Source organism: Macaca mulatta, chromosome X (genome assembly GCF_049350105.2).
Source record: "Macaca mulatta isolate MMU2019108-1 chromosome X, T2T-MMU8v2.0, whole genome shotgun sequence".
NCBI lineage: Eukaryota > Metazoa > Chordata > Mammalia > Primates > Cercopithecidae > Macaca > Macaca mulatta.
Window position 1 is genome coordinate 86,573,762 of NC_133426.1, and position 72,089 is coordinate 86,645,850.

At 38.3% G+C, this 72,089-nt stretch overlaps 1 non-coding gene across 1 annotated transcript; it reads right to left on the minus strand.

The window, feature by feature from the left end:
- Positions 1-41,014: 41,014 nt before the first annotated feature.
- Positions 41,015-60,513, minus strand: LOC106995257 (uncharacterized). Its single transcript, XR_003725859.2, has 4 exons — positions 59,303-60,513; positions 59,085-59,192; positions 51,990-52,033; positions 41,015-41,146 (listed from the first exon to the last, which is right to left on the minus strand). It is a non-coding gene; the product is annotated as an uncharacterized LOC106995257 (transcript).
- Positions 60,514-72,089: the final 11,576 nt, after the last annotated feature.

A 72,089-nucleotide genomic window follows, 5' to 3' on the forward strand; every position in this document is an offset into this window, starting at 1 on the left:
GAATAATACTCATGGAAAGCCCTCATATGCTCACAAAAACAGCAGCACTTGGATTCGAGAGGACGTTTATTTGCCCTCTTCATACAAAATAGTAACCTTTGGAGTACTTGGGGTTTGAGGCAAGAACATACGAATTGCAAAGGGAGAATTTCCCCTCCTCCCAAAAAGATGCTAACTCAAAAAAAGCAAGTGGATGAGATCTTAAAGGGCCAGAGTGAGGCCATATGCTGGTGGATAAACCACTTCAAAAGCTACGAGAAAACTTGGCCCTTGGCATAACAGGAATGAAAAGCATATGGTAAGTCATAAGGAGCTGGCAGAGCCTGAGTTTCAATTAGTGTCTGTCTCAGCAATGTGCTAGCAGACAGGGGAAGGGCTGGAGGTCATCTCAACTGGTAGGGTAAAAACAAGTATAAATCTCAGGGGATATCTGGAAGGCAGTCTGTGTCTTTGATGCTGTGTGAATACAGCAAGAGTTGCAGGTACATGAATTACTGGCAGTATTTAAGAAGTCACATGGCATGGAAAGAGGCAGACTTGACCATGGGGTGGTTGGTCCAGAGAGTGTGCAAGGCCATTTCAGAACACACAGAGAGAAAACAGGGCAATAGGCATGTGGGCTTTCGAGAAAAAGACCATTTTAGTTGAAAAAGCAGAAGAAACCCCAGACATTGCACAGTTTTGAGTGCTAGCTCTACCACTCTTGTGAGCTTCCTGTCCAGGAGGGCCATTAGTGCCTCAGTTTTACTTGGTGCATACCCCAATGTCCTTCCCACTCCCACAGCCACTCCTCGGGGTGAGCTGAGAGAGAAACCAGGGTGAGGAGAGCCACTTTTGGTGGAGAGGAATCATTCTTGGGGTTTGTTAGTAAGCAGGAGAGAGAAAGGGAGAAGAAAAAAGGTGTACAGGGGTTGAATACCTCCAGCCAAAGAAGGGGAGGTGTAGAGGTCTCTTACCAATAGAGAACATATCCATATCCAAGTCACTCAGCACCAAAGTATGTCAGTGGTAAAAAGTACTCGAGTCTCATAGCACCAAAATATGTTAGTGGCAGTCTGTAAGGATGTGCAGCAACCTCAATCCTTGCCTCCATGGAAGAATTTAACCAAGGGTATAAGGCAGAGTGAGAAACCAAGGCAAATTTTACAGCAGAAATGAAAGTTTAATAAAAAGCTTTAGAGCAGGAATGAAAGGGAGTAAAATACACTTGGAGAGGGCTAAGCAGGTGACTTGAGAGATCGAGTGAATAATTTGGCCTTTTGACTTGAAGTTTTATATGTTGGCATGTTTCCAGATTCTTGTGTCTCTTCTCCCCTGATTCTTCCCTTGCAATGCACTGTCCACATGTGCAGTGGCCTGCTCGCACTTGGGAGGGGCCACATGCACAGTATGTTTACTAGAGTTGTACACATGTTCACTTTAGGCATGCTTCCTATATTAGTCCATTTTCATGTTGCTGATAAAGACATATCCAAGTCTGGGTAATTTATAAAGAAAAAGAGGTTTAACGGACTCACAGTTCCACGTGGCAGGGGAGGCCTCACAATCATGACGGAGGGTAAAAGGCATGCCTTACATGGTGGCAGGCAAGAGAGAATGGGAGCCAAGCAAAAGGGGAAACCCCTTATAAAACCATCACATCTCATGAGACTTATTCACTACCAGGAATAGAGTATGGTGGAAATGGACTCCATGAATAGATTATCTCCAACAGGGTACCTCCCAGAGCACATGGGAATTTTGGGAGCTACAATTCAAGATGAGATTTGTGTGGTGACACAGTCAAACCATATCAACTCCCCTTACCAGTATAGTATTCCTAGAGGGAGGTCACATACCAGTTAAATTGAACCATTTTGGCTCTTAGTGTACATGCCTGAGCCACTTGCCTGACTCCTGAGATCTTATTGGGATGCTGATCACCAGTTTCAGGTTTTTTTTCTGTTTATATGGAAAACTGCCTTTCCCTGGTTTCAGCTGTGACCAATTATTATTTTAGAGAGACAGTTACCAACCACCTGAGCACTGATGGTCGCCTGACATTCCTGGTGTGTGTGCGTGGTAGGGGAGGGGAGCATGGAGCTCTCTCCTGCTCTGCTCACGTCTGACTAAGCTATCTACTGTAACAGGGTGGGGTGGCTGTACTATGGGCCCAAGCTAGGGGCCCTGCCTGGTGAAGAGGGTGTCAGGGGCTCACAGGGGAGACAGACTGGTCTCTCTGTAGGGAAGCTGTGGTGTGCTGCGGGCATGAGCAGAGAAATCACATATTGCCTTCTAAAAATGACTAACCAATAGTTACTTGTAATAAACGGGATATAAATATTTAGTAATGTAAGTAATTTAAACAATATTTAATAAATAATTCTATCTTGATGGAAAAAATAATTGACTAGATGTATTTTCTGTATTATTTCTCCATTATCAATACCAGTGAGAACCCAGGGCTGGTTTAATAGGGCCTCATGCTATTCACCTTTTACTTTGAGAAAGGCAGGCCATGATATCCAGGAAAAGAAGAGTTATACTTAGAAAGTAGAAGCATACCTCATTCTATTGACTTCACTTTATTGTGCTATGCAAAGATCACATTTTTTAGATTGAAGCTTTGTGGCAACCCTGTATCAAACAAGTCTATTGGCACCATTTTTCAAACAGCATGTGTTCACTTTGTGTTACTGTGTCACATTTTTGTAATTCTCATAATATTTCTTTTTTTTTTTTTTTTTTGAGACGGAGTCTCACTCTGCTGCCCAGGCTGGAGTGCAATGGCCGGATCTCAGCTCACTGCAAGCTCCGCCTCCCGGGTTCACGCCATTCTCCTGCCTCAGCCTCCCGAGTAGTTGGGACTACAGGCGGCCGCCACCTCGCCCGGCTAGTTTTTGTATTTTTTAGTAGAGACGGGGTTTCACCGTGTTAGCCAGGATGGTCTCGATCTCCTGACCTCGTGATCCGCCCGTCTCGGCCTCCCAAAGTGCTGGGATTACAGGTTTGAGCCACCGCGCCCGGCCTCTCATAATATTTCAAATGTTTTCATTATTATTATATGTTATAATGATCTGTGATTGATGATACTTGATGTTACTATTATAATTGTTTTGGAGTACCATGAACCACACTCTCATAAGATGGCAGGTCAGGCACGGTGGTTCACGCCTGTAATCTTAGCATGTTGGGAAAGATGGGCAGATTGAGGTGGGCAGATTGCCTGAGCTCATGAGTTTGAGACCAGCCTGGGTAACATGGTGAAACCCCATCTCTACTAAAATACAAAAAAAATTAGCCAGGCATGGCAGCGTGTGTAGTCCCAGCTACTCTGGAGGCTGAGGAAGGAGAATTGCTTGAACCTGGGAAGTGGAGGTTGCAGTGAGCTGAGATTGCACCACTGCATTCCAGTCTGGGTGACATAGTGAGACTCCATCTCAAAATAATAATAATAATAATAAAATAATAATAATAATGCAAACTTAACCGATAAATGCTGTGTGTGCTCTGACTGCTGCACTGACAGGCTATTCCCTTATCTGTCTTCATCTCTTCAAGCCTCTCTATTCCTTGAGATGCAACAATATTGAAGTTAGGCCAATAAATAATCCTACAATGGACTATAAGTGTTCAAGTGAAAGGAAGAGTTGTACTTTTCTTACTTTAAATCAAAAGCTAGACATGACTAAGCTTAGTGAGGAAGACATGTTGAAAGCTAAGACAGATCAAAAGCTAGGCCTCTTGTGGCAAACAGCTAAGATGTGAATGAAAAGTAAAGTAACTGAAGTCCTACTTCAGTGAACATATGAATGATAAGAAAAATACAGCCTTGTTGCTGATATGGAGATGGTTTCAGTAGTCTGCATAGAAGATCAAACAATTCCCAACATAAGCCTACTTCAGAACAAGGCCCTGAATCTCTTCAATGATATGTAGGCTGTGTAAACTAAAAATAAAATTATAAGCCCCTCACTGACTGAATGGACTCCACTGTGGCCAAAGGACCCCGTAAAAAACTTAAAAATAAGTTCCCAGTTATGATGGGACAGGAGGTCAGACATGCTTCCTTATACTTCCTCCCTTTTGCAGATTAGACACAACTGACCAACATTTATGTTAAAATAGAGATCATAAGACTGACAGAACATACTCTTTTTGGCAATAGGATACAAATTATAAAGGACTTAAGCCCATGCCAGACAATGGTTAAGTCACATACCCTAAAAGTAAAGAATAAACTATGTTCTAACTACCACAAGGGTTTTCTTTTTCTCTAGCAACTAAACAAGCACTAGCCTCGAGATAGGCAATATTAAAACAATTACAACTCATCCAGTTCACAGATGCTAACCAAACCCTGTTCTACTAGCCGTAACTACAGATTTCACTGGAAAAGAGACTGCAATAACTTTATCTTGATAAGAAGACCACTGACAATGGACTGGCTCTAGCCAGTTTTCAGAGGTTGCACACTCATGTGCCTTCATGTCCTGAAAATACTTTTTGATGTATAGTACCTAAGTGTAATAAATTTAAATGTTTTCTCCATCCCAAAGTGAATATTACTTATATGTTACATGCATGTTTCTTCAATATGGAAATGTCAGGACCACCTTCATAAATATTCACAGCTCCTCCTGTCACCTGTCAAATATGTATGTTTAGCTTGCCTCTTTAGCATAAACTTCCTACTCCAACCCTTCCTTCTTTGAAGTGTTTGTTTCTGATCTTGGCCGCAGGCTGTGCTTCCCAGCCTGTGGGATGGTCACCTTTTAGGCTACATGCCTTACAAGAAATAAAGTCTCTTCCCCTTTTCTAATTCATACTTTTCCCAGTTAACAGCTGAGAGAGGCAAGGAAGCTGCAGATGAAAAGCATACAGGTGGCAGAGGTTGGCTCATAGGTTTAAGGGAAGACGTTGTTTCCATAACATAAAAATGCAAGGTGACGCAAGTACTGATGTAGAAACTACAACAAGTTATCCAGAAAGTCTAGCTAATATAATTGATGAAGGTGGCTAGAGTACACAACAGATACTCAACGTAGACAATACAGCTTTCTATTATAAGAAGATGACATCTAGGAATTTCATAACTAGAGAGGAGAAGTCAACACCTAGCTTCAAAATTTCCAAGAACATTGTGACTTTTATTAGGGATTAATGAAGCTTGTGATTTTAACTTAAAGTCAATGTTCATTTACCATTCAGAAAATCCCAGGTCCCTTAAGAATTATCTTCTCTGCCTCTGCACTCTAAATGGAACAACAAAGCCTGAATGATAGAACATCTGATTTCAGCACGGTTTAGTGAATATTTTAGGTCCACTGTTGAGACCTGCTGCTCAGAAAGTGGAAAAAAAAAAAAAAAAAAAGATTCAAGGTATTATTTCTCCCTGATAATGCATTTAGTCACCCAAGAGCACTGATAGAGATATACAAGAGAGATTGATGTTGATTTCATGCCCTAGAGTTAGAAGGAGAGCCTGAAGATGTGACTGAATTGCTACAATCTAATGATAAAACTTTAATAGATTAGGAGTTGCTTATTTATGGATGAGCAAAGAAAGTGGTTTCTTGAAATGGAATTTACTTCTGGGTAAGATTCTGCGAGCATTGCTGAAATGATAACAAATGAGTTAGAATATTACACGAAGTTCATTAATAAAACAGCAGGATTTGAGAGGATTGACTCCAATTTAGAAAGAAGTTTATTGTGGGTAAAATACTGTCAAACAGCATCCCATGCTACAGAGAAATGTTTCATAAAAGGAAGAGTCAATCAATGTGGCAAACTTCAACATTGTCCTATTTTAAGAAATTGTCACAGCCATCCCAACCATAGCAGCCACCACCCTGATCAGTTAGCAGCCATCAACAGAGGCAAGACCCTCCACCAGCAAAAAGATTATGACTTGTGGAAAGCTCAGAGGAGTGCTATAATTTTTTAGCAATAAAGTATTATAAATTAAGATATGTACATTTTTAGACATAATGCTATTGCACAGTTAATGAACTACAGTATAATGTAAACATAATTTATTTTATTTTATTTTTTTTGAGACAGAGTTTCACTCTTGTTGCCCAGGCTGGAGTGCAATGGCATAATCCCAGCTCACTGCAACCACTGGCTCTTGGGTTCAAGCGATTCTCCTGCCTCAGTCTCCCGAGTAGATGGGATTACAGGTAGGCGTCACCACGTCCAGGTAATTTTATATTTTTAGTAGAGATGGGGTTTCTCCATATTGGTCAGGCTGATCTTGAACTCCTGACCTCAGATGATCCACCTGCCTCAGCCTCCCAAAGTGCTGGGATTACAAGCGTGAGCTACCGCGCCTGGCCTCTAAACATAATTTTTTTTGGGGGGGGGTGGTGACAGAGTCTCGCTCTGTTGCCCAGGCTGGAGTGCAGTGGTGTGATCTTGGCTCACTGCAAGCTCCGCCTCCCAGGTTCACACCATTCTCCTGCCTCAGCTTCCCGAGTAGTTGGGACTACAGGCACCCGCCTCCATGCCTGGCTTTTTTTTTTTTTTTTCTATTTTTAGTGGAGATGGGGTTTCACCATGTTAGCCAGGATGGTCTCAATTTCCTGACCTCATGATCCGCCCACCTCGGCCTCCCAAAGTGCTGGGGAGCCACCACGCCCTGCCATAAACGTAATTTTTATATGCTCTGGGAAACCAAAAAATATTTTGTGACTCACTTTACTGTGATATTCACTTTATAGTAGTGGTCTGGAACCCAACATACTATGTCTCTGAGTTATGCCTATATCAGGCACTTTACACTCATCTTTGGCTTGCAAACATATCATTTGCCTTTAAGCTTTGTCCTAGAAGAGATGCAGAAAAACTCATTCAAATGAAATTGGCAGAAAACTATTGTACTGGAGAAAATTGTTTTTCTGCTACCTCTCATCATCCCTGGTAGGGCATGGCTGCTAACATAGCAATTAAGACAAATACCAGTGAATATAAAGGAATCTTTAAGGTTATTTCGAATTATCCAACTTTGAAAAGGAGTAAAAATGATATACTTTAAAATCATCTCTTTGTTCAAAGTCAACACAAGAAATACGGTCCCTTAACAATCAGGACACCATTATGGGCTACATATGTTTATTTGGTTTTTAGAAACAGTTGTATAATTTTCTTTAGTACTTTATTAAAGATCAAATATCTTAGAAGCAGTAGAATATAGTGGTTAAGAACTTGAGCTCCAGAGTCAGTCAGATGGGTTCTTGATTCTACCATTTATAAGTGTGTGGTCTTGGTCAAATAACTTCTATCTCATTTTCCTCATCTGTAAATGGGTTTAAGTTTGTTTGAAGGACTAAATGAGGTTTTCATGTAAAATGCTTAGAGTAATACCAGACAGTTAGCAACTGATGAATAAATATAATCATCCCATCTAGTGCAGTATTAGGCAGGACTACCGTACCTTTTTATTTTTTTAAAATTTACCCTTAACCTTCATCTATCACTGCCAAATTTACACCACCAAAAATAATGGCCTTCTAATTAGAGCCATTCAAAGTGCCTGTCTGATTGTCTGACTGACCTACTATACGTACTTCCAAGAAGTTCTGTTGAATAATAATATGAGACTATAAGATTTGGTCATCTATTATGTGAACTTGTTATTCATTCATTCTCTCTCTCTTTCTCTCACTCTCTCTCTCTCCTGCCTCCCTCCATTCTTCTCTCTCCCTCTGTCAATCCCTAGAACATGTGAATATGTTACTTTACATGGCAAAAGGGCTTTGTTACAGATATGATTAATGTTGCAAACCTTGAGATAAGTGTTATGGTTTTAATGTGTCCCCCAAAGTCCATGTGTTGGAAGCTTAATTCTCAGTGCAACAGTGTTTAAATATGGGATCTTTAAATGGTAATTAATCCATCCATGAGGATTAATGTCATTATCAGAGGTACTGGTTTGGTATGCAAATGAATTCAACCTGCCTTGTGTTAGCATTTTCTATCTCTACATATACCCCTCCCTCCCTCCATTAATCTCTTTCTCTTTTTCCTGCTCTCTTGTCCTCTGCCTTCCACCATGGGATAATGGAACAAGCAGGCCCTGACCAGATGAGGCCCCTCAACCTTGAAATTCCCAGCCCCCAGAATTGTAAGAAATAAATATATGCTTTTTTATAAATTACCCAGTTTCAGGTGTTCTGTTATAGTATCATAAGGTAGACTGAAACAATGAGATTGGCCTGGATTATCTGAGTGAGTCCAATAAAATAATGCATCCTTAAAAGTGGGAGAACTCTGTGGGCTGTGATTACACGCGACCAAAGAAGAATGGTCAGAGACGTGCAATATTGATGGCTCTGAATATGACAAAAGGGAGCCATGAGCCAAGAAGTACAGGTGTCTTCTGGAAGCTGGAGAAGGCAACAAAATAGAATTTCCCCTACAGTGTCCAGAAGGGGGCAAAGACCTTGATTTTAGCCTGGTGAAACCCATGTTGAACTTCTGACCTACAGAAATTTCCAGTTGAAAATACTTAGGATATCTTGACAAATTTCCCTAAACCTCTGAACCCCTTATCTTTCCATCTCTTCTCAGGAGTATGGATCCAATGGCAACTCAACTCAAGATATTCTGACTGTACTATAATGAAGTAGAATGAAATCACATTCCCTAAGAAAGAAGCAGGATGGTCTTCTATTTTCTTCTTCTTCCCCTATTCTCCCTTTGGAGATGGTCCCTACCTGGTTGTCAAAAGGTCAGCTTGACCAGAATTTCTTTCTTTCTTTCTTTTTTTTTTTTTTTTCCTGCCTTTAGTAAATGCCTGTAGTAATTTATTGGGAACTTTTCATTCCAACTTTGCTCTTCCTCTGGTAGGATTTTCAGGTGAACTAGAAAGAAAGAGACACTTGGGGAGCAAAATAATTAGGAGATATTTCAAGCCACACTTTTTGCTACAAAGGGTCAAAATGCCTGTACAGCATATTTAAAAAACAGCTATGCCTTCTCTTTATTAAACTCAGTTGGAGGGACTATGGAACAGGAATACTCTCTACACAGGTATCTGCCTGGAAGACAATACAAATTTCTTCCTCACAAGCAAGGCTAACTGCATATTTAACTGCAGAAAACACGGAGCTGAACTAAGCATGTAATAGGGAGACTTCTGAACAGCAAGCGTAGCTTCTATCACCCTGCCATCTCCCACTCCTTCTCCACAATCTTTCATTTCATACCTTTACTTATCCTCTCCCTCTCCCCTTATTTCCCATTCTCTGTCATTCCTCTTTCTCTTCCTTTCTCTATCCTAAGAGATGAAAGGTATTTGTTGCCTAAATGAAAGCTTATAATCGCCATCTACTGGATACAGGATTTAAGTACAGGTTGCAGCAGAGTATTTATGAGTATTTGCATGTTTGAATATTGTCTATCTCTATGAAGTAATTATTTATCTCTTTGACTGCACAGTTCAAATTGCTTCCTGAAAAAATGCAATCTTATGCTGTTTATTAAGGCTTCTTTTTCACAGAATGAGCTTCAGAGGAGTTTTAAAGTTACAATTCTAAATTATAATCTACTAAGCCCCTCCAGGAGAGGGATTCTGCTCAACTCAACAAGTGCTTGGCACACAGTAAGAATTAGTAAATGCATTTGAAGAAATATTTGAATCAATCCCTTGGCACAGAAACAAAGGCTCTCTTTTTCTGTATATCAGTGTCAACTGATCACAGCAATAACCACCTAACTAGATTCCCTGACTTTTTTTTTTTTTTTTTTTTTTTTGAGATAGAGTCTTGCTCTGTCGCCCAGGCTGAAGTGCAGTGGCACCATCTCGGCTCACTGCAACCTCCATCTCCCAGGTTCAAGCAATTTTCCTGCCTCTGCCTCCCAAGTAGCTGGGATTACAGGCACCTGCCACCATGCCCAGCTAATTTTTGTATTTTTAGTAGAGATGGGGTGTCACCATGTTGGCCAGGCTGGTCTCGAACTCCTGACCTAGTGACCTGCTCGTCTCGGCCTCCCAGAGTGCTGGGATTACAGGTGTGAGCCATCATGCCCAACCGATTCCCTACCTTTATTACCTTCTCCTCTAATCAAATCCATTCCACATTTGTTGCATTAATTTTACTGAAGTTGAACTCTTTCTTGACAAGAGCATTTTAAAAAGTATCCAATAACTCCCTGTTTTCCACATAATGAGGTTCAGAGTCATTAGCCTTACTTTCAAATCTCCCACCCTTCAAACCTCATCCTAATTTGCTGACTTTATCTCCTATAGCCCCCTTCACAAACAAAATGATTTATTCGTTCCCAAAACATTCTGTTCATTTCACTGACTCTGTGTCTTCTATTCAGAATTCAACTCCCCTTCCTGTTCTGCATCTTGCAAACCTTACCTTGTCTTCAAGTTCCTTCTTGTAAACTGCGTTCCCTTTTAAACCTTCTTTAGTTGTCTGCAGCATGTAAGTTCTCACCTTTAAAGTGACTCTCTTGCTTCTGAACTCCAATATCACTTTCTCTTAATGTTTCTTATCACTTTGCACTTTCTAGTTTGTATTCTAATTAATACATGTTATATTTATCCTACTAGATTGTGACCTTTATAATCATGATACCAAATATTAATACCTATTGAATTTTTATAGGTCAGGGTTACTGAGAGGTACTATAGGACCTAGTACGTACGAAAGGCTTTATAAATGTTAGCTATGTTAATGTTGCTGTTGTTCATTTTTTAAAAAAGATAATCCTGGGCTTACCCATTGTGCTTTCAAAAATCTTCAGCTTCAGAAGTAACACAGAATCCAACTGTGTTTTCATCACTCAAAACTTTCACTTCCTTTCTTTTATGGATTTGTTTTCTGAAAATTTGTAGAGGAAGGCAACAATCAGAGACCAAGCTACTTATTTGAAACCACAGCTGTGTGACCTCAGGCACGTCAATTCCTGTGTGCTTCAGTTTCCTCATCTATAATGTGGGAATAATAATAGTATCTACTTCACAGGGTCATTGTGATTACATAAGTTAATGGGAATTAAGTGCTTATAACAATGTTTGATACATAGTAAATACTGTAAAATTGTTAGCTATTCTTGTTATTGTTATGAAAGGAACAACAGCACGAAACAGGCACTTTGACATACACTGTGTCATCTAATCCTCAAAACAACTCCTTAAGGTAATAATTACTTTTTGTTTTGCAAACAGGCCAAAGCTCAGGAGAGTTTAACACTCCTCTGTCGGTACACAGTACAGTCAGAGCATAATTCTAATCCAGATGAATATGTTGTACCCTAGAAAACTAAGAAAATACTAATGTTAACGTACTGAAGAGCTAAGAACATGCATAAATGTAGACATAGGAGGCAACTGTCTATAAAGCGTGATTTGAAAAAGGCCCTGCCACAAAATCCTTCCAGTTCCTTCAGTTTCCTTCTCTTCCTTCCTTCTCTTTCCAAGGTCTTTAGTCCTACTGCTATTACTTCATTCTACAGGTTAAGCATTACTCTCTTTAGACTCTTGGAAAAAATAGCATCTCAGCATGAACGAGTTTATCACATTAATATTAACAGGCATTATTTGAAGAAAGGAATCTCCAAATGTGAACCATTTTCCTTAGGGCAGCTCTGATATAGTGCACTCCATTCAGGAAACCTGATCTAACCTGTATTCTCCATCTCAATTCGGAAGCAGCAAGTTTAGGGTAACTGACATAGGCCTAGATTCACATCACAGCGTTGCCACTTCCTAGCCACATGACTTTGGGCAAATCACTGATTCTGTTTCCCTATCTATAAAATGGGGCTAACAATATTTCTAGTTTAGAGAGCTGTAATGATTAAATGATTTGATGCACACAAAGGGTTTACTGCAGTTCTTGACACCTGACAAGTATTTAAGCAACACTAGCTGTTTTATTCTAGCTTCTGTTGGCTTCAGTGAAGGATAAGACCTAGCTTCTCACTCGCTCAATGGGAGCTTTATCAGTGTGGTAAAAAATAATCATAATCATAACCATACCATTAACATTTATACGGCTTTAACTTTTTAATAAGAACTTCATAAATATTTTTGGTACTCCATAATTGAGGTAAACAAATAGCTTATATTCTCTACTTCATGTATGATGAAACTGAGGCCCTTTGTCAAAGGTTTAATGACTTATCCAAGATCACATCTTCAGTGAGCAAAAGCACAGACTAGGTCTAGATATTCTGGCTCATGACTTTTCCATTCAACTAAATTAACTCTAAGGGACCTAGATCTGAACTCTCATAATTGTCTAGTTCTTTTGCTTGCAGCCTTTACCTCTTATGTACTTTTTCTTCCTCTGCTAATGGCCTTCCCTTTTCTTTCCTCAATACAATCATCTTGTCTTTTCTATTTTAAGAAAAACACATAAGTGACTTAGACTTGCCAGTAACTTTTTTATGTTCAGCATAATGTGCAATCACAAATATGATTTAATTCATTGTTATCCATTTCTTGATCAATTTCAAGTACTTGATACATAGCATGAACACTATGCATACAAAAGTATCTTTCACCAATGTGGAAATAGAAAGCCTGTCCAGGAAGGAAATGGCTCATAATTTTCAATTGATAAAACTGAGTAGCAGAAAATGACTAAAAAGTAAAGGTTTTCCATTGTCCGCTTTTTTTTTTCCTGTTTTTTTTATTCTCTTTCACCTTTTTTCATTTTCTTTCATTTGTTCTTTTTACTCTCAGAACACCAGATTAGGAAAGAAAGTCAGGGCTAGCCTTGGGTTTCAATTGTCCTGTTAATAGCATCTGGGCCTTGTTACATGGTTTTCCTTTATGGCACACAGAATCATATTGCAATGTAATAGGGGTCACAGTACTATTTTTTCCTTAATTTTTTATTTTCTTGAAGGTGAGGTCAAGGAGTGGTGATAAGTAATTCACATAGGAAAGAGCCAAAGACAGAAAAATTTCAGATCAGTTATCAAGGAGGGAAATAGAATATGATCATTTTCTTTCTCCCACTTTCCCCCACATCAGTGGAACTAAAGCAGGCAGATGTTGTCCTTCACGGGTCTCTGCTAGACAGATTTCATGACTGTACGACTTTGCTATGTCTCACTTTTAATCAACCAACCAACATTAATCAAACTTTTGGAAGCATCCTTATCAGTGCTGCATAATCCAGCTCTGTGATTTACTGATTCTTTCAGCTCCTGTTTGTCTCTTGTTTGGCTTTCATGTAGGGGAGCAGAGATCAGTGACTCTAGGAGATATGAGTTGTCCCTCCAGCTCCCATGTATTGCTGTCACTCCACCCTGCTGCCTGTCCCCACATACCTGCAAGATGTGTTTCTATTAACCAACACTGAGATAGTAATTGATTTGCAGGAACCCATTCTTCAGTTCCATTTAGGTCACCTAATCTGTTTGCTGTTCACTGTCCAAGGGAATTAATTTAACATACACAAGTGTGACAAACTCCCCAACATTCAATATAGTTACTAGCTGTCTTGAAGTTTCTGGGGCATTCAGTCATTGGCTACCCAAGGAGACCCAAGAACAATGAGAGAACTCTTCCAAGTTGTTTTGTTTTCTCCTTTCCCATCTCTCATATTTTTTAAATAACCTGATGGGAAAGTATTTAATTTGTGTGTCTGAGAACTATGCATTATTATGATCAAAGGGAGATAATATAGAGTTCCGATTTAAATCAAAAGCAAACCCTTAATGAATGCCACATTATTATGGAATTATGAACTAAACAGTGTGTGCCTTAACAGTGGCTGGCATATTTCATGCTTTGTGTTTGCTGCAAAAAACATTTTGTAAATTTGTAGCTTTTTCTGATTCCCAAGGTTCTCTACAAAGAATCACAGTGATATACATTTGTAATGTGTCCAATTAGGTTTTCCAATAATATTTTATTTGGAAGATATTCCCAAATTAAATATATACTCTGTCTATGTATGCCTGAGATTCTCAATGCTCCCTTACTGGACATTGTTCAAACAACAATCTGTTTATTTTACATGAGGGTGAATGCAATAATGTTTCTTAAGAGAAAAAAATAAAGACAAAACAAGTAAATTGTGATTCACTCAGTTCCCTAAAGCAGACACACCATGTTTTGACAGTCCCTGTCTGGCAACATCTGGCATCTCATGTATAGTAAAGAGTAGCAAGACGCACTGTGAATTAGCTTAAAGAGGAAATTATATTTGTTTCATTTGCTTGAGGCATTTAGCAAAGTCTTCATCTGCATTATTTTGTCAACAAAATTTGAGTTTAAAGAGAAATATACCAACAATATTTTCACCCCAATTTTAGGATTCATTTTCTATAGGTCACAAATGAAAAGAAATCTCTTAAACTTAGATGTCGTCACACCCACTTTTAAACAATAGAATAAGAGGCAGGAACCATAGGTTTCTGTTCCAGCTCTGTCAGTTTCCAGCTGTAAGGCCTGGGGCAAGAAAATGTGGCTTTTTTTTTGCTACAGCCAGTGGCTTGGAAAACTGATGCCTTTTTACTTTCAAATTATACAAAATCTTTCTCTTAAAAAATAATTATTGCTCTTTTGTTTTTCCTACTGAATCATTTAAGAGTAAATTGCAAAAATCATGACTCTTCACTTCTAAATATTTCAGTGTGTATTTCCAAACAACAAGCACAGATTTTTACATGATAATGGTACAATAATCAAATTCAGACATTTAACATTGTCCCTTTGTTCTTGCCCTTCTTGCTACCTGGAATACCCTTCCTTTCCTCCAACATTCATCTTCCAAGGTCCATTTTCTTCACAAAGCCCTCTCAGATTCCTCAATGCCACACCGAAGAATAATGAAGTTTTAAAACATTGAAGCAAGAAAGAGAGTTTACTCCTTTGCTTCTGTCATTTTCTAGCTGCATGATTTTAGGAAAATTATCTTATCTCTCCAAGGCTATGTTTCTTTATCAATTAAATAAAAATAAATATTTACTGACTTAGGCTTACCTGGGGATTAAATGAGATCATGTATATACAATACTTAGCATAGGTACACAAGAAATCGTACTTCTATATTTTTATTACAATTTCTCTTTTCCCTGAAATCATGTAGGAGTGAATACTTTCTACTTTGTATTTCAAGCATTGGTGAAATTATTTATCTCCTTACTTATCTCCCTTATCTCTGACAATAATCACTTATGTGTGAGTCAGAATTTTCCATGTGCAATTGGTAGAAACCTAACTCAAATTGGCTTTAGAAATAAAGGGAATTCATTCATAATTGAAAACTCTAGGAGAATCCAGGGTCTCAAAAATGTCAAAAGGAGTTGGTCTCTATTTTTCTTTCTGTGTATGTATGACTGGGCATGCGGGTTGCCTTCAGTAGCTCTATTCCTATATCTGACTAACTACAAATTCAGTGGAATGAAATGGATTCTTTCCGACAGATCTAGCAAAAATTATGGAGTTAATTCCTAGACCAATTTGCCCATTCCTAAACTAAATATCTATGATTTAGGTGGCAGGGATTCTGGTTGGTCAGATCTGGGTCACGTGACAACTCTGCTTGTTTCAGAGTGATGTCATCCCTGCCAGACCCACACAGACGGAGACTGAAAAGGGGATCTTTACCAGAAAAAATCAGTATGTGGTTACTATAAAAAGAAGGAATAGATGTTGGTAAAAAAAAATAATAATAATATTATGGCATTTTGTAAGCCATACTCTACCTTATAAATATAGAAGGTATCATAGCCAATATCCTTAGTCTCCTGCAATCAGTCTCATCCTAAGTGGCCTTCAAGACCACACACATGCTGAAGTCAAAATCCTGTATAACCATGGAGGGAAATACTGCAAAGCAGCTATCTTGAATATCAGATCACATTCAGTTTCCTCATCTTCCATATCTGGTCAAAATGGAGTAAGGGAAACCCGATTCACTCTCCTGCCTGAAACAACCAAGAAAGTCAAATAAAATATATGAAGTGCAAATTTTTAAGACACTGGATTTCAGGCAAAAAATGACAGCGATCCCTGAAAGATGGCAAAGAAATGAGATGAGCCCTATGATTGTCCAGGTTACTGTCATGAGACGGTTTCCAGGCCACAAAATAGGGAAACGAAACTCTGGTAGAACATAATCTCTGTGTTGAGGAAAGAAAGCTGAGTGTCCAAGGAGAACAAATTGGTGGAGTCTGCAAAACAAAATACCAGAGAGGAGAGAGCTGCAGAGAAAGAACTTTGGGGAACTGCAGAAGATACCCTCTGAATATTCAGTAGAGTACTCATCAGTGTATGCATATAAGGAAATTACTAGAGAAAAAAAGATTAAATAAAACAGTGTCCATAGATGGCTAGAATTAGTTCCTTTTACCACCAGATTGGAAAACTTCACAATTCACAGTCAATAAGGTACTTACTGATGACTGAGCTTGACTTATTGACTTATTGAGCTTGCCTCAGTTGTAGGGAATAATGAGACTTGAATCTAGACTACAAATTAAATGTCGCTCTGGTTCCCTAATAAATCTTACAACAAATACCTAGAATAATAAAAATCATTCCAAGTAATTTAATTATGGCCCAGAATAAAACTTAAGAATATCTATAGAAATTCAAAAATATACAGCATCCAAAAAGGTAAAATTCACATTTGACATCTAACCAAAAATTAGCAGTCATGAAAATAAGAAAATACATGCCCTAAGAAGAAATCAACCAATCAAAAGTAATACAAAATTGAAACAAGTGTTAGAATTAGCATACAGGGATGTTAAAACAGTTTCTATAACTGTATTACATATATTAAGTAAGCTAAGCAGAGACATGAAATATATAAAAAGGCCCAGGTCAAACTTCTGAAGATGAAATCTACAATGCTTCAGATTTAAAATTCACTGGCTGGGATTAGCAGCAAATTACAAAATTACAAATCTCATAACAAAAAGTTATTGAACTTGAAGACAGAGTAATACGAAAAATTCAAAATGAAACTCATACAGGAATAAATAATTTGAAAGAGTGAAAAGAAACATCAGCTACCTCTGGGACAACTTCAAAAGACCTAATATATGTGTAGTTACAGTATTCAAGAGAGGAGAGGCAGAACAATATTTGAAGACACAATGGCTAAAAATTTTCTATAGCTGATGAAAATTATAAATTCACAGATCCATGCAAGAAGTTCAATGACACCCAAATATAAGAAACATGAAGAAAACTAACTACATTGAAATATACCCTAATCTAATTGCTAAAACAAACAAACAAACAAACAAAACAAACAAAAAAAGTGATACAGAGAAAATCTCAAACTCGCCAAGAGAAAAAAAAAAACACACAATACATACAGAGGAACAAAGATGACAATGACAGCACTTTTCTTCTCAGGAATGATGAAAGCAGAAGACATTGGAGTAACATCTTTAAAGCACAGAAAGAAAAAAAAAAAAAAAAAAACCAGCAATCAAGCTTGTTTGGATGTGTATCCTCACCCAAGTCTCATGTTGAATTGTAATCCCCAATTTTTGTACAAGGGCCTGGTGGGAGGTGACTGAATCATTGGAGAAGACTTCCTCCTTGCTGTTCTTGTGATAGTGAGTTCTCATGAGATCTGGTTGTTTAAAAGTGTACAGCACCTGCCCCTTCTCTCTCTTCCTCCTGCTCTAGCCATGTAAGATGTGCTGCTTCCCCTTCACTTTTCACCATGATTACAAGTTTCTTCAGGCCTCCCCAGAATCAGAAGGCTGTACAGCTGGCAGAACCATCAGTCAACTAAACCTCTTTTTAAAATATAAATTACATAGTTTCAGGTATTTCTTTATAGCAGTATGAGAATAGATGAATACAGAAAATTGGTCCCTAGGAGTGGGACACTGCTATAAAGATACCTGAAAATGTGGAACTAAATTTGGAACTGGGTCATGGGAAGATGTTGGAACAGTTTGGAGGACTCAGAAAGACAGAAAGATGAGGCAACATTTTGAAATTCCTAGAGACTTATTGAATGGTTTTAACCAAAATGCTGATAGTGATATCGACAGAGATGGGCAGGCTGATGAGGTCTCAGATGAAGATGAGGCATTTATTGGGAACTGAAGGTCACTCTTGCTATGCTTTAGCAAATGGACTGCTATCTTTGTGCCCCTGCTCTAGGGATCTGTGGATTTTTAAACTTGAGAATGATGATTTAGGGTATCTGGCGGAAAACATTTCTAAACAGCGAAACATTCAAGATTTAACCTGGCTGCTTCTAACAGTGTACGCACATATGCATGAGCAAAAAGATGATCTGAAACTGGAACTTATGTTTAAAAGGAAAGCAGAGCATACAGTTTTGGAATATGTGCTGCCTGACCATATGGCAGAAAAGTAAAATTCATTTTCTTGGGAGGAATTCAAGAAAACTACAGAAATTTTCATAAGAGGAGCCAAATGTTAATAGCCAAGACAATGGGGGAAATGCCTCCAAGCCATTTCAGAGATCTTCGTGGCAGCCCCTCCCATCACATTCCCAGAGGCACAGGAGGGAAGAATGGTTTTATTGGCCATGCCCAGGGTGCTGCTGCCCTGTGCAACTTTGGGACATTGCTCCCTGTGTCCCAGACACTCCAGCTCTAGCCATGGCTAAAAGGGCCCCAGATATGTCTCAGGCTGCTGCTCCAGAGGGTACAAGCCATAAGCCTTGGCAGCTTCTATGTGGTGCTAAGCCTGCAGGTGTGCAGACAACAAGAGTTGAGTCTTGGAAGCCTCCAGCTGGATTCCAGAAGATGTATGGAAACATCTGGATGCCCAGGCAGAAGTCTGCTGTAGGGGCAGAGTCCTCAGGGATAACCTCTACTAGAATAGTAAGGAGGGAAAATGTGGAGTTGGAGCCTCCACACAGAGTCCCCACTGGGACACTTCCTAGTGGAGCTGTGAATAGTAGATCCTTGAATAGTAGATCCACCGATGGCTTGCACTGTGTACCTGGAAAAGCCACAGGCATTCAACACCAGCTGTTGAGTGCAGCCATAGGAGATAAGCCCTGCAGAGACATAGTTGCAGAGCTGCCCAAGGCCTTGGGAGCCCACCTCTTGTATCAGTGTGGCCTGGATATAAGACATGGAGTCAAAGATTATTTTGGAGCTTTAAGATTTAATGACTGTCCCAATGGGTTACGGACTTGCATGGAGCCTGCAGCCCCTTTGTTTTGGCCGATTTCTCCCTTTTAGATCAGCAGTATTTAGCCAATGCCTGCACCCCAATTGTGTTTTGGAGGTCACTAACTTGTTTTTTATTTTACAGGCTCACAGGTGGAAGGGACTTGCCTTGTCTCAGATGAGACTTTGGAGTGTGGCCTGTTGAGTTAATGTTGAAATAGATTAAGACTTTGGGGACTGTTGAGAAGTGATTATTATGTTTTACAGTGTGAGAAGGCCATGAGATTTGGGAGGGGCAAAAGGTAGAAAGATATGGTTTGGATTTGTGCCTCCCCACCCAAATCTCATGTGGAATTGTAATCCCCAGTGTTGGATGAGGGACCTGGTGGCAGGTGACTGGATCATGGGGGAGGACTTCCATGGTTTGGACTTGTATCCTCGCCCCAATCTCATGTTGAATTGTAATTCCCAATGTTGGATGAGGGGCCTGGTGGGAGGTGTGACTGGATCATGGGAGAGGACTTCCACCTTTCTGTTCTTGTGAGAGTGAGTTATCATGAGAGCTGGTTGTTTATACGCGTATGACACCTCCCCGCTTCTCTCTGTTCCTCCTACTCCAGCCACATAAGACCTGTGCCTGCTCCCCCTTTGCCTTCCACCATGATTGTAAGTTTCGGGAGGCATCCCCAGAAACAGAAGCCTGTACAGCCTGCAGAACCATGAGCCAATTAAAACTATTTTCTTTATAAATTACCCAATTTCAAGTATGTATTTGTAGTATGCAAGAATGCACAAATACAAAGCCATAATACTATACTAAATAAAATGTTTTTCAAAAATGAAATAAAGACTTCTTAACATATATAAAAGTTGAAAGAATTCATCACCATCAGACTTGAGCTATCAGCAACATCAAAGGAAATGATTTGGGCAGAAGGAAAACAATACCATATGGACATATGTACCTATATAATGGAATATAGAGCAGTGATAATGGTAACAACATGAAAATATCTATCTCTCTATATACATATATATATACACATATGTACATATATATGTATATATACACACATATATCTTATTTAAATGTCTTTAAAAGATAACTGTCTTTAGACAAAATAATTAAAATGTAATGTGTTATCGAAAACATATGTAGAAGTAAAATATATGACAATAGCAATAAGGCTGGGAGAGAGAAAAATGAAAGTAAACAAAGGCAAAGTTCCTATACTGTACATGAACTAATACATATTTTAAGGTAGACTGTGATAAATTATAGCTAATAAGGCAACAAAAGAGGGAAAATGCCATCACAAAAATGCTCAATCCAAATGAAGGCAGAAAAAAGTGAAAATGTACAATTAAGAGATGGGACAAATGAAATACAAACTAGAAGGTAGATTTAAGCCTAACTGTATCATTAGAAACATTAAATGAGAATAGTCTAGTCTTTTAATGCTCCAATTAGTCATAGTCTTTTAATACCCCAATTAAAAGGCAGAGGTTGTCATGCTGGATAAAGAAAAACAATACCCGAGGATATACTTACAAGAAGTTCACTGCAAATATAAAGCCATAAATAAGTTAAAATGTAAAAGGATGGAAATCGGTATACAATGCTATAATTAATCAAGTGAAAACTGGAGTGATTAATACCACACAATCGATGCTGGGAAAGGAAGTAAAAATGTTATTTTCACAATGTTTGCTTGTATATATCAGTAAACAAATGAACATTTTGAATCCATGCAGAAGCTAATAAAATTTTACAACTGAGTCTCTGAAAATAAATAAAATGAAAAAGTTGATGTGTTGTTGTGTGTGTGCTCCCACCATAGCCATTTTCAAGCTGCTTGATGTCAACCAGCTCACATTTTTTGAAAATTTAAACATAGACCATCATGAGCCAGTCCTATTTACCACTGATTCCAGGCTATCAAAATGTGAGCCTATAGTCATCATATCCTGCCAACTGGCTCTCCTTTGAAGCAACTATATTTAGAACTTAGAATACAGTTGCTTCAAAAATGAGTTGTTTAGAATTTAAACACTGAAACATTAAAAAGTACACAAATGATCCATGGGCTTTGAATGTATATGGCCTAAATAAAATAGGATTTCTAACAGCATTCTCCACCCTTCCTTATTAAATAATTCAGCCATTCTTTTGGCCTCAATAAATCTAGATACCTGCTGCACAAATCAATAGAAATCAGGACATTAACATTTCATCATGGAAACTATGTAGGCCTGCAGAAGATGAGAGGACAGGCCTTTGCGGATGTTCAAAGTGATTCTATTTGTTAACTTCTTAAGAAGAAGTTAGTGTGAACGTCATAAATTTTATTAATTTGCAGTTCATATCAATTCCTTTTAGTCTTTTATAACAGACTGAAACTAATTTGTAACACAGATGGAGGGCAATTTAAGGGTTCTCATGATTAATTGTAAAGGAAATCTTTACAGATGCTTTTAAGTCATGTATTTATTATTTTTAATTTTTTAGTGTATGGGACAGAGGGAGAAAGGAGATGCAAGTAGATTTAGTTTTTCCTCTTTAAAAATTATTGGAAGATACGTGCAGAGCACTTCCACACATGGAATCCCATGTACAAAATGGGGTAGTGACAATAAACAAATAGTTGTGGGATTTCAGGTACCATACCTTAAATATCAATGAGATAGTTTCTCGTAAGTGAAACATTTAAGCTACCACACATAACGTGGCATGGGAAGTCAATTCCTCTGCCCTATCTGGCATAAGTCTGGCCTTAACTTTAAGACTAAACACACCATCCTCCCCTCAGCCCACCTCTAACCATCAAATAACAATTTTTTTAGACTATCATCAAATCTGACCAGAAATAAAAACTATCATGTCTTATCTGGAAACTAGATAAGGAAGGGGAGATATATCCTGTTCAATATATGCAAGTTTCCTGTTTAGTGTGTTAGGGAGGCCAGAGCAGTGTGTACTAGTTGAGTGAAGTCCAAAAGTACAGACCATTAGAAATATGCCACCTTCACTTCTCAGTTCAGAAGGATCCCTAAGTTCCTGACTCACACAGTCTTTGCTTTACACAGCCTGTGAGGGGGCATCTTAATCACATTAATTCCATGGACTCTAAAAAGAAGCAGTCCTGGTGTTTAATGATGCACGGCAGGTCAGCCTGTGTTTATAGTTCAGGATATGAAGAGCAGGGCTTGGGAGCTGGGGTGGTGTGGGAGGAAGGCAGACAGGGACAAAATGAAGTAGAGAATGTGAAATAGTTGCAAAAGCTTAGGACCTAGCATCAGCAATACTGGAATCTCCCCTGAGCTGTGCCACTAATTTCTGGTGAGCTGGACAAGTCCCTCTTCCTCCCTGAATTCCATTTGTATCATCTGAACAATGAAGGTGTAGAACTAGTGATTTCTAAAGGCTTTTTTTTTTTTTTTTTTTTTTTTTGCCCCAAGAGTCAGTGACTTTAGGGACTCCTTTAACCTGTCTGGCAATGACTCTTTTTGTCTGCCTTAAGGGAAATGGTAAGAACTCATAACCTCTAATAGGTATAAGGCCTAGTTCAGTTTACAAAGTTCCCTTCACATACATATGTTCTTTGATCCATCCTAGCAATAGCCTTCTGAGATAGGCGGAGTGGGTGCGTTCATCCCCAGTTGATAGATAAAGAAACTGAGGCTCAGAGGCTAACACTTAGTGAACACTTACACTTTTATGTGTTAAGCATGTTACATCAATCATCTCCCTTAATCCATACAATGACCCTCTGAAGAGTTTTATGGTAGGTAATATATTATTTACATTTTACAGATGAAGACACTGAGGGACAAAGAGGATCCCTAATTTGCCCATGGTCACTCAGGTGGCAAATGCCTATGTTTCAGAGCCTTGCACTTAACATTTATACTATATACTGCTTATTTTGTAAGGACCAAATGGAGTCTTGCATTTAGGAATAGGGGGTAAGGATAGAAGAAACACCCATAATTACAGAAAGCATAAACTTGCTTTGGGCAGGCATGCCCTTGGCAACACTGTGAATACAGTTTGCCTTTGCTGCCTTTTGACATCTCTGTCCCCATCAGGCGTCCAGTACCAATCAAGATTTATTTCCATAGGCCATATTCTCTAAAGCCCATAGAGGTGGTAAAGCATTATCTAGAGCAAAGGTTCCCAATTCTCACTGGCCAGCTGGGAATCTTTAGCCTCATTTTAGAGAATTAGATTCAAATAGTTTAATTTAGCGTCAAGATTTAAGCTTTTCAGGTGGTTCTAATGTGCAGTCGGGGTACAGAACAAATGTTGTTCTCAGTCTTGGCTGCATATTAAAATCATCTGGAGAGATTTCAAAAGTTAACAAAGTGCACAACCACCAGAAATGCTGATGTAATTGTTTTGGGGTATAAACTTGATCTGGAGATTTTTATAAGCTCTCAAGTGATATTAATGTAGATACAAGGTTGAAAATCACTTATCTATCCAGAAGGCCTATGATCTACTATATAGGCTTCACCACTCACTAGCTAAATAAACTTGGGTAAGTAACTTAATCTCAGATATAGTTTTTTTCATCTTAAACATAAAGAAAATAATAATATTCACATTGTGAGGTTATTCTGAGAATTAAATAATGTTTGTAAAGGGCTAGTATCTGGCATGTAGTAAGTGCTAAAAAACTAGCTATAATGATAAATTACTATGCAGGATAAAAAGTATCTGATAAACAAAATCTTACTAAGGCAATGGTTCTCAAACTTTAGCATCCATCAGAATCACCTGAAGGCTTATTAAAGCACAGATTGCCTCTCTCTACCTATACTTTACGTCTGGGGTGAAACCAATAATATGCACTTGGTAACAAGTTCCCAGATGATACTGATGCAACTAGTTTGAACATTGTAGTTTGAGAAGCTCCATAACAAAATAGTAGCTTCAGTTTCAGATTCTCCTCCAAATGAGGTTTTTGTTTGTTTTTTTTTTTGTTTTTGTTTTTGTTTTTTGAAACAGAGTCTCACTCTGTTGTCCAGGCTGGCATGCACTGGCGATCTCAGCTCACTGCAACCTCTCCCTCTTGGGTTCAAGCGATTCTCCTGCCTCAGCCTCACAAGTAGCTGGGATTACAGGAATGTGCTACCACACCCAGCTAATTTTTGTATTTTCAGTAGAGACAGGGTTTCACCATGTTGGTCACACTGGTCTCGAACTCCTAATCTCAAATGACCTGCCCATCTCAGCCTCCCAAAGTGCTGGGATTACAGGTGTGATCCCTCAACTGAGTATTGATACACTCAAAAACCCCAAGGATGTTATTATGGTGGAACTTAAGATACTTCCGTTGACAAATAGTGGAGAAGTATTTGGGGACAAGCGATATCCTTGTAAAAAGTTGACTACACTTAATTTTAAAGTGAGTCCATGTCAGCTTCCCTGGGCTATTTTGCAAAGCAGGAGACAGCACAGAGGCTGCTCTAAATGAGATTTTGTAACAGAGTAGAGGAAGCTTCATATTTTTTGCTTTTTCTTTTCAGCACCATTTAATGAGAGCTGCCCTTTCCCCTCCTTCAGTCTCTCTTCTAATTTAAAAAAGATGCCACTAAAGTGGCACGTCTTCACAGAAGGGTTAAATTCCTGTTTAAATGTATTCCAAGGCTTATAAAACACATTAAGATTGACGGGAATGTGATTGTTTCCTACCAAAAAGTGTCACAGAAATAAGGATGTTTTCCGGTGTCTGGAGAGGTTCTGACAAATAGACTAAGGTTGACAAATTTCTCCCCCAACCCTGACAGCTACTGAAGTAATCAATTGTGGAAGGGATAAGGCTGGCTGCACGCCCAATGAGGAGGCTGGCAAACGTATTTGCAGCATACTTTCTACTTTTTTGTGTCCCTGTCAAGTACTCCCCTCCAGCACTGGATTTCCAACTCTTCAACCATCACTCTGTTTCTGGGCAGCAGATATTATCCTTGATAACCTCCACCCCAATCAAAGTCTATTTGGACTTTTTAATTCTCTATTATCTGACCAAGGCTAGGCAGTTGACTTGCTGAATTTAGATATATAAATACACACTGGCCGGGCGTGGTGGCTCACACCCGTAGTCCCAGCACTTTGGGAGGCTGAGGCGGGTGGATGACCTGAGGTCAGAAGTTTGAGACCAGCCTGACCAACATGGTGAAACCCTGTCTCTACTAAAAATACAAAATTAGCTGGGCATGGTGGTGCATGCCTGTTAATCCCAGCTACTCAGGAGGCTGAAGCAGGAGAATCGCTTCAGTGGAGGTTGCAGTGAGCCGAGATTGTGCCATTGTACTCCAGTCTGGGAAACAAGAGTGAAACTCTGTCTCAAAAAAAGAAAAAAAATCAGCCGAGGCGGGCGGATCACAAGGTCAGGAGATCGAGACCACAGTGAAACCCCGTCTCTACTAAAAATACAAAAAATTAGCCGGGCGCGGTGGCGGGCGCCTGTAGTCCCAGCTACTCAGGAGGCTGAGGCAGGAGAATGGCGGGAACCTGGGAGGCGGAGCTTGCAGTGAGCCGAGATCGCACCACTGCACTCCAGCCTGGGCAACAGCGTGAGACTCCGTCTCAAAAAAAAAAAAAAAAAAAAAAAAAAAAAAAAAAAAATCAGCCGGGTGCAGTGCCTCACCCATGTAATCCCAGCACTATGGGAGGCTGAGGCCGGCGGATCACCTGAGGTTGGGAGTTCCAGACTAGCCTGACCAACATGGAGAAACCCCATCTCTACTAAAAATACAAAATTAGCCAGTCATGGTGGCGGGCACCTGTAATCCCATCTACTCGGGAGGCTGAGGCAGGAGAATAGCTTGAACCCAGGAGGCAGAGGTTGCAGTGAGCCAAGGTTGCGACATTGCACTCCAGCCTGGGCAACAAGACCAAAATACCATCTCAAAAAAGTAAATAAATAAATAAAACTCACATTGAGGCTGAGCGTGGTGGCTCACGCCTGTAATCACAGCACTTTGGGAGGCCAAGGTGAGTGGATCACGAGGTCAGGAGTTCGAGACCAGCCTGGCCAACATGGTGAAACCCTGTTTCTACTAAAAATCCAAAAAAATTAGTTGGGCATGGTGGTGGCACCTGTAATCCCAGCTACTCGGGAGGCTGAGGCAGGAGAATTGCTTAAAACTGGAAGGCAGAGGTTGCAGTGAGCCGTGATCATGCCATGGCACTCCAGCCTGGGCAACAAGAGCAAAACTCTGTCCCAAGAAAAAAAAAAAAATCACATTGAATGTGTGAGTCGTAAGTACTGCTTAATGGGATATTTTTTTTCCAAGGAATTTGTAGCAAAAGCAGCAGCTCAAAAGAATGAGTCTCAAATAATGGAAAGCCAGGCAATGCGGCTGGTGGCATAGTTATTAAAATAATTTGGTTGCTAGGGTGGCATTTGGGCAAAGCATGCCAATATTCTCTGGAGCAGATAAAGTGGGGAGACTCCTAGAAACTTAGTTCCACAGGTGGATGGGTTTGACGTTGGAGCAATCGCTCAATATCTTTATCTCCTGACATTCATCTATAAAACGAGGTTAATAATATCCTGTCCGGCCTCCCTCTTTTGAGTTGTGAAACTGAATTTTCATGGCATATGTGAAGGCACGCTGTAAATTAGTAGGTGTTAGAGAAATTCAAGTTTTTGAATAATAGTAATGACAATGATGACGATGATGAAATAAATGATAAATCCTTAGTCACATGAGAAAAATAGGTTGAAGGTTAGTAAAGTTTCACACACCAGAAAAGATCTACTGAATAAAAAGCACTCTTTGCTAGGCGCAGTGGCTCACGCCTTTAATTCTAGCACTTTGAGAGGCAGAGATGGGAGGATTGCCTGAGGTCAGGAGTTTAAGACCAAGCTGGCCAACACGGCGAAACCCCGTCTCTACTAAAAATACAAAAATGACCCAGACATGGTGGCGCGTGCCTGTAACCCCAGCTACTCAGAGGCTGAGACAGGAGAATCGCTTGAACCCAAAGGCAGAGATTGAAGTCAGCTGGGATTGCACCACTGCACTCCAGCCTTGGCAACAGAGCGAGACTCTGTCTCCAAAAAAAAAAAAAGGTACTGTTGATGTTGTCAAATTAAATATTACCATACCTCATATCTTGGAGCCATGAAAATACATTGATTTGATGTGGATAGAGCATATTTATCAGGCATGTCCTTCTGTGGGTCTCAATGTCCCCATCAGTTCCATGAGGGAGTAGGAGGCCTGGATAGTCACAAATAACACCATTTTCTGGGTATTCATAGGGAGGAAAGAAGTCACCAAGGAAGCTGGCTGCCACTGCTTCCTCCTCTCCTGTTCAGAGGGGATAGCCCAAGAGCCAGAGAAGAAACAGTAACATTTTGTAGGGATGTATACATTGGAGGCTTCTTGGAGGACCCTGAGTGGCCCACTGCTGTTCCCTCCTAGTGAGCTGCTATCAGTGGAAGATTTACAAGTACTCGAGACCCTTCAGGACACTAAGACGCTGGTCTACACTAGCATAGCTCCACGTCATAAGCAGAAAATGATAGCTCAGTCAATAGCAAATACTCCAAGGACTTGAAATGATCTGAGGCCACTTCTCTTTGAATCATTCTACTGTAGAGAAGCAGTTAACTTACAGGCTCTTGATGTATTTGCCCTAGTAATGGCAACCCTCAGCCTCCACCTCTCAGTAGTAATTTACATGAGCAGAGCCCGCTCATGCAGAGAAGGCTTAAAACAATAAAACTGTGTGTTCGACCCCAAAGACCCTAACAGTCTGCCATCCTCAGAAGAGCAGTGACTCCTAACTGGTCAGACCCAGCACCCATGGTTATCCAGCACTATTTGCTCCAGGAGAAAAAGCAGAGGACTGTAATGAGGAGATTAACATCCCTGCATAAGGTGGGTATCAAGTCATTTCATAGTTGCACTGGGGCTTAAAGATTGGGGTTGCCGTGGTGGGTAACAGACAGCGTTTCTGATATGTTTATCTCCACAAAGAAGAGAACCTCAGACAAAGATCACCCTATAAATAGAAGCATTACAATCTCTCACTTAAAAAAAAAAAATCTTATAAACCTGGCCATTATGCCTCAAATTCTACTGGTAGTGAGTGTTTAAGTATTGCTGTTTTCTGAGGCCTTCAAATGGGAAACAGTACATCTAATGATTAAGAGCCAAGGCTCCAATAAGGGCTGGGCTATGTACTAAGTCTTCATCATAGTCAAGTTGCTTAATTTTTCTAAAGTTTAGTTTCCTCATGCGTAAAAAAGGGTAAGCAATAATACCTTCACCAGAATTGTGATTAGCAATAACATTTAGTAACTGCTTAACACAGTGTTCAGTACATAAGAAATGCTGGGGAAAAAAGGTAGCTGCTATTACTACTTAAAATCCAAACTGTCCTGCAGAATAAATCCCCATTAGTGAATTTGGCAGACGCCTCTCTTTCAGAGACAATTTGGCAGAGTGTAAACATTATGGGCTTTGGATCCAAACAGACTTGGTTTTAAATTCAGCCTTTTTCAATCTCTATGTCTGAGAACACTGTATTGTTATGAACCTCAGGTCCAGCCTATTATAAAGAGGGAATAATATCTTACCTTGTGGGATTGTTAGGAGAATTACGACACAAAAGTTTGTGACACATCTGTACACAGTAAGCACCCAACAAACATTCGTTTTTTTCTCAGGAAAGCATGTAGACTTATGTCCTGTGGCCCTGATCTACGAGGTGGAAAATTTACTGAGTTAATGGAAATGATGTAAGAATCCAGCGCCACAGATATGTTAGTACACCATAATAAAAATGGGCTCGGGGGATCAATGTTCAAGCCAGGACATTCAAGGTTTCTTCCATGCTCACTGTACCCTCCTGAGGAGTTCTTAGATGACCATCCCACATCTGCAGACACATAATGGGCTTTTTGACTGGCTTTGAGACAGTCTAGCATAAGAACTTTACCCAGTAGGTGGGCTGCGGGGGCACTGATGGAATAATCCCATTGGAACCTGTCTCATAGAGTTTAAAAGAAAGATTGGTTATGTCAATAATGGGTGCTGACTGGAGAAGAAACAGAGTAAGTTGATGGTGGTGATCATTACATCACCACAAAGCTGTAATTCTAGAGGCAGAAGCAACAGACATCAGCTTCTGAGGGGAACATTTATTAGAATTATTAATAATCCAGATCTTGTCAAACTGCTAGAGCAGTCTGTTTTTGCAGTTAGTAAAATGGTGTACCACCCTCTGTGACACCTGTTTGCGCAGTTAGCAAAATGGTGTACCACCCTCTGTGCTTCTCCATATATCTTTATAATAAATCATTTTTAGCAGAGGTGACCTGAGTATATCTAGGTTCCTAAGAACATAGAAATATTTGGGTGCAAATTTCAGCCCTGCCACTTACTAGTTTTCTCATATGTAAAATGGGAAGTGTAAGGATTGAGTTGGTACATGCAAAACATTTAGACTAGTGTTTGGCACATGGTAAGTGTTCAAAAATTGTTACCTACTCAAGTAACAGCTTCTGAGTCGGTTTTCTTATCTGTGAAATGGGATTATATTCACCTCCTGAAGTATTTGGGAGGATTAGATGAAGTAACACAGGTAAAATAGTGCATAGCTATATATCTGGTACTTCACATATGTTGACTATCATTTTCCTTCCCTTAAAAACAAAATCTTTAAATATTTTGAATTATGAAACACTCTTCTGGGCAGAATAGTAAAAATAACTTTGAGTTTTGTGCATTATAGGTGCTGAATACATAGATATTGTGAAAAGTTTCCACTTCAATGAGTGTTGCCACTGTGAACTTCTCTCTCACCCTCTATCCTTATATACCCAGGTTCAGAAGAATTGGGATGGCTCAGGTATGGTTTTATTTGGAGATTTATATCAAAAATCTTTATGTATGGCCAGGCCTTCCTGGTGAGTTAAAAGGAAGCAAGATAATGTCTAGTCTCTTACAGTGGGATGATGTCACTATCCTCACCCTAGCTAAGCAATGCTTATTCTCTATGAGGCTTACAATAAGTGTCACGCATAGAAACAAAAAAATTTAGCTTCAGATTCAAAATTATTTATTCTGTAAATGGGCATTTCCAACTGGAGGGTCTCAAAAAAGCATATTAAGCTAGCAAATCTCAACAGATTATAACAATTTGAAATTTTTCTTTTCCCCCCTTTACCTAGAAAAGCATCCTCCATCACTGCTTTCTCCTTTTCATTTAACCCCAGATTTGTTCTTAGACTTTACGTCTGATTGAATCTAAACAACATTCAAAATTCCACAGAGAAAACCCTTGTTGATTACTACTTCAACAGCCAAATCCCTTTAAGTGGCAAAATCACCATGCTATGTTTTTTTTAATGTTTTTATCTTTTCCTCACAATTATTTCATGTCATTTTGATAAATTTAAAGCTAAACATAGCAAGTTCCAGCACGATCAAGTTTGAGCAAGATTTCTAAGAAATATGTATACAGAGTTCATCTTATGAACCTTCATTTGGAATATGGGACCTAACTTTAATGACCAAGCAACATATTAAATGAAGAATTTTTTTCTTCCCTTACAAAATTTAAGAACCTTAATGACCAACCAACATATTAAACGAAGAATTTTTTTTCTTCCCTTACAAAATGTAAGAACATAAAACAGTCCAGGTAATACATTTTACACGAATAAATGTCCCTTTAACATTCAATTTGGACTTTTCTAACTGAAGTTGGAAGGCTTTCAGCTGTCTGGTAGACAAAATGGATTAGCAGTTAATGTCTAAACTACTTATTAAGTACCACGGGCACTTTAGTCATTTATTTGTAGCAAGGCACTTTCAACAACTTTGTACCTACTACAGTAAGGAAGCAGTATATTTACAAGAATATAGGCAATAACAATATATTTCATTTTGGAAATTTCAGTTGAATTATTTTACCAATAAATCTTCCTGCTTGAGAGCATTTTCCAGTGTGGAAAATGAAAAGCTTGAGTATGAATACAACTTAGTTAACTTTGTAACAAATTGATTCCATTTGTTAACTTGTGGAAAAACTGCTGTGATTTCCAAGGAAGGAAAGTCTTATTTTTCTGACAATTCACAAGGTGGAAAAAAGAAACAATCTTCACCTTGAAACATTCTGCTAAATACTTGCTTGTCTCTGGATGAACTACCTTCAATCAATCATTTTACTAGTAGTTTTCAGTGTCTGTCTCAGCAAAAAAATTAGCACATGATACACTTCGAATAGCATTATGGATGAGGATTAAGACAAGGTGTGATATAGATTTGAAATGAGACATAGCTGTGATCAAATCCCAGCTGTTTCTTAGCTGTATGAATCCATGCCATCTACTTAAATTGTCAGCCTATTTCCCGTTCTCTAAAAATCAAAATAACAATCACCTCACCTTGCACACAGGATTCTTTTGATGATTAAATAAACTATAATATATTAAAGTCCAGATCAGTTCCTAACATAAATAGGTGCTCAATTAATGTGGTGGATCCGAATCTCTCTGTTGTTCACTCTCCTCTTCTGTAAAATGGGAGGTGGGGTTAAACTAGATAGTTTCTATGTCTTTGGAGAAAGAAAAATGCAAAGGTCCATAACACCGTAATACCAAATTTAGAATTCTTTTGGTGGTAATGGTAGTGAGTTTTGGGGTAAGTGCAGTGTTTCACTAGTTCAGTGCATTCCCTTCATTCTTTTCTATTACCATTTGGGGTAATGCAACCAATGTACTCTGAAAAGATCTGCAGAAAGGGGATGTAAGGCCCAGAAATGGGTAAAGTATTATCCAAGTTAGAAGTTAGTATCAGAGCTAGGTCTACACTTTACATGAAATTATTGTAAGTCAGAACCAGGACTTTTTCCTCTACAGTCTACACAAGAGCCAATTTAGACTTTATTTTGAAACTGTTATCTACTAGCTTCATTTAATCTATAGGAAATTAAGCTCAGGTTTTTTTGTTGTTGTTATTTTCTTTGCATCCTAGCAATCTTAGGTTCTTACTTTATACATAGATAGCTAGTACCCTTAAATTTCTGTTCAGATAGTCCAGATGGTCCTTTCCTATAACTTTCTAAACTATAAAGCAAACTCATCTCTGATCATAATTACTTGTTCCATCTCCTACTCCTGTTTCCTCTCTGTAGGAACCATTGGTAATAAGTTAACCAGGCAAAATAATCCAGCCCAGAAAGTTTACCTAAAATGGTTCACTGGAAGGTGGAAGATTTCAGGTATATAAGCATATGAGTAGGGAAGTAATTTTTGTCAGCCACATTGTCTAAAGGATGAAGGTACAGCAACATTTTTCTGAGCATTTGACCTTATATATTGAAATAAATGACACAATCAAATACATAAGAAAAAAAATCAGGAGAAAATAAGATTGATGGGGAACTAAAACAAGGTAAATGAAAGGTGCTATGATGTCTGTTTTTCATGACAGTATAGTCTGACATGTACTACTTTTCAATTATTAAATCAATTATCAAATTAGAAATGTAATTATACTAAAAACATAAGAGGTCACAGGTTGTGGTGCTATTGGTTTAAGAACAAATTCTAAGAAAGGAATTTTTGTTACATTTGTAAGATAATAGGTGCATATAAAAGTAAAACTTGGTGTCTATCAATATTTTTTAAAAGACAAGTATGACAGGACTATAAACTAAAAGCATGAGCAGTTATCTTTAGATCAAAATCATGTACATTTAAGTAAGTGGTATTGACAATTTAACAATGTTTATTAAAGTCAAAAGAACAGAAACTAAACAATTTCTAACAATGGAAAGTAAGAAAACTCTATATTCCATAGAAATTTTAGCATGCCATAATCTCTTCTATGGCTAAAACAAAAAAAAACTTACCCTTTAAGTAGAAAGGACAAGGCATCAATTATAAACAAAATAGAGAGGGCGGAGCAAGATGGCCGAATAGGAACAGCTCCAGTCTCCAACTCCCAGCGCCAGCGACACAGAAGACCGGTGATTTCTGCATTTTCAACTGAGGTTCTGGGTTCATCTCACTGGGGAGTGCCGGACGATCGGTGCTGGTCAGCTGCTGCAGCCCGACCAGCCAGAGCTGAAGCAGGGCGAGGCATTGCCTCACCTGGGAAGCACAAGGGGGAAGGGAATCCCTTTTCCTAGCCAGGGGAACTGAGACACACAACACCTGGAAAATCGGGTAACTCCCACCCCAATACTGCGCTTTAAGCAAACAGGCACACCAGGAGATCATATCCCACACCTGGCCGGGAGGGTCCCACACCCACGGAGCCTCCCTCATTGCTAGCACAGCAGTCTGTGATCTACCGGCAAGGCAGCAGCGAGGCTGGGGGAGTGACGCCCGCCATTGCTGAGGCTTAAGTAGGTAAACAAAGCTGCTGGGAAGCTCGAACTGGGTGGAGCTCACAGCAGCTCAAGGAAACCTGCCTGTCTCTGTAGACTCCACCTCTGGGGACAGGGCAATAACAAACACAGCCGAAACCTCTGCAGACGCAAACGACTCTGTCTGACAGCTTTGAAGAGAGCAGTGGATCTCCCAACACGGAGGTTGAGATCTGAGAAGGGACAGACTCCCTGCTCAAGTAGGTCCCTGACCCCTGAGTAGCCTAACTGGGAGACATCCCCCACTAGGGGCAGTCTGACACCCCACACCTCACAGGGTGGAGTACACCCCTGAGAGGAAGCTTCCAAAGCAAGAATCAGACAGGGACACTCGCTGTTCAGCAATATTCTGTCTTCTGCTGCCTCTGCTGCTGATACCCAGGCAAACAGGGTCTGGAGTGGACCTCAAGCAATCTCCAACAGACCTACAGATGAGGGTCCTGACTGTTAGAAGGAAAACTATCAAACAGGAAGGACATCTACACCAAAACCCCATCAGTACATCACCATCATCAAAGACCAGAGGCAGATAAAACCACAAAGATGGGGAAAAAGCAGGGCAGGAAAGCTGGAAATTCAAAAAATAAGAGCGCATCTCCCCCGGCAAAGGAGCGCAGCTCATCGCCAGCAATGGATCAAAGCTGGACGGAGAATGACTTTGACGAGATGAGAGAAGAAGGCTTCAGTCCATCAAATTTCTCAGAGCTAAAGGAGGAATTACGTACCCAGCGCAAAGAAACTAAAAATCTTGAAAAAAAAGTGGAAGAATTGATGGCTAGAGTAATTAATGCAGAGAAGGTCATAAACGAAATGAAAGAGATGAAAACCATGACACGAGAAATACGTGACAAATGCACAAGCTTCAGTAACCGACTCGATCAACTGGAAGAAAGAGTATCAGCGATTGAGGATCAAATGAATGAAATGAAGCGAGAAGAGAAACCAAAAGAAAAAAGAAGAAAAAGAAATGAACAAAGCCTGCAAAAAGTATGGGATTATGTAAAAAGACCAAATCTACGTCTGATTGGGGTGCCTGAAAGTGAGGGGGAAAATGGAACCAAGTTGGAAAACACTCTTCAGGATATCATCCAGGAGAACTTCCCCAATCTAGTAGGGCAGGCCAACATTCAAATCCAGGAAATACAGAGAACGCCACAAAGATACTCCTCGAGAAGAGCAACTCCAAGACACATAATTGCCAGATTCACCAAAGTTGAAATGAAGGAAAAAATCTTAAGGGCAGCCAGAGAGAAAGGTCGGGTTACCCACAAAGGGAAGCCCATCAGACTAACAGCAGATCTCTCGGCAGAAACTCTCCAAGCCAGAAGAGAGTGGGGGCCAATATTCAACATTCTTAAAGAAAAGAATTTTAAACCCAGAATTTCATATCCAGCCAAACTAAGTTTCATAAGTGAAGGAGAAATAAAATCCTTTGCAGATAAGCAAATGCTTAGAGATTTTGTCACCACTAGGCCTGCCTTACAAGAGACCCTGAAGGAAGCACTAAACATGGAAAGGAACAACCGGTACCAGCCATTGCAAAAACATGCCAAAATGTAAAGACCATCGAAGCTAGGAAGAAACTGCATCAACTAACGAGCAAAATAACCAGTTAATATCATAATGGCAGGATCAAGTTCACACATAACAATCTTAATCTTAAATGTAAATGGACTAAATGCTCCAATTAAAAGACACAGACTGGCAAACTGGATAAAGAGTCAACACCCATCAGTCTGCTGTATTCAGGAGACCCATCTCACACGCAGAGACATACATAGGCTCAAAATAAAGGGATGGAGGAAGATTTACCAAGCAAATGGAGAACAAAAAAAAGCGGGGGTTGCAATACTAGTCTCTGATAAAACAGACTTTAAACCATCAAAGATCAAAAGAGACAAGGAAGGCCATTACATAATGGTAAAGGGATCAATTCAACAGGAAGAGCTAACTATCCTAAATATATATGCACCCAATACAGGAGCACCCAGATTCATAAAGCAAGTCCTTAGAGACTTACAAAGAGACTTAGACTCCCATACAATAATAATGGGAGACTTCAACACTCCACTGTCAACATTAGACAGATCAACGAGACAGAAAGTTAACAAGGATATCCAGGAATTGAACTCATCTCTGCAGCAAGCAGACCTAATAGACATCTATAGAACTCTCCACCCCAAATCAACAGAATATACATTCTTCTCAGCACCACATCGTACTTACTCCAAAATCGACCACGTAATTGGAAGTAAAGCACTCCTCAGCAAATGTACAAGAACAGAAATTATAACAAACTGTCTCTCAGACCACAGTGCAATCAAACTAGAACTCAGGACTAAGAAACTCAATCCAAACCGCTCAACTACATGGAATCTGAACAACCTGCTCCTGAATGACTACTGGGTACATAACGAAATGAAGGCAGAAATAAAGATGTTCTTTGAAACCAATGAGAACAAAGATACAACATACCAGAATCTCTGGGACACATTTAAAGCAGTGTGTAGAGGGAAATTTATAGCACTAAATGCCCACAAGAGAAAGCAGGAAAGATCTAAAATTGACACTCTAACATCACAATTAAAAGAACTGGAGAAGCAAGAGCAAACACATTCGAAAGCTAGCAGAAGGCTAGAAATAACTAAGATCAGAGCAGAACTGAAGGAGATAGAGACACAAAAAACTCTCCAAAAAATCAATGAATCCAGGAGTTGGTTTTTTGAAAAGATCAACAAAATTGACAGACCACTAGCAAGACTAATAAAGAAGAAAAGAGAGAAGAATCAAATCGACGCAATTAAAAATGATAAAGAGGATATCACCACCGACCCCACAGAAATACAAACTACCATCAGAGAATACTATAAACACCTCTACGCAAATAAACTGGAAAATCTAGAAGAAATGGATAATTTCCTGGACACTTACATCCTTCCAAGACTAAACCAGGAAGAAGTTGAATCCCTGAATAGACCAATAGCAGGCTCTGAAATTGAGGCAACAATTAATAGCCTACCAACCAAAAAAAGTCCAGGACCAGATGGATTCACAGCTGAATTCTACCAGAGGTACAAGGAGGAGCTGGTACCATTCCTTCTGAAACTATTCCAATCAATAGAAAAAGAGGGAATCCTCCCTAACTCATTTTATGAGGCCAACATCATCCTGATACCAAAGCCTGGCAGAGACACAACAAAAAAAGAGAATTTTGGACCAATATCCCTGATGAACATCGATGCAAAAATCCTCAATAAAATACTGGCAAACCAGATTCAGCAACACATCAAAAAGCTTATCCACCATGATCAAGTGGGCTTCATCCCTGGTATGCAAGGCTGGTTCAACATTCGCAAATCAATAAACATAATCCAGCATATAAACAGAACCAAAGACAAGAACCACATGATTATCTCAATAGATGCAGAAAAGGCTTTTGACAAAATTCAACAGCCCTTCATGCTAAAAACGCTCAATAAATTCGGTATTGATGGAACGTACCTCAAAATAATAAGAGCTATTTATGACAAACCCACAGCCAATATCATACTGAATGGGCAAAAACTGGAAAAATTCCCTTTGAAAACTGGCACAAGACAGGGATGCCCTCTCTCACCACTCCTATTCAACATAGTGTTGGAAGTTCTGGCTAGGGCAATTAGGCAAGAGAAAGAAATCAAGGGTATTCAGTTAGGAAAAGAAGAAGTCAAACTGTCCCTGTTTGCAGATGACATGATTGTATATTTAGAAAACCCCATTGTCTCAGCCCAAAATCTCCTTAAGCTGATAAGAAACTTCAGCAAAGTCTCAGGATACAAAATTAATGTGCAAAAATCACAAGCATTCTTATACACCAGTAACAGACAAACAGAGAGCCAAATCAGGAATGAACTTCCATTCACAATTGCTTCAAAGAGAATAAAATACCTAGGAATCCAACTTACAAGGGATGTAAAGGACCTCTTCAAGGAGAACTACAAACCACTGCTCAATGAAATAAAAGAGGACACAAACAAATGGAAGAACATACCATGCTCATGGATAGGAAGAATCAACATCGTGAAAATGGCCATACTGCCCAAGGTAATTTATAGATTCAATGCCATCCCCATCAAGCTACCAATGAGTTTCTTCACAGAATTGGAAAAAACTGCTTTAAAGTTCATATGGAACCAAAAAAGAGCCCGCATCTCCAAGACAATCCTAAGTCAAAAGAACAAAGCTGGAGGCATCACGCTACCTGACTTCAAACTATACTACAAGGCCACAGTAACCAAAACAGCATGGTACTGGTACCAAAACAGAGATATTGACCAATGGAACAGAACAGAGGCCTCAGAAATAATACCACACATCTACAGCCATCTGATCTTTGACAAACCTGACAAAAACAAGAAATGGGGAAAGGATTCCCTATTTAATAAATGGTGCTGGGAAAATTGGCTAGCCATAAGTAGAAAGCTGAAACTGGATCCTTTCCTTACTCCTTATACGAAAATTAATTCAAGATGGATTAGAGACTTAAATGTTAGACCTAATACCATAAAAATCCTAGAGGAAAACCTAGGTAGTACCATTCAGGACATAGGCATGGGCAAAGACTTCATGTCTAAAACACCAAAAGCAATGGCAGCAAAAGCCAAAATTGATAAATGGGATCTCATTAAATTAAAGAGCTTCTGCACAGAAAAAGAAACTACCATCAGAGTGAACAGGCAACCTACAGAATGGGAGAAAATTTTTGCAATCTACTCATCTGACAAAGGGCTAATATCCAGAACCTACAAAGAACTCAAACAAATTTACAAGAAAAAAACAAACAACCCCATCAAAAAGTGGGCAAAGGATATAAACAGACATTTCTCAAAAGAAGACATTCATACAGCCAACAGACACATAAAAAAAATGCTCATCATCACTGGCCATCAGAGAAATGCAAATCAAAACCACAATGAGATACCATCTCACACCAGTTAGAATGGCAATCATTAAAAAGTCAGGAAACAACAGGTGCTGGAGAGGATGTGGAGAAATAGGAACACTTTTACACTGTTGGTGGGATTGTAAACTAGTTCAACCATTATGGAAAACAGTATGGCGATTCCTCAAGGATCTAGAACTAGATGTACCATATGACCCAGCCATCCCATTACTGGGTATATACCCAAAGGATTATAAATTATGCTGCTATAAAGACACATGCACACGTATGTTTATTGCGGCACTATTCACAATAGCAAAGACTTGGAATCAACCCAAATGTCCATCAGTGACAGATTGGATTAAGAAAATGTGGCACATATACACCATGGAATACTATGCAGCCATCAAAAAGGATGAGTTTGCGTCCTTTGTAGGGACATGGATGCAGCTGGAAACCATCATTCTTAGCAAACTATCACAAGAACAGAAAACCAAACACCGCATGTTCTCACTCATAGGTGGGAACTGATCAATGAGATCACTTGGACTCAGGAAGGGGAACATCACACACAGGGGCCTATCATGGGGAGGGGGGAGGGGGGAGGGATTGCATTGGGAGTTATACCTGATGTAAATGATGAGTTGATGGGTGCAGCACACCAACATGGCACAAGTATACATATGTAACAAACCTGCACGTTATGCACATGTACCCTACAACTTAAAGTACAATAATAATAAATAAATTAAAAAAATAAAAAATAAAAAAAAAAACAAAATAGAAGATTCCAGCATGGAGGTCACAATCATTCAGTAATCATATTTAAATAGTAATCATATTTAAATCAAACATATTTAAATAGGTTTAACCCAAATTTCTAAAAGTATAATTTCTCATTTCATTAATCAGTGAATATAGTCTTCACTCATACATGTTCTCATACATGGTGGGAAACACCATATATGAATAGTGAACAATTAGCAAAGAACTCTCTCTGCAATTGCACTTTGAAGGCCTTCATGACTTACAATGAAAAGATTTTCTAAACAGATCTGCTCTTCAATAGAACTTCACAAACTATTGGAATTTGTTCATGGATCAATCTTGCAGTAAATAAGAAAAAACATCTAACTTACTTAACCTAGATTAGTAGCAGCATACTTGCTAAAATAAAACTTCATCACTTCTCCACATTTGAGAATGTTATATCAGAAAATTGCATACTCATGTGAATTTGTTAATTTTATCTGGGTAAAATATAGGTATTCCTGAGGAGATGACAAGTAATACAACTGGTCATTTTGTTTTTAAACTCAAGGATCCTGGCCTTCCAGAATTTGTTCTTCTTTACAGTCTTATAACTTTTGTGTCCCCACAATAACCCCATGTTATGCTCCCAACTTCCATTGAGCTGGATGTAATTCACATGTCTGAGCAAAACATTTAAGGTATTTATTGTCCACTTCATTTTTTCCAGTTATTAAAGAGTTGTTTTAAAAGAATGAACACATTTAACCAGGAATTCTAGTACATGTAACTTGAGTTGATTCAGTTTTGTTCTCATTGTTATTTTGTCAGTTGGTTTAAAAACACAGGTTAAGAGTCATGGAAATCAATCAATCTTATGAAAAAATGTGTATGATAAGTAAATTATATTAATACCATATGAATTAACCTCCTTTTAAAATACAGGTCGGGTGTGGTGGCTCACACTTGTAATCCCAGCAATTTGGGAGGCCGAGGCATAAGGATCGCTTGAGGTCAGTAGTGCGAGACCAGCCTGGCCAACATTGTGAGACCCCATCTCTACTAAAAATAAAATAAAATACAAATACAGCATGATAAGGGTTGAGTAGAAATAGGATAATCATTAAAATGTGTTTTACAATTTCATTCGAAGTATGAAAAGTTAAATTTTGGGGAGAGTCTTAACAATGATATTTAGCAAACAGAAAATTGTAAAACTGAACAAACCTTAATTTCTCTGGTTTAATGTTGTATATTTCTTTCTAGTTAAGTAGGAACATTATCAATGGAACTGTCTTTAACTTAAGGAATTTAAATAGTCATTACATTACTGGTTGAAAATTCTAAAACTAATTTAAATTTAAAAGCTGATAAATACAGATTAAAGTCAACTGCATTTCTGCTTGGATAACAGAAACAACACAAAACAAAAATACGTCATACCCATTGTATGACACTAAATGAGGTGATTTTGACTATGTAAACATTAAATAAACATGTTTCCATGCCTTTATTTTTATGTATCATGTCTCACTGCAGACAGATTTAAAACTACTTTGAATTTTTAAAATCCCAAAACTTTTATTCTGTACTCCATTCTGTATGAAGTACTTTGTAACACTCTGGTGCTGAATTTTTTATCTAACTTTTGAGGAAGCATGGTTAAGATACAAGAAGCTAATTCTAGCTCTGTCAAAAATACATCCCTCACACTTTTACATATAATATATAGAACTATATATAAAATCTGTCAAGATGGAAACTCCCTGGAATTTCTTAATGTATTGAAAAGTATAGCAAGGCAAAAGAAAGCATTATATATAAACAGTGTTTAGGCAAAAAAGCATTCTGACATATATAGTATTCTTAGTGTAAGTGGAGTATAACTTACCTATACAAACAAAGAATGTTTCAGAAGTAAGTGAAGCAAACAGAAGCAGTAGCTCTTTAAATTACATTCAATCATGGAAAAGAGCAAGTCTCTGTGATAGTTCATCCTAGAGAAAGCAAATTTTACAAGTCACCAAAGCAGTGAAAAATATGTAACACTGTTGAAGGCCGAAAGAATGAGGGTCGCGATCAACTCAGTACACCACTGGAGGCTATATGAATAAACAGCAAACTGTTTACTCATGAAAGCAGGATATTGGTAAATTGCCAAACTGCATCTGCCACCCAGAAGGAATGCTGAGGGCAGTCACCACTCAGGCACAAGTGTTTCTTGTGAATAGGCATATCTGAAGCCTGTTAGCAATAATGTGAACCTGTGATCAATCAAACAACTGATCAATTGTTACCTCCTCCTCCCTGTTCTTTCTACCCAATAAACACGAAGGGCGGCTGGCAAGGTGGCTCACACCTGTTGTCCCAGCACTTTGGGAGGCCAAGATGGGCAGATCACGAGGTCAGGAAATCGAGACCATTCTGGCTAACATGGTAAAACCCTGTCTCTACTAAAAATACAAAAAATTAGCCAGGCGTGGTGGTGGGCACCTGTAGTCCCAGCTACTCGGGAGGCTGAGGCAGGAGAATGGCGTGAACCCAGGAGGTGGAGTTTGCAATGAGCCGAGATCGTGCCACTGCACTCCAGCCTGGGCGACAGAGTGAGACTCCGTCTCAATAAATAAATAAATAAAGAAGAAGGACTGTAGAAGCTCAGGGCTGCCTTTGCTCACTAGAAGCAAGGAGCCCCCAACCCCTTCTTTAAAACAAATCCTTTCATCTTTGTTTTCATTTCTGCATTCGTCCCCCTTCGTTCAGTCCCATAGTAACCATCACGTAACACTAATATTTTAAATAGTTCACATTTTAAATATGATTTAAAATCCTGCCTCAAATATTCACACTAAAATCAACATTAGGAGTTTAATTTTTTAAACTTTTCAGAAAAAAATGAAGCTCTTAATAGAGCAGAAGCTATAAAGGGGAGCAAATTCTATATCCAAACAAAATGTGCATGCAAATAGAAAATTCCCATCATTACAGAGCTAAAGGCTGATCATATTTTTCTGATTTATGATATATTACAGTAGAAAAATACTCTTTATAAAAGGTGAATATATACTTATATTTAATTTATACAACATGTTTAAATTATATACGATGTATTTTATATATATATATGTATATATCCTAAATTACTTCAATACACATCAAACACACAACAGCAAAGATAAAATCCAACCTCTACTTGTTCCATGGAAGTAACATTTGTGCCAAGAGAATCTATGTGACCCTGTGGTAGTTCCATATTGAGATCAAGGCTACAACTTAAAAATAATTAGTGGTTGGTGGCTGGCAAGATGGCCAAATAGGAACAGCTCCAGTCTGCAGCTCCCAGCAAGATCAATGCAGAAGGTGGGTGATTTCTGCATTTCCAACTGAGGTAACCAGTTCATCTCAGTGGGACTGGTTACAGTGGGTGCAGCCCATGGAGAGTGAGCCAAAGCAGGGTGGGGTACCACCTCACCTGGGAAGTGCAAGGGGTCGGGGAACTCCCTACCCTAGCCAAAGGAAGTCTTGAGGGACTGTGCCGTGAGGGATGCTGCAATCCAGCCCCAGATACGACGCTTTTCCCACGGTTTTCGCAACCCGCAGACCTGGAGATTCCCTTGGGTGTCTATGCCAGCAGGGTCCTGGGATTCAAGCACAAACCTGGGTGGCCGTTTGGACAGACACCGAGCTAGCTGCAGGAGTTTTTTTTTTTCATACCTCAGTGGCGCCTGGAATGCCAGCAAGACAGAACCATTCACTGTGCTGGAAAGGGGGCTGAAGCCAGGGAGTCACGTGGTCTAGCTCAATGGGTCCCATCCCCATGGAGCCCAGCAAGCTAAGAACCACTAGCTTGAAATTCTAGCTGCCAGCACAGCAGTATGAAGTGGACCTGTGACAGTGAAGCTTGGTTGGGGGAGGGGTGTCCACCACTGCTGAGGCTTGAGTAGGCAGTTTTCCACTCACAGTGCAAATAAAGCTGCCTGGAAGTTCAAACTGGGTGGAGCCCACTGCAGCTCCGCAAAGCTGTTGTAGCCAGACTGCCTCTCTAGATACTTCCTCTCTGGGCAGGGCATTTCTGAAAGGCAGCAGCCCTAGTAAGGGGCTTATAGATAAAAATCCCATCTCCCTGGGGCAGAGCACCAGGGGGAAGGGGCTGTGGGCACAGCTGTAGCAGAGTTAAAAGTTCCTGCCTACTGGCTCTGAAGAGAGCAGCAGGTCTCCCAGAACAGTGGTCGAGCTCTGCTAAGGGAGAGACTGCCACCTCAAGTCGGTCCCTGACCCCCATGCCTCCAGATTGGGAGACACCTCCCAGCAGGGGTCTCATACAGGAGAGCTCCAGCTGACATCTGGTGGGTGCCCCTCTGGAATAAAGCTTCCAGAGGAAGAAACAGGCAGCAATATTTGCTGTTCTGCAGCCTCTACTCATGATAACCAGGCAATCAGGGTCTGGAGTGAACTTCCAGCAAACTCCAGCAGACCAGCAGGAGAAGAGCCTGACTGTTAGAAGGAAAACTAATGAACAGAAAGGAACAGCATCAACATCAACAAAAAGAATGTCCACACAGAAACACCATCTAAAAGTCACCAGCATCAAAGACCAAAGGTAGATAAATCCATGAAGAACAGGTAAAACCACTGCAAAAATGCTGAAAATTCCAAAAACCAGAATGCCTCTTCTCCTCCAAAGGATCACAACTCCTTGCCAGAAAGGGAGAAAAACAGGATGGAGAATGAGTTTGATGAATTGACAGAAGTAGGCTTCAGAATGTGGGTAATAACAAACTCCTCCGAGCTAAAGGAGCATGTTCTAACCCAATGCAAGGAAGCTAAGAACCTTGAAAAAAGGTTAGAGGAATTGCTAACTACAATACCCAGGTTAGAGAAAAACATAAATGTCATGATGGAGATGAAAAACAGAGCAGAAGAACTTTGTGAAGCACACACAAGTATCAATAGCCAAATCGGTCAAGCAGAAGAAAGGATATCAGAGATTGAAGATCGACTTAATGAAGTAAAGCATGAAGACAAGATTAGAGAAAAAAAGAATGAAATGGAATGAACAAAGCATCCAAGTAATATGGGACTACATGAAAATACCAAACCTACATTTTATTGGCATACCTAAAAGTGACGTGGAGAAAGTAACCAAGTTGGAAAACACTCTTCAGGATATTATCCAGGAGAACGTCCCCAACCTAGCAAGACAGGCCAACATTCAAATTCAGGAAATATAGAGAACACCATAAAGATACTCCTCGAGAAGAGAAACCCCAAGTCAGATTCACCGAGGTAGAAATGAAGGAAAAAATGTTAAGGGCAGCCAGAGAGAAAGGTCAGGTTACCCACAAAGGGAAGCCCATCAGACTAACAGCAGATCTTTCTGCAGAAACCCTAAAAGCCAGAAGAGAGTGGGGGCCAATATTCAACAATATTAGAGAAAAGAATTTTCAACCCAGAATTTCATATCCAGCAAAATTAAGCTTCATAAGCAAAGGAGAAATAAACTCCTTTACAGACAAGCAAATGCTGAGAAATTTTGTCACCACCAGGCCTGCCTTACTGGAGCCCCTGAAGGAAGCATTAAACATGAAAAAAACAAAAAACCAGTACTAGCCACCACAAAAATACACCAAATTGTAAAGACCATTGACACTATGAAGAAACAGCATCAACTAACAGGCAAAATAACCAGCAAGCATCATAATGACAGGATCAAATTCACAATTAACAATATTAACTTTAAATGCAAACAGCCTGAATGCCCCAATTAAAAGATACAGACTGGAAAATTGGATAAAAGTCAAGACCTACTGGTGTGCTGTATTCAGGAGACCATCTCACATACAAAGATATATATAGGCTCAAAATAAAGGGATGGAGGAATATGTACCAAGCAAACAGAAAGAAAAAAAAAAAGCAGGCATTGCAATCCTAGTCTCTGATAAAACAGACTTTAAACTAACAAAGATTAAAAAAAAAAAAAAAAAAAGATGGGCATTACATAATGGTAAAGGGATCAATGCAACAAGAAGAGCTAACTATCCTAAATATATCTGCACCCAATATAGGAGCACCCAGATTCATAAAGCAAGTTGAGACCTACAAAGAGACTTAGACTCCCATACAATAATAGTGGGAGACTTCAACACCCCACTGTCAATATTAGACAGATCAATGAGATGGAAAATTAAAAAAGATATTCAGGACTTGAACTCAGCTCTGGACCAAGCAGACCTAATAGACATCTACAGAACTCTCCACCACAAATCAATAGAATATACATTCTTCTCAGAACCACATCACACTTACTCTAAACTTGAGCACATAATATGAAGTAAAACACTCCTCAGCAAATGCAAAAGAACAGAAATCATAACAAACAGTTTCTCATACCAAAGTGCAATCAAATTAGAACTCAGGATTAAGAAACTCATTCAAAACCACACAACTACATGGAAGCTGAACAACCTGCTCCTGAATGACTACTGGGTGAATAATGAAATTAAATCAGAAATAAATAAGCTATTTGAAACCAATGAGAACAAAGACACAATGTACCAGAATATCAGGGACACAGCTAAAGCAGTGTTCAGAGGGAAACTTATAGCACTAAATGCCACGGGAGAAAGCAGGAATGATCTAAAATCAACACCCTAATATCACAATTAAAAGAACTAGAGAAGTAAGAGCAAACAAATGCAAAAGCTAGCAGAACACAAGAAATAACTAAGATCAGAGCAGAACTGAAGGAGATAGAGACATGAAAACCCTTCAAAAAATCAATGAATCCAGGAGCTGGTGTGCTGAAGAGATCAACAAAATAGATAGACTGCTAGCCAGAATAATAAAGAAGGAAAGAGAGAAGAAACAAATGACACAACAAAAAGTGATAAAGGGGATATCACCACTGATCCCACAGAAATACAAACCACCATCAGAGAATACAATAAACACCTCTACACAAATAAACTAGAAAATTTAGAAGAAATGGATAAATTCCTGGACACACACACCTTCTCAAGACTAAAGTAGGAAGAAGTTGAATCCCTGAATAGACCAATAACAAGTTCTGAAATTCAGGTAGTAATTAACAGCCTACCAACCAAAAAAAGCCCAGAACCAGACAGATTAACAGCCAAATTCTACCAGAGGTACAAAGAGAAGCTGATACCATTCCTTCTGAAATTATTCCAAACAACACAAAAAGAGGGACTCCTCCCTAACTCATTTTACAAGGCCAGCATCATCCTGATTCCAAAACCTGGCAAAGACACAACAAAAAAAAAGAAAATTTCAGGCCAATATCCCTGATGAATGTCGATTCAAAATTCCTCAATAAAGTATTGACAAGCCAAATCCAGCAGCACATCAAAAAGCTTATCCACCATGATCAAGTCGGCTTCATCCCTGGGATGCAAGGATGGTTCAACATATGCAACTCAATAAACGTCATCCATCACATAAACAGAACCAATGACAAAAATCACATGATTATCTCAATAGATGGAGAAAAGGCCTTTGATAAAATGCAACAAACCTTCATGCTAAAAAACTCTCAATAAACTAGGTATTGATGGAACATATCTCAAAATAATAAGAGCTATTTATGACAAACCCACAGTCAATGTCATACTGAATGGGCAAAAGCTGGAAGCATTCCCTTTGAAAATCAGCACAAGACAAGGATGCTTTCTTTTACCACAGTATTGGAAATTCTGGCCAGGGCAATCAGACAAGAGAAAGAAATAATGGGTATTCAAATAGAAAGAGAGGAAGTCAAATTGTCTCTGTTTGCAGATGACATGATTGTATATTTAGAAAACCCCATCGTCTTAGCCCCAAATCTCCTTAAGCTGATAAGCAACTTCAGCAAAGTCTCAGGATACAAAATCAATGTGCAAAAATCACAAGCATTCCTATACACCAATAATACACAAGCAGAGAGCCAAATTATGAGTGAACTCCCATTCACAATTGCTACCAAGAGAATAAAATACTTAGGAATCCAACTTACAAGAGATAAGAAGGACCTCTTCAAGGTGAACTACAAACCACTGCTCAAGGAAATACGACAGGAAACAAATGGAAAGACATTCCATGGTCATGGGTAGGAAGAATCAATATCATGAAAATGGCCATACTGCCCAAAGTAATTTATAGATTCAATGCTATCCTCATCAAGCTACCACTGACTTTCTTCACAGAATTGGAAAAAGCTACTTTAAATTTCATGTGGAACCAAAAAAGAGCCCGCATAGCCAAGACAATCCTAAGCAAAAAGAACAAAGCTTGAGGCATCATGCTACCTGACTTAAAACTATACTACAAGGCTACAGTAACCAACACAGCATGGTACTGGTACCAAAATAGATATATAGACCAATGGAACAGAACAGAGGCCTCAGAAATAACATCACAGGTCTACAACCATCTGATCTTTGACAAACATGACAAAAACAAGCAATGGGGAAAGTATTTCCTATTTAATAAATGGTGTTGGGAAAACTGGCTAGCCCTATGCAGAAAACTGAGACTGGACCCCTTCCTTACACTTTATACAAAAATTAACTCAAGATGGATTTAAGGCTTAAATGTTAGACCTAAAACCATAAAAAACCCTGGAAAGTTTTACCATTTACCTAGGCAATACCATTCAGAACATAGGCATGGGCAAAGACTTCATGACTAAAACACCAAAAGCAATGGCAACAAAAGCCAAAACAGACAAATGGGATCTAATTAAAGTAAACAGCTTCTGCTCAGCAAAAGAAACTATCATCAGAGTGAACAGGCAACCTACAGGATGGGAGAAAAGTTTTGCAATCTATCCATCACAACAAAGGGCTGATATCCAGAATCTACAAAAAACTTAAATTAAGGGGCGCGGTGGCTCAAGCCTGTAATCCCAGCACTTTGGGAGGCCGAGGCGGGCGGATCACAAGGTCAGGAGATCGAGACCACAGTGAAACCCCGTCTCTACTAAAAATACAAAAAATTAGCCGGGCGCGGTGGCGGGCGCCTGTAGTCCTAGCTACTCAGGAGGCTGAGGCAGGAGAATGGCGTGAACCCAGGAGGCGGAGCTTGCAGTGAGCCGAGATCGCGCCACTGCACTCCAGCCTGGGCAACAGCGTGAGACTCCGTCTCAAAAAAAAAAAAAAAAAAAAAAAAAAAAAAAAAAAAAAAAAAAAAACTTAAATTAAAACACAAACACACACACACACACAGACACACACACACACACAGGACATCAAAAAGTAGGTGAAGGAAATATCAAAAAGTAGGTGAAGGATATGAACAGACACTTCTCAAAAGAAGACATTTATGTGACCAACAAACATATGAAAAAAAGCTCATCATCACTGGTCATTAGAGAAATGCAAATCAAAACCACAATAAGATACCATCTCACATCAGTTAGAATGGCAATCATTAAAAAGTTAGGAAACAACAGATGCTGGAGAGGATGTGGTGAAATAGGGATGCTTTTACACTGTTGGTAGGAGTGTAAATTACTTCAACCATTGTGGAGGACAGTGTGACTATGCCTCAAGGATCTAGAACCAGAAATACCATTTGACCCTGCGATCCCATTACTGGGTATATACCCAAAGGTTTATAAATCATTCTACTATAAAGACACATGCACACATATGTTTACTGCAGTACTGTTCACAATAGCAAAGACTTGGAACCAACACAAATGTCCACCAGTGATATACTAGATAAAGAAAATGTGGCACATATATACCATGGAATACTATGCAGCCATAAAAAAAGGATGAGTTCATGTCATTTGGAGGGACATGGATGAAGCTGGAAACCTTCATTCTCAGTAAACTAACACAAAAACAGAAAACCAAACACCACGTTTTCACTCATAAGTGGGAGTTGAACAATGAGAACACATGGACACTGAGAGGTGAACATCACATACCAGGGCCTGTCAGGGGATGGGAGGCTAGGGGAGGGATAGCATTAGGAGAAATACCTAATGTAGATAATGGGTTGATGGGTGTAGCAAACCACCATGGCACGTATACCTATATAACAAACCTGCATATTCTACACATGTATCCTAGAACTTAAAGTATAATAAATAAACTTAAATAAATAATAATTAGCATATGAATGTAATATAGGCATTTTTCTTCTTTACTTAATATGTATTGTAAATCTGAATATTCCATCTTCCATTTTTACCTTCATTTACATAAAAATAAAACATGTTCAATTTTATAAATATTAACTGAGCTTAAATATCTTCTGAATATCCACCTTAAGATAATGAATTTACTAATTTTAAAGTACTTTTATGGAGTTCTAAAAGTGATCCACGTGGAAGGTACTTAAGATATAAAAGATAATAATACTGGGAAATGATCTGGTCTTCAGAACAAAAGGCTAAACTAATGGTTATCCAATATATTAGATGTACTGTAGATTACTCCGCTTCCTACTGTGAAGGAAAATTAATATGCTAAAAAAGATAAAACAGGCTAGATAACTCTAGCCTCAGGATCTATACCTAATATTTGAATTAACTTCAATTTCAGTTTTTAGTTCCTGGGCTACCCTTAGCAAGAATCATTATTTGCATCCAACCATACAACTGAGTTTCAGAAAAGTTAAGTATACTTGTCTGAGATCATTCTAGTGATAGACATAGGATTTTAATCTAGGTTTGACTGTCTCCAAAGCCTATGATTTTAATCTCCACTGCACCACTCCTCTAGTATATAAACTATACTTTCTGCTTGTCTCTAAATCATTGGAGTGTATGCCAACTTCAGTATGAAAATACTACAGAGAATATAATATCATGACATTAACAGTCATTATGAGTTTTTTTTTTTTGTTTGTTTGTTTTTTTTTTTTTTTTTTTTTTTTGGAGACAGAGTCTCATTCTGTCACCCAGGCTGGAGTGTAGTGGCATGCTTTCGGCTCACTGCAACCACTGCCTCCTGGGTGGGTTCAAGCAATTCTCCTGTCTCAGCCTCTAAAGTAGTTGGGATTATATCCGTGTACCAACACACCCGACTAATTTTTGTATTTTTAGTAGAGATGGGGTTTTGCCATGTTGGCCAGGCTGGTCTCGAACTCCTGACCTCAGGTGATCCACCCACCTCAGCCTCCCAAAGTGCTGGGATTATAGGTGTGAGCCACTGTGCCCAGCCCATTATGAGATTCTACAGACAGATTTCTATTGAAAAAGTAAAGACATGAAATTTAGTTGGGGAAATCACTAACTCAATCAGCTATTAGATAGTTAAACATCTTTAAAGATGGGCATTGGTATTTCTACATCAGTGGTTATACCTGTTTCTACTGCCAGTCATCACACATTGACATAATTAGTCTCTTGATTTTTCAGTCACTACCCCAAGGAACATCTGGAAATGTCTGGAGACACGCTTGGCTGTCACAACTGTAGGGATGGGTGCCATTGGTATCTAGTGGGTAGAGGCCAAAGATGCAGCTAAACATTCTGCAATGCACATGACAGCCCCCAGGATTATCCATCCCAAAATGTCAATAGTATCGAGGTTGTAAAATCCTGCTCTAAACCTTATCAAAAAGTTGCCTACTGATTTCATTTACCACTGAGGGTCAGTAAGGCCATAACGTGGCAGCATTCATTGTATAAGACTTCCCTTGTTGCATTTTCAAGCCAAATCGTCTAATTTAGTCTTTAGCAGAAACTAAACAAGTCCTTAGTCCCTCATAAAGACTATGTTTAGAAGACGGAGTCTTCTGACACACAATGCCTTTGTTATAATATTTAATGAAAACCACCTTTCTTGTTCCCCTCCATATATGGGCTACTTTAGGATACTAACAAAACAAAATAGCACACAACTTAACCCACAGCCCTGTTCTCGAACACTACTAACCTGATTTTTAATTTATTAATCTCGATTTTAATTCTTTAGTAATATATTAGTGATCGAAAGAGTTGATAAACTTAACTGTTTATTCTAATCAGGTATTAGCTTAGATAAGAGAGTAGTATTTATCTACTCTGTTTTCCAGATGTCTTCAAATCTTCTCTTCCCAGGAGAAAAGAACAAAATAAGACTAAGCCTTGTTTCAAACTAGTTCTCTACCTTTGAAAATAAATTATAAAACATTAGCATCAATTTTTATTTTTTACTACTACATTATCTTGAAGCAAACATTACACCAGAGAATAATGATACAACATGACCTCTATAGCAAAGATGTCATAGATAAGTCATTCTCCCATGACATGAAGGGCCTGAAATAAACAGCTTGTATTATACACCCTATTTCCAATAACAATATCACAAAAGGGTATGAACTATTTACTTAAAAGAAACAACCAAATCATTATGTGTAATACTGCTGTCTTTTGAGCCCCTTGCACATTTTGCACATATTGCTCAGTTTGCAGTACTCAAACTAGACTTATGACTCAATGGCCTAATCACAGCAGAATTATTTTGGAAGGTCCTTTTTTTAAAAAAAAACAAAAAACAAAACACACCATATATTTCATATATGCAGCGAACAGTAGGTATTAGGTAATTGTTTAAACATTCCTGCTTCCTTTGATCACCTTTGCCTATTTCTTTACACACACTAAATGAGTCTATTTCCAGAAATTTTTAAGAAAATACTAAGATGATTGAAACACAGTCAAATTTTTATGAGCATGGCAAGGAATTAGATGACTGTTTAAAGTCCCTTGAAACACTAAATTCTAGGGTCACAAACCTAACTCTGGCAATTCGTGGAAAAGAGAAATATTTTCATCTATATCACAGCATTTTAGAACCTCTAGATACTAAATCAAGATTTTCCACAATCACCTGGATAACTTCTTACCTAGCTTCATCTGGCATTTCCTGAAGCAGCATATCCATTTGGTTCTAGGATAAGAAAATGAGGATTGCTATTAAGCATTTGCTTTTTGCATGGTTTTTGGTTTTCTCTTAAAAGAGGGAAACTAGTCTCTAATTTTTTAAAAGAAAGCATTAAAAAAATATATTTTGTACCACCAGAGGGAGCTGCATAATTTCAAAATGTATTTTTTTTTTTTTTTTTTTTTTTTCTGAATAATACTAAATTCTAAAACTTAAAACTATGAGGTTATGGAAAAATATTAGCAGTGAGGTTCACATATAATTTAAATCTGAGTAATACAGATCTCTCCAAGTGAACCAATTTACAAAAGCTCCATTCTAACCCACTTCACTTTTACTGTGTGTCATAGATTTAAATTTTAGATTACAATAATCAGAACTGTTCTTTCAGCCAGTTGATGTACATCTGATACCAAGGATAACTTTTTCAAATGTCAGAGATGAATAAATTATAAGTATTGAGATATTTACTAAGGTACAGACATTCTCAGGCAATAGAGTCTGATTAATAATTTTTAAAACTCTTCTAGTTTTTAACTAAGTTATTGAAAATATTTTTAATATACAGTTGGGAATTCTAAAGATATGGTCCCAGCTCTACCATTAACAATGAGTATGATTTTAAGCAAATCGCTAACTTCGCTGTTGGGCCTTAGTTCTTATTCTCTTTCATTCACTTTAAAAATATTTCCTAAATACCAAAAAAGTTCATGAAATAGCAGATTCCTATGTGCATTAACATTTTGGTTTTAATTCATATCTAAAATAGCATTATTCGTGTTATGAGAATTTACTTAAATTGTATTATACAATGATTTTATTCCATAACTTCCTTTCCTCATTCAACCTGGTAAGATTATATTGAGATCCAGATCTAGTTCATTCACTTTAAACTACTGTATGATGTTGCAACACAGAAATAGACTAAATTTTATTTATCCATTGAATTTTTGGAATTTTGATTTTTCTTAATTTCTCCCTATTACAGAAAATGGTGCAATAAACATTTTTCGTGTGTGTGTGTGTGTGTGTGTGTGTGCAGAGAGAGCGAAAGAGACTGATCTATATATATATATATATTTGTCTACACATGTATGGGCTGCTTTGTGTAAAAATTTGGAAGTGAAAATACTAGGTTACATACACTTCATATACTGTGATTTATTCAACAATATTCAAAAATTTTGAACATCTACTTTATGCCAGATATTTTACATGCTAGGGAGGCATCAATGATGCCCTCCTTAAGCTTAAATTCTAGTGTGTACTAGAGAAGAGAGGGCAAACACATTTTTTAAGCAGTATATGGTATGTTAGAAAGCAATATATACCATAGAGAAAAATAAAGCAGGGAAGGCAGAGAATAGGAGGCATGGTAGGTACATTGTTGATGCAATTTTAAGTAGGATGGTCAGGAAAAACCTCAGCATAAAAATGACTTAAAGACCTAAAGGAGGTAAGATAGTAAGCAACGAGGATGTCCAGAGAAAGAACATTCAAGGGAGAAGAAACTACAAGTGGAATAGCTGTCAGGCAGAAATATACTTGGTGTGTTTGACAAATAACAACAAATCCAGGTGCCTGAGTAGACTGATGAGCAACAACATGTTAGGACAGATCAGGGTAAGGCAGGTCATGTAGAACTTTATGGACCTTTGGAAACAATCTGGCTTTTACTGAGGAAAACATTGAACCACTTGAAAGTTTTGAGAGGAATGACGTGATCTGACTTGTACTAACAGGATTGCTCTCGTTGCTATGTTGAGAACAGACTGTAGATATTATCAAATTGCTTTTCCAACGGGGATGTGCCAATTTGAATTCTAATTACTACTCATTAGCAGAGTGTGAGAATTTGGGCAACTAAGTGTGTTCAGCCAGATCTCTCTCAATTTCTGCTGTAAATTTTGGTTAAGTTTTTATGACTAATGTTTTTTATATATATATATATATATATATATGAATGTCTCCAGCACCTGGCACAATACCTGAAACAGGAGAAGGCGCTCAGTGAATGTCAGGTGAATGAGCTGAGAGGCACTTCAGATATCATTAAATCCAACTCCTACATTTTACAGTTATGAAAACTGAGGCCTGGGGTAGTCAGTATCTGAGTCAAGGTTCCAAAGTTAATTAGAAGCAGAGTGATGACTAGAAATCAAAGTAACCAAGATAGTGAAACAGAACCTTATAGCAATCACACCCCCTGCAGGAACATCAAATTGAACAACTATCCATGCCAAACAAAAACAACAAACAACAACAACAACAAAAACATCTTCACAAGAGCTAAAGAAACCAGGTGAATGGTCACAGTACCTGGTTTTAGAATAATCACAAGAAAAGATGCAATGAAGAGGGTGGACAGTCTCACATTGCCTACATTACCCTTCCCGCAACTGTAGGCAGCACAGCATGGAGACAGAATCTGTCTGCTTGTGGGAGGGAGAGGGAAGTGTGTATGGGACTTTGCCTTGGAATCAGTACCAGCCTGCCATAGTAAAACACAGCACCAAGCAGAACCCTAAGGCCCCTCATTCTAGGCTTGTGCCCAAGGATGGAGCTCCTACATCTGCCACAGGCCAGATGGGAATCTGTGGTCCCAACATGATGAACCCAAGTTACAGCCTGCTTCACCAACAGCTGACAAAAGTAGCCTTAGGCTCGGAATAAATTTCAGTGGCAGGAAGGCTATCACAACTGCAGTCCTTGACTGAGCCCTGGTGATGCACTGGTCTGGGGCTTTTGGTTTGACACACTGTTACATCAGCTGCAGAGGACACAGACTATCCACTTCACCCCTCCCCCAACCTCAGGCAGTATAGCATGGATAAAGACTCTTTCCACTTGGAGAGAAAAGAAGTGAGTGAGGGACTTTGCCCATGGAACTCTCCCTGAATTTTCCCAAGTCCATTAGGGCTGGAGGCCTCAAAGCCCTCAAGAGAGTGGCAGCAAACCTAAGCTTAGGGCACCCTCTAGTGCTGAAACTGCTGCAGTGCACACAAGCTTGGTGAATTCAAAAGTCAGCCACGTTTATTTGAACTTCTGGAAAGCCTTCTGAAGAAGGATGAGGACATACAAGGCCAGACTGCAAAGACTGGAATAAATACATAATTTTTCAGTGCCCAGACATCAATGCACATTCACAAGAATCAAGAACATTAAGGGCAATATGACCTCACCAAACAGACTAAAATAACAGTGAACAACTCTGGAGAGATGGAGATGTGTGCATTCTCAGACAGAAAACTCAAAACAGGTGTCTTCAGTAAGCTTGACAAACTTCACAAAAGCAAAGAGAAGCAAGTCAGAAATATATCAGAGAAATTTTACAAAGGGATTGAAAAAATCAAACAGTAATCCTGGAGCTGAAAAATACAGTGAATGAGATTTAATAAATGCATTTGTGTCTTATTAGGAGAATTAATCAAGCAAAACAAAGGACAAGTGAGCTTAACAACAGTCTGTTTGAAAATAAACAAAGGAAAAAAAGAAAAAGCAATGAAAATGTTCATGAAATCTATTGGATAGCATCAAAAGGGCAAATGTATGAGTCACTGGCCTTCAAGATGGGGTAAAGAAAGAGAAAGGGGTAGGAAGCTTATTCAAAGAAAAAATAACAGAAAACATTCTAAACCTAGAGAAATATATAAATATCCAAATACAGGTAAGTCAAAGATTACCAAGCAGATTTAATCCAAGTAAAGACAACATCAGACAAAAATAATCAAATTCTCAAAGGTCAAGGACAAAGAGAGGATCCTGTAAGCAGTGAAACAAAAGAATCAATATACAAAGGCACTGGAATAGGTTGGGTGGCAGACTTAGCAAAAACCTTATAGGCCATGAGAAAATGGGATGAAATACTTGAAGTACTGAAGAAAAAATGCCTGCCAATTGAGACTACTGTATCCAGCAAACTTATCCTTGAAACATCAAGGAGAGAGAGAGATTTTCCCAGAAGCAGAAAAAAAAAGACAATCTTCAAATTCATATGGAAATGCAAAAGACCCCGGATAGTTAAAGCAATCATGAGCAAAATGTACCAAGCTAAGGGAATTATACACTTAACTTTAAAATACACCACAAAGCTATAGTAACCCAAACAGCATGTTATTGGCCTAACAACAAACACACAGACAAATAGAACAGAATAGATAAACCAGAAATAAATCCACATGTTTACAGCCAATGTGTATTTGACAAAGGCACCAAGAACATACACTGGGGAAAGAACAGTTTCTTCAATAAATGGTGCTGGGAAAACTAGACAACCATATGTAGAAGAATAAAACAGACTCCTATCTCTTACCATATAGAAAAATCAACTCTAAATGGATTAAAGACCTAAATGTAAAACCTTAAATTATGAAAGTAATAAAACAGAACATAGGGAAAATGCTTCATAAAATTGGATCAGGCAAGGATTTTTTGAATAAGATATCAAAAGCACAGGTCTATTCGTGTGACGGTTGCACTGAAAGCTCAGACACTGCTGCTATGCTGCATATCCAGGTAACAAAACTGCATCTGTACCCCCAAATATCGTTTTTTAAAAAGTACCTTTGGGATGCTGAGGTGGGAGAATCACTTGAGGCCAGGAGTTCAAGACCAGACTGGGCAACATAGCGAGACCCCCATCTATACCAAAAAAAAAGAAACTGGCTGGGTGCAGGCGCATATTCATGTAGTCCGAGCTACTTGGGAGGCCAAAGCATGAGGACTGCTTGAGCCCAGGAGTTCGAAGTCACAGTGACCTATAATCATGCCATGCACTCCAGCCTGGGTGACCAAGCAAGACCCCGTCTCAAAAACAAACCAAAAAGCACAGGCAGCAAAAGTAAAAGTAGATAAATCATATCAAATTAAAAAGCTTCTGCACAGGAAAAAAACAAATACATACAGTGAAGAGAGTACCTACAGAAAGGGAGAAAGTAGTTGCAAAAGACCTGAATAGACATTTTTCAAAAGACATACAAACGGCCAACAGGTATGTGAAAATGCTCAACATCAGTAATCATCAGGGAAATGTAAGTCAAAACCACAGTGAAATATCACCTCACTCCAGTGAGAATGTCTCTTATCAAAAAGACAAAAAATAACAATTGCTTGTGAGGATATGGAGAAAGGAGAATTCTTATGCACTGTTCGTAAGGATGTTAATTTAGTACAGATATTATGGAAAGGAATATGTAGTTTCCTCAAAAATTTAAAAAATAGAACTTCCATATGATCCAGCAATCCCCTTCCTTGGTATATATTCAAATAAAATGAAATTAGTATGTCAAAGAGATACCTGCAATCCCATGTTTATTACAACACTATTCACAATAGTCAAAATATGGGATCAATTTGGTTCATCTAAAGATGAAGAAAATGTGGTATATCTACATAATACAACACACTACTCAGCCATAACACAAAATAAAATCCTGTCATTTGCTCAAAATGGATAAACTTGCAGGCTGTAAGGTTAAGTGAAAGAAACATGGCACAGAAAGAAAAATATTGCATGATCTTACGCATCTGTGGAATTCAAAAAAGTTGATTTCGTGGAAGTAGAGAGTAAAATAGTGGTTACCAGGGGCTGGGGATGGAAAAGAGTTGGTAAAAGGAGGGACAAGCAGAAATTTGTCAATGGGTACAGAGTTAGTTTGGCAGAAAGGATAAGTCCTGGTGTTACACAGTAGGGTGGCTATAACTGATAACACCGTAGTGTATATTTTAAGATAGTTAGACGAGAAGATTTTGAAGGTTACACCGCAAAGTGATAAACATGTAAAATTATGGATATGACAATGTTAACTTAATTACTATACAATGTATGCATGCACTGACACTGTACTCCATACTTATGTACAATTATCTGTCAATTACAGATTTTTTAAAAAATTAATAAATCCAAGTGTCCTGACTTCAAGTCACTTTTCAAATACAGTTGGGTTTTCTTAACTTGACTGATCATAAAATCACCTCAGGATTCCTAAGGTAACCGAATAAAAATCAGAAACTCTAGGACAGTGCTTCTCAAACTCTGTGCATACAAATCACGTCAGAATCTGGTTAAAATGAAGAATCTGATTCAATATATCTGGGGGTGGGGTTCTGAAATTTTATATTCCTAATGAGCTTCCAGGGTGTAAGAGTGTGCCTGAATCTTGTCCTACACACTTTAGGGAACAAAGCTCTAGGGGAGGGTATAAAAGAATGGTTAAATATATCCTCACTTTAAGATATACACATATATTCTTTCTTCTTAACTCTAAACCCTGAGTATAAGCCTGTTCTTTCATTGTTCACCTTTTTGTGAAAAGAGCTGTTTGTGGTAAAATGTTGATGGACAGTTGTCGATTTCTTCTTAATCGACTTTGTAAATCATGTTTTTTCCATATTAGCCTCCAAAATAGTAATAACAAGTTCTCTTTGCATTTGGCTAACTACATGATAGGTGCTGGGATCAAAGAGAAGAGTGATAATGAAATAAATTTTCTATCTGAATATTTAAATTTTACAAAACTTTGTTTCTGACATGTGTCGCACACAAACTAGTTTCAAATTTTAATTTTCTTCGTAGGAGGTCTCTGTCCAGGTTCCAGGTTTAGAAAATATCCCAGTTTTCTGAAAATTAATTTATCTTGTATTTTCTATTTGGTTCACCTCTGACTCATGCATACATAAAACACTTAAAGAGTAGGCAGGCAACTTAAGAAAATTTGCAATGAGATGAACTAGCTGAGGCATGGGATAATATCTAATACCAACGGGCCTCAGTGAGCCTCTAGTGCTATGGCCTTCATCAGTAAGTACCACTGGCAGTCAGATAGAACCAGGATCTAGACTCTAGACATGCAACTCAGTACAATTCCCAGAACTTCAAACCAAGCTAGGGAAAATACCTCCTCAGCAATCTAGGGGATGAGCAGTAACTTCCTACCATCATTGTAAAGATACACCATGTTTATTTAGCATTCTAGAGATCATTTAGACTCACAATACCATTATAATTTGAAGTGGGATAATTTTAAAAAGTTATTCTAAGTAGAGAAGCTATGCTTACTTGTGGTGTTGTTAGGGTTGTAGAGTTACTCATTTTATCTTCCATTTGTTGTGTTTGAATATCCAATATTTCAAACTGGTGTTCGAATTTGTTCATCAAGGCAGAAGTCTGTAAAAATAAATATAGTTATTAGAAAAATTTACACTGAAAAGATGCTATCTGAGCATAATTCTTTTTCTTTTTCTCTTTTTTTTTTTTTTTTTTTTTTTTTTTTTTACCTTTTCAAGGTTCTACTCCTCAATGAAGCACCCACAGACTTAACTATGCCTCATATGGACTTGTTACCTATTTGGAGGATACAAACAAACAGCATCCTATGATATACACAGTCTCAAAATTTTTGTAGTCTCCTAAATATATTACTTACAAATCAACTTATGAAACTTGTCTACTTTTTCTTTAACAGTAAATATACAATGTTATGCATTTATAGTCTAGGCATTGGCTATCTTATTTCTTTGACTTTCACTTCATTAAAAGACAACTAATTCAACCATTGTTGAAGACAGTGTGGTGATTCCTCAAAGACCTAGAGACAGAAATAGCACTCGACCCAGCAATCTCATTACTGGGTATATACCCAAAGTAATATATATCATTCTACTACAAAGACACATGCACACATATGTTTATTGCAGTACTATTCACAATAGTAAAGATATGGAATCAACCTAAATGCTCATCAATGACAGACTGGATAAAGAAAATGTGGTATATATACACCATAGAATACTATGTAGCCATTAAAAAGAATAAGACCATGTCCTTGACAGGGACATAGATGGAGCTGGAAGCCATTATACTTAGCAAACTAATGCAGAAACAGAAAACCAAACACCGCATGTTCTCATTTATAAGTGGGAGCAAAATGATGAGAACACAAGGACACATAGAGGGGAACAATGTGCACTGGGACCTACTGGAGGGTGAAGGGTGGGAGGAGGGAGAGGATCAGGAAAAATAACTAATGGATACTATGCTTAATACCTGGGTGATGAAATAATCTGTAAAACAAACCCCCATGGCACACATTTACCTATGTAACAAACCTATACATCCTGTACATGTATCCCTGAACTTAAAATAAAAGTTTTTTAAAAGACAATTAAATCTTAGTTCAAAATCCACTGCCAAAATCACTTTCCTCACCAAGTACTTTGAATATGTTGCACCTTTACCAGCACCCTGCAGCACCCTGCAACAAATTTAGAGTTCTGATAACTCAATACTCTTACTAAACTTAAATCAAGAGTTCTTATTATTTATAGATCTCAAGTCTTACCCTGCCCATTGTTACTGCATTTTGAACTCTGGCTGCCACAGCATCAACTCTAGCACTCACTCTTAAGAAATCAATTGCTTGCTTTTTCTGGTGGATTGTATTTTCAGCACGTATTCTTAGAGCTTGCTTATTGCCTTTCTGAATGGCCTGTTTTAAACAGAGCAAAAGTAAATAAAGGCAAAAACAAAGATCAAAAGTAAATATTGGCAAAGACAGAGAGCAAAAGTACACATATTTTAAAAAGAGGAAAATAATCCCAAATTAACCTATAATCTGTAAGAGCTTATAATTAGCTTTTCAGGAAATAATTATGCCCTTAATTATTAAGAGAATATATAGTCCTATAATTTTTAATCTTATGATTAGAGAATATATGTTCATTGATAGTTTAAGAAATTAGAACACAGGCCGGGCATGGTGGCTCACGCTTGTAATCCCAGCACTTTGGGAGGCCAAGGCAGGCGGATCATGAGGTCAGGAGTTCGAGACCAGCCTGACCAACATGGTGTAACCCCCGTCTCTACTAAAAATACAAAAATTATCCGGGTGTGGTGACACGTGTCTGTAATCCCAGCTACTCAGGAGGCTGAGATAAGAGAATCACTTGAACCCGGGAGGTGGAGGTTGCAGTGAACCAAGATCACGCCACTGCACTCCAGCCTGGGCAACACAGACTCTGTTGAAAAGAAGGGACGGGGAGGGGAGAGGAGGGGCGAACATAAAACTGTAAAAAATTGCCCATAATAACATCACTGAGCCATTACCACTGTTAATATTTTAGCATAGGGCATTTCAAGTACGTAAATATATTTATTATCATATAAATATATTACAAAAGTACATACATAGAGCATATTGTTTTAGAACTTGTTTTTTCATGTTTTATATATATATATATATATATATTTTAAATGTTTTAAAGTCAAAAATATATAACTACATCATTATTTCTAAAGGCTGAACTGTAAGCATGTACCATTAACCAGGGTTTTCATGTGCTGCAAACACTACTGATGGTACAGTAAATGATACTACATGTTATATAGATGTAAGTTTCTTTTCTATGCATTTATTTAAATGTGTATATGAAAATAATGTTAACTAACATAAATCCATGTTTTTTTTTCTGGCGTAAAAACTTAGGACAGGGCTAAAGTTAAGTCAATTTAAAAGAAAAGTAAATGAATAGCTCACACGGTCCTCCAATATGGCAAAACCAAGAAGGTAATTAGATTGTTTGCAACTCAAGGGATAAATGCTTGAGAGGATGGATACCCCATTCTCCTTGATGTGCTTATTTCATATTGCATGTCTGTATCAAAACATCTCATGTGCCTCATAAATACATACACCTACTATGTACCCACAAAAATAAAAAAAAATTTTAAAGTGACTGCAATTTGACAATGAAGATTGGATCCCTGATTATTATATATTTTTTTCAATTCTTCAATAATATAAACAGCAATGTGATAACCACACTAGTACATGCAACCCTACACCCTTTCCAAGAATCTTTATAAGTTCCCAGATTCAGAATTACTGGATGCAGAGGTATGCACAATTTTAATTGTCCCACACCGAACTCTGGTAGGGACTTACATCTCTTCCAGCAGTATAAGAGAGTTTCTGTTTCTCTTGCATAGTTATCAATATGCGATATTATGAGATATATCTGAGAGGTGAAAAGTGGTAGATATTTGTATTTCTTTGCTTAAAAGTGAGGTTAAACTTTTTATGCTTAACCATTTGTACTTCTTCTTTCTTGAGCCATTTGTGTCTTTGTCCACCTTTCCTGGGCTTTTTCTTATTGATTTGCAAGAACATTTCATACGAAAATTACTTCTTGTTAAATATGGCCTTTTCTAGGATTGTTGGATGAACTTCTATTTTGTGTACGTTGGATAGGATATAAAAATGTCTAATTCTTTTATGGTCAGATATTTCCTTTATGGTTGTTTACTATGTTCAGAACATCCGTCTGCATCTCAAGGTAATTTTGGCATTTTAATCTCTTATTTACTAAATTTAGCATTTATTTTGGTGAAAAGTATAATGTAGTGATCTATAGTTTTCTAATGCCATTTACTGAAGTATTCTCTCGTTTCCTCCTTAAATATATTTAAAATATTCTTGTCTGGTGCCTAATTTTATTTTAGCTAGTTTTAAAATTAACATTATAAAAGAAATGCACGCACATGGGTACAGTATTCAAGTAGAAAGGAGCACATAGTTAATAATCGGGTTTTCCTCCTACCCCAGTTGCCCTGTCTCATATCCTAGAGGTAACTGTCTTAATATACATACATACATTCATTTATTCAAATATTTATTGAGCATCTAGCAAATGCCAGACAGTATTCTAGGCACATTGAATTCAGTAGTGAACAAAAAAACACACACAAAAAAACCCTGTTGTTATGGAGCTTATATTTTGGTTAAAGAATCTGACAATAAACCAGATAATTAAAATATATAGTATGTTAAGTAGTGGCAGGTATCAGAAAGTAAAAATAGAGCAGGGAATGAAGATAGGAAGAGTTAGGATTGGGGTTGTTGAAATTTTACAGAAGACAGCCCAGAGAGGCTTACTGTGAAGGTGACATCTAAGTAAATATCTGAAAGAAAAATGGTTTTCTCTCTGCCGAAGGAAGATAAGAAGAGAGACATATGGATATTCAGTACAGCAGCATGAAAAAGAGCAAAAAAGGGGAACTTATGCAAGCATGTGTCACACAGTAGTACAATGTGTCTGAAGCAGAGTGAATGAAGGGGAGAAGAGGAGATATAGTTAGATAGGTAATGGTCAGATCATATATGGCTTTATAAGCCATTTTAAGACTCTGGCTTTACTTGGAGTAGGATGAGACCAATAAACAATTTTGAACAGACGAGTGACATGATCTGGCTTCTGTTTTTAAAATGCTGTCTCTGGCTGCTGTGTTAAGATAATACTTAGGGGACAAAAGTTAGGAACATGGAGACAAATTAGAAGTTCACTGTACTAACTGAGGAAAGATATAATGATTGCTTGGGTCAAGGTAGGTGCATTAGAGATTAGATAAGAAATGATTAGATTTTGAATATATTTTAAAGGTAGAAATGATAAGATTTGCTGATAGATCAGATGTAGAGTATGAAAAATCAGAGGGCTTAAACATGACTGTACTCTAATAATATTTGGTTCTGATTTTGTCTAACAGAATTACCTTTAACTGATTAAAAAAAAAAAAACATATTGGAAAGGACGCCACATAAGGGCTTCAGTTTTAAGTTTGGTTTGCTCCTTGGACATCCTGGAGTTCAAGGGAAAAGGCTAGGCTAGAGATGTACATTGGGAAGTCATATTGCGACAAAAGCTAGTGGTAGATCAACTGACCATTAAACCAAAGTAAAAGCTTCAATATTAGTGAATGGTGGTGGTATAACTCTAAATGGATTGAGTACAGCAGAGAATGAAAGGAGAGGAATTAGAAAGAATTAATAAATATAGACGACTCTTTCATACAGTTTTGTTAGAAATACAAAGAGAAGGAAGGATAGCAAGAGGTTAAAATGGAGTCAGGAGACAGTTTTTTTGTTTGTTCGTTTGTTTTTGTTTTTGTTTCAAGATGGAGTTTCGCTCTTGTTGCCCAGGCTGGAGTACAATGGTGCAATCTTGGCTCACTGCAACCTCTGCTTCCTGGGTTCAAGCGATTCTCCTGCCTCACCCTCCTGAGTAGCTGGGATTACAGGCATGTGCCACCACACCCAGTTAATTTTGTATTTTCAGTAGAGATGAGGTATCTCCATGTTGGTCAGGCTGGTGGCGAACTCCCAACCTCAGGTGACCTGCCCACCTCAGACTCCCAAAGTGCTGATATTACAGGCGTGAGCCACCACGCCCAGCTGTCAGGAGACAGCTTTTAAAGATTTAAGGATGTTTGTATGCTGATAGGATTGATTCAGGAGAAAAGTAACTGGTGACACAGGAGAGAGAACTTCTAGGGCAGTAACATCTGGTAGGAGAGAGGGACGGAACCGAGTACACAAAGGGAGAAGTTGGCCTTTGCTAGGAGTATGGACAGTTTATGTATCGTATGAAGGGAAGGGAAAGTTTCCGGGCAGAGATGCAGGTAGGTATAGTAGTCAGAGATTTCTCAATGAAATAGAAAGCATGGTCATTAGCTGAAAGTGAGAGTGGGAGAGGAGTTTTTTGAGGTTTAAAAAAGAGAAGAAAAAACATAAAATTGCCATTTTAGAGAGAGGAAGAATAAATGGATTATGGAAATATCACCAAGTCACATGGATTCTCTTCCCTTTTAAATTGAACAACTTCACAAGATGTAAATAACAATCAAAACATACTCTCTGACCCAGCAATTTTACTTCTAGGAACTCATACTAAGGACACAATCAAATTAACATAAAGATTTATAACTCCATCTCTAAAAAAAAAAAAAAAAAAAAAAAAAAAAAAAAAAAAAAAAACTTAGTTGGGCATGGTGATGTGTGCCTGTAGTCCTGGCTATGAGGGAGGCTGGGCTGGGAGGATCACCTGAGCCTGGGAAGTTGAGGATAGAGTGAGCTGTGATCACGCCACTGCACTACAGCCAGGGCTGGAGACCCTGTCTCAAAAAAACAAAACAAAACAAAAAAACAAACAACAAAAAGATGCTTATACTGAAAACTACAAAACACTAAGAAAAATTAAAGAATTCTCAATAAATGGAAGGACAGATCATGCTCGTAGATTGGAAAGCTTGACATTATAAAGATATCAATTCTCCCCAAATTTGTCTATAGGTTCCATGTAACCCCAAACAAAATCTTAACACTACATAGAAGGGAGATTGAAGAAATTGCAATTATGCTTAACAATATGAATGAATCTCACATATATGCTGAGCAAAAGGAAGCCAGACACAAAGGGTCCATGCCATGTAAATCCACTTATATAAAAGTTCAGAAAAAGACAAAAGTAATCCGTGGTGTTTGAAAGTCAGGAGGGAGTTTACTCTCAGTGGAGTAGTGCCTGTTAAGGGAGGATAAGGAGACTTATATTCTGGTAAGTTCTGTTTTCTCATCTAAATGCTTATATCATTTGTGAAAATTCATCAAGAAGCTGTACTTGTATGATTTCTGCATGTTACCTCAATTAAATTTCTACTTTTAAAAAATGCAAAAAAAAAAAGAATGTTCACTTATGGTGCTATTTAAAGTAACAAAAAATAGGTTAGCTATCACTTATATGTCCAATAATAAAAGGAAAATTAAGTAACTTACATTAATATGATAGAATACTGTTTTATTAATCTAAAAAGTCAAGTTTCAAACAATAGCTAATCACAATATAAATAATATGCAAAGGGGGTAGGCAGGTCCCTTCATCCATTTGTATATCTACTAACACTCATTGAAAGCCTATTATGTATCAGGCACTGGGGATACAAAACTGAGTAGGACAAGGTCTCTACTGGTAGAAAGACCCCCTCCCAAAAAAAAAAAAAAAAAAAGAAAAAAAAAAGGCAACTATATTAGTAGCAAGTCCTTTATTGAGAATAAAACAGGACAATACGGTAGGGTAACAGAGTAGATGGGCCACTTTAGGCTGGGTAGTTAGGAAAGGTAACTTGAGGGAAATAACATTAAGGTTGAAAACTGAATGGCCAGAAGGAAACAGCCCTGCAAAACTCTGAAGGGAAAAAAATCTGTTCAGGTAGAGGAAATGCCTAATGCAAAGTCAAGACAAGGTTAAGGGAGATGTGTTCCAGGAAAAATGTGAAGTCCACTGTGTGCTGGAGTAGTGTGACTGAAGGGGAGAGTAGTAAGGGATGAGGTTGGAGTTGCATGCAGGGCCAGATCATTTAGAGCTTTGATGGTAAAGATTTTGGATTTTGTTCTGGTGCATTGGGAAGACACTGAAGGGCTCTAAGCAGCACAATGACATGATCACGCTCTACTGTTAAATGACCACTCTGGCTATTGAGGAAATAATTGGCCATAGGGGGCAATGGTAGATGCAGAGAGACCAGCTGAGAGCTCAGGGCAGTAGGGCAGACAAAAAAATGATGTGATTTGGCTTAGGACATTAGCAATGGAGGTGGTGAGACCTAGTCAGCTTCAGGATACATTCTGAAGGTAGACTTGCTATGAACTGGATGTGGGATAAAAGAGTAAGTAATGATGACTCCCTGGCTTCTGGCTTAAACAAATGAGTGCAGAGTTGCCATTGACTAAATGGAAAATACTGCAGCAGAAGAGTAATGATTATGCTTTAGTGTAAACAGGGGTAGAAGTCAAGCATTCTAGTTTTTGAAAATACTAGGTTTGTGATACCTGTTAGATACCCAAGGAGAGATGGCAAAATGATTGCCAGATATGAGAGTCTATAGTACAAGGAAGAAATAAGGGCGATGAGGGTATCTATCTTCCCATTCTTACCTCTCATTCATACCTCAACTTGCTGTAACCTGGATTTTGCCTCCTTCACTCTACTGAAATTGCTCTTCCTAAGGTCTTCACTGTCATTCTACTGGCTGTATTTTAACCTTCTTACTTGCTAGATTTTGTCCTGCCAACCATTCATTCTCTCCTTGAATCTCCCTTCTCCCCAGGCTTCCAATATACCTCTTTTACTCCTGGTTCTCCTTCCTACTTCTCTGGTTGTTCCTTTTTGAACCTTTTTGGTTCTTCTTTTCCCACCTTCCATCCCCAATCCCATTTAATATTGATGTTTACCATATAGGCTTCTTCAACCTGATGTAGTCCTCACTCCTTACCCTCATCTCCCTGATCAATCCCATCCATGTGGATTTATTTCTGGGCTCTTTATTCTGTTCCATTGATCTATGTGTCTGCTTTTAAAGGGATCACTGTTTTCATGATCATAAAATTTATAACTCTCAAATTAGTTTAAAAAAATGAACAAAAAGCCGGGCGCGGTGGCTCACGCCTGTAATCCCAGCACTTTGGGAGGCCGAGGCGGGCGGATCACAAGGTCAGGAGATCGAGACCACGGTGAAACCCCGTCTCTACTAAAAATACAAAAAATTAGCCGGGCGCGGTTGTGGGCGCCTGTAGTCCCAGCTACTCGGGAGGCTGAGGCAGGAGAATGGCGTGAACCCGGGAGGCGGAGCTTGCAGTGAGCCGAGATCGCGCCACTGCACTCCAGCCTGGGCGACAGAGCCAGACTCCCTCTCAAAAAAAAAAAAAAGAAAAGACACAAAGGTTATGAACAAGTAGGTCACAAATAAAAATGCCCAGCCATGAAAAGATGCTCAAACTTATTCACAAGAAATACAAACTGAAACAATGAAATACCTTATTTTACCAATCATATTGGCATAAGACTAGTTTTTTAATATCTAACGCTGGCAAGAGAGTAGAGAAACTGGCATTGTTGAATAGATGGAGAACTGTTCACCTTGCTTTTCTCATTAGCAGTATTCTGTTTCAATATGCATGCTTATCTCAGTCTTTTCAATGTCTCTGTAGTACTCTATTATAAGACAGTTTCATAATATAATGAGCAAGAGGGTTGTATCTATTTTTATTTATTTTCTGTTTATGGCAAATGATGCTATACAGATGAAATCTGGCATGTCCACAAACATATGCAAATATGTCTTCAGGAAAAATTCCTAGAAATAGCATTACTATATCAAAAAGTACATGAATTTACATTTTGGAGATATATTGCCAAACTGCCTTCCAAAATTATAATAATTTTCATTCTCATCGAAGTATTATGTGCCTGTTTCCCCATGCCTTTGATAACAAAACATATTAGCAAACTTTCTGGTATTTCTAAGCCTGAAAAATACTATTTTAATTATATTTTACTTAATTTTTATAATTTTTATTTTTAGTGGGTACATGGTAGGTGTACATATTTATGGGGTACATGAGAGGCTTTGATACAGGCATGCAATATGAAATAAATACATCATGAAAAAAGGGTTATCCATCCCCTCAAACATTTATCCACTGAGTTGCAAATAATCCAATTACACTTTTTATTTTTAAACATATGGTTATTATTGACTATAGCCACTCTATTGTGGTATCAAGTAGTAGGTTGTGTTCATGATTTCCAACTATTTTTGTACCCATTAAGCATTCCCACATCTGTCCCAGCCCCACATTACCATTCCCAGCCTCTGGTAACCATCCTACTACACTGTATGTCCATGAATTCAATTGTTTTTATGTTTAGATCCCACAAATAAGTGAGAACATGTGATTTTTGTCTTTCTGTGCCTGACTTATTTCACTTAACGCAATGATCTCCAGTTCCATCCATGTTGTTGCAAATGACCAGATCTCATTCTTTTTATGGCTGAATGGTAGTTCTCCATTGTGTATATGTAAATTTTCTTTATCCATTCATCCGATGATGAATACTTAAGGTGCTACCAAATCTTAGCTGTTGTAAACAGTGCTGCAACAAACACAGGAGCGCACATCTCTCTTCGATATACTGGTTTGCTTTCTTTATGGTATATACTCAACAGTGGGACTGCTAGATCATATGGTAGTTCTATTTTTAGTTTTTTGAGGAACTTCCAAACTGTTCTTCATAGTGGATGTACTAACTTATATTCCCATCTAAAGTATACAAGAGTTCCCTTTTCTCCACATCCTCGCATTTGTTCTTGCCTGCCTTTTGGACACAAACCATTTTAACTGAACTGAGACGATTTCCCATTGTAGTTTTGACTTACATTTCTCTGATGATCAATGATGTTTATAGCACCTTTGTTTGCCATGTGTACGTCTTCTTTGGAGAAAGGTCTATTCAAATCTTTTGGCCATCTTGTGATCAGATTATTAGATTTTTTTTTCTATAGAGTTGTTTGAACTCCTTATATATTCTGGTTATTAATCCCTTGTCAGATGAGTAATTTGCAAATATTTTCTATCTTTCTGGAGGTTGTCTCTTTACTATGTGAATTGTTTCCTTTGCTGTGCAGAAGCTTTTTAACTTGATGTGATCCCATTTGTTCACTTTTGCTTCGGTTGCCTGGACTTGTACAGTATTGATCAAGGAGTTTTTTGCCCAGATATATGTCCAGATTTACCCAAATGTTTTATTGTAATAGTTACATAATTTGAGGTCTTAGATTTAAGTCCTTAATCTATTTTGATTTGATTTTTTTGTATATGGAAAAAGATAAAGGTCTAGTTTCATTCTTCTGGATATGAATATCCAGTTTTCCCAGCACCATTTAATGTAGAGACCGTCTTTTCTCCAGTGTACATTCTTGGCGCCATTGTGGAAAATAAGTTTGACAAAAATGTGTGGATTTGTTTCTGGGTTCTCTATTCTGATCCACTGGTCCATGTGTCTGTTTTTATACTGGTACCCTGCTGTTTTGGTTACTATACCTCTAGTATAATTTGAAGTCAGGTAATGTAATTCTTCCAGTATTGTTCTTTTTGTTTAACATAGCTTTGGCTATTCTTGATCTTCTGTGGTTCTCCATACATATTAAGATTGTTTTTTTCTATTTCTATAAAGAATGTCATTGGTATTTTGACAGGGATTACGCTGAATCTGTATACTGTTTTGGGTAGTATGGACATTTTAACAATATTTATTCTTCCAATCCATGAACATGGAATATTTTTCCTTTTTTTTTGTTGTTGTTGTTTTTTGTTTTTTGGTCCTCTTCATTTTTTTAAATCAAGGTTTTATAGTTTTCATTATAAAGATCTTTCACTTCTTTGGTTAATTCCTAGGTATTTAATTTTCTGTGTGGCTATTGTAAATGGGATTACCTTTTAAATTTCTTTTTCACATTGTTCACTGTTGGCACAGAGAAATGCTACTGATTTTTGTATGTTGATTTTGTATCCTGCAACTTTACTGAGTTTCCTGATCAGTTCTAACAGTTTCCTTGTGGAATCTTTTGGATTTTTCCAATATCACCTGCAAACAAGGATAATTTGAATTCTTCCTTTCCAACTTGGATGTCCTTTGTATCTTTCTACTGTCTGATTGCTCTAACTAGGACTTCCAGTACTATGTTGAATAACAATTGTAAAAATAGGAATCCTTGTCATGTTCCAGATCGAGGAAAGGCTTTCAGTTTTTTCCTCATTAAGTATACTAGCTGTGGGTCTGTCCTATATGGCATTTATGATGTTGAGGTATGTTCCTTCTATACCCAGTTTTTTGAGGGTTTTTTTTTTTATCATGAATGGATGTTGAATTTTATCAAGTTTTTTTCCACATCAATTTAAATCATCATATGATTTTTGTCCTACATTCTGTTGATATAATGTATCACATGGGTTGATTTGTGTTTGTTGAACCATCCTTGTATCCCAGGGATAAATCCCACTTAGTCATGATGCATGCCCTTTCTAATTTACTGTTGAATTTGGTTTGCTAGTATTTTGTTGAGGATTTTTGCATCAATATTCATGAGTGATGCCAGCCCGTAGTTTTTTTTTTTTTTTTTTTTGTGTGTGTGTGTGTGTGTGTTTGCTTGTTTTTTGTTTTGTTTTTTTTTGTTTTTGGATGTGTCTTTGTCTGGTTTTAGTAGCAGGGTAATACTGGCCACAAAGAATGAGTTTGAAAGTGTTCCCTCCACCTCCGTTTCCCCAAATAATTTGAGTAGGATTGGTATTATTAGTTCTTTAAATGTTCGGTATAATTCAGCAGTGAAGCCATCATGTCCCAGGATTTTCTTTTTTTTTTTTTTTTTTTTTTTTTGAGACGGAGTCTTGCTCTGTCGCCCAGGCTGGAGTGCAGTGGCGCAATCTCGGCTCACTGCAAGCTCCGCCTCCCGGGTTCACGCCATTCTCCTGCCTCAGCCTCCCGAGTAGCTGGGACTACAGGCGCCCGCCCCTGCGCCTGGCTAATTTTTTCTATTTTTAGTAGAGACGGGGTTTCACCATGGTCTCGATCTCCTGACCTTGTGATCCGCCCACCTGGGCCTCCCAAAGTGCTGGGATTACAGGCGTGAGCCACCACGCCCGGCCTATTTTCTTTACTGGGAGAATTTTTGTTACGATTTCTATCTTGTTACTTGTTATTGGTGTGTTCAGGTTTTGGATTTCTTCCTGGTTCAATCTTAGTAGGCTGTATACATCTAGGAATTTGTCCATTTCTTCTAGATTTTTCCCATTTATTGGCATATTGTTGCTCACAGTAGTAACTAATGATCGTTTGCATTTCTGCAGTATCAGTTGTAATATCTCCTTTTTCATTTCTTATTTTACTTAGATATTCTCTTTTTTTATTCTGGCTAAACGTTTGACAATTTTGTTTAACTTTTCATAAAACCAACTTTTCATTGATCTTTTGTCCTTTTTTTTATTTCAATTGCATTTCTTTCTGCTCTGACCTTTATTATTTCTTCTCTTCTACTGTTTTTGTTTGGTTTACTCTTGCTTTTCTGGTTCTTTAAGAGGCACCGTTAAATTGTTTATATAGTTTTCTCTGTTTTTTGTTGTAGGCACTTAGAGCTATACATTTCCCTCTTAGTATTGCTTTTGCTGTATCCCACCAGTTTTGGTATGTTTCCATTATCATTTATTTCAATAAATATTTCAATTTCCTTCTTAATCTCTTCGTTGACCTACTGATCATTTGGGAGCATTTCCATGTAGGTGTAGAACTTCCAAAACTCCTTGTTATTAATTTCTAGTTTTATTCCATTGTGGTCAAAGAGGATGCTTTATTACATTGTGGTCAGAGAAGATGCTTCATATTATTTCAGTGTTTGTTTTTT